This window comes from Oryza sativa, chromosome 3 (assembly GCF_034140825.1).
Source record: "Oryza sativa Japonica Group chromosome 3, ASM3414082v1".
In the NCBI taxonomy this organism is placed as follows: Eukaryota; Viridiplantae; Streptophyta; class Magnoliopsida; order Poales; family Poaceae; genus Oryza; species Oryza sativa.
The window spans coordinates 19,674,655-19,746,743 of record NC_089037.1 but is presented as its reverse complement, the minus strand read 5'-3'; the positions used below and the strand labels follow the sequence as shown (position 1 = coordinate 19,746,743).

The 72,089-nt window shown below is 43.8% G+C and overlaps 1 protein-coding gene and 1 long non-coding RNA gene across 2 annotated transcripts; one reads left to right on the top strand and one right to left on the bottom strand.

Moving 5' to 3' along the window:
- The first annotated feature begins 41,150 nt into the window (after positions 1-41,150).
- Positions 41,151-46,521, top strand: LOC136355836 (uncharacterized). The gene is made up of 2 exons (XR_010740326.1): positions 41,151-41,434; positions 45,940-46,521. It is a non-coding gene; the product is annotated as an uncharacterized lncRNA (long non-coding RNA).
- A 1,063-nt stretch (positions 46,522-47,584) lies between these two features.
- On the bottom strand, positions 47,585-52,355 carry LOC4333232 (protein argonaute 7-like). The gene is made up of 3 exons (NM_001418339.1): positions 51,551-52,355; positions 49,470-50,724; positions 47,585-49,375 (listed from the first exon to the last, which is right to left on the bottom strand). The coding sequence occupies exons 1-3, from the start codon at positions 52,011-52,013 to the stop codon at positions 47,947-47,949; spliced, it is 3,147 nt and encodes a 1,048-aa protein (NP_001405268.1). The 5' UTR covers positions 52,014-52,355; the 3' UTR covers positions 47,585-47,946.
- Positions 52,356-72,089: the final 19,734 nt, after the last annotated feature.

The window sequence follows — 72,089 nt, the reverse complement described above, 5'->3', positions numbered from 1 at the left end:
CCAGCTTTAAAAGAATTATCTCTCTCTTAGATTGTTTACAGTGATGCAAATATTCAAAAGACCATGCCAGACAATCCTATATAGACCTTGCCTTAATGAAACCATACTGATTATGTCAAGGGCGTCCGGACCTAAGGTAGCTGGCCCCTGACTACGGAGTTCGTAACCACGGTCCGTCGTCGCCGGCGAGGTTTTGCCCCTCGGCCGTCGGCTTGTTGAGAGAGAGAGAGATTAGGGAATAATGATCTTGCTTAAACCTCTCACTGTTCGGTTACAGGGATATATGGCCAAAGGCCCAACCAATCACTCCTAGACTTAAGGAACAATAATAGAAACTAATCCCTCTTTCTAATCCTAGCCACTCGCGGTGGCCTCCTCCTGCGCGCATGCAGCGCGTTCAGTGGCGCGGCGTTCGTCACGGCGGCGCCTGTACGTGCGCCCCCACATGACAGATTATGATGAATTAAGTCACAAATGACAGACTGCAACCTATCTGCCAAAACCTTTGTAAGCAGCTTCAGAGCTACACTTTGCAAAGATATGGGCCTATAATCATTAACTCTCTGGGGTTGATCTTTTAGGAACCAAAGTAATGAAGGACCTATTTATACTTTCAAGCAACAGAGATCCTTCACAAAATTGAGCACACAGGTTGTAGAAATCATGCTTTATTATAGGCCAGCAAGATTTCAGAAAACAACCATTAAAACCATCAGGTCCAGTGGCTTTATCAGTGGGCATTTTTTTAACAACTTCATCTATCTCTAAAGTTGTAAAACTAAGAGACAGAAAGTCAAGATCATTTACCCTATTCATAAGGCCTGGAAGGTTGAAATGCATAACTGGAGAATTGGAAATTCCCATCCTTTGCTGAAAGGTTTGAAAAATTACCTCTGCTTTCTCAGAATGATCAGTAAGCATTCTACCTTCATCAGATTGCAAGTGGGTAATAAGATTTCTTCTATACCTTTCAGTTGCAGCAGCATGGAAAAATTTTGTGTTCTCCCCTCCAAACTTAGCCCATCTAATGGTGCATCTTTTCTGCCAATAAATCTGTTTGAACCTAAGATATTGCAGCACTTTACTCTTAATGATAACTCTGAAATTCCACTCTGCCAAGGTGAGATCTCTTAGTTCCTCCAACTTGTCGATAAAAGAGACTGCAAGGTTGCAATTAGAAATCAGAGTGGTCAGTTTTGAAATGGTCTTGCTCCACTTCTTTAGTCCTTTTCTCAAACTCTTAAACTTGGCAGTAAGGTTTTTTGCTGCGTCTGTGCTGTCACCATGATTGTTCCAAACAGAAGTAACAAGATCAAAAAAACCATCATGTTCTATCCAGAAATTTTCAAACCTAAACAAGTCAGCCTTTGGGATAGAAGTGCCAATCTGAACAACACAGGGAACATGATCAGAGATTAATCTAGTCAGAGGCTTAACCATTGTCTTCGGGAAAGAAGCAGACCAGGAGACTGTAGTGAAAAACCAGTCCAATTGTTGAAGAAGGGGGCAATCTTGCATATTACTCCAAGTAAAAGATCTCCCTTTCAAAGGCAGTTCCAAGAGGCCCAAATTACTGATTATGCTATTAAAAATCATCATGTCATTCATATTGCCACCATTTCGATTTCTATTGTCAACTGATCGATAGAAGTTAAAATCCCTCATAAAGAGCCAGTTTTCGTCATCCGGGATGCTTAAGTCAAAAAGCCATTGAACAAAAAGAGACCTCTCAGGTTCCTGAGAGGGACCGTAAATAGAAACAAGAGTCCAAGACTCAGCACTAAAAATGGAAGTAAACTGAATAATAATAGCCGATCTCGTGACACATAAGGTATTAGCAGAAAAATGAGCTCCAACCCAGCAAACTAAAATACCACCAGAGGCTCCAACAGAGGGAGAAAAAGAGATCAAATCTTTTAGGAGCAAGTTTCTTAATATAAGCAGAATCAAAGCTTTCCCTCTTAGTTTCCTGAAGACAAAACACTGAACAACCACTCTCATCAATCATCTGCCGAACTGCCCTCCACTTATCATCAGAATTTAGTCCCCTTACATTCCAGCACAAAACATTCCAATTTCTAGTGGAGCTATTCATAGGAGAACAAAAGATAATAGGAGAAAACAGAACATAATTTAATTACATTCTGACAAAAGTCACAGACTGACATAATAAGAAACGTGACCATGAACAAAAACTGAAGCTTAACCGACAAGACGAACAGAATAACTGAGATGGGTAACTTAAAGGGACATAACAGAATTTGAGAGAAGGGACAAAACAATGTCCTAACAAAAGACCTATCCAACCTAAGGACCTGCAGGACGCAAAGCTTAATTCTCTTCATTGGCAGAATTGGAAACAGAAGCCAAAAGCTTATCCTGTGTCACATCCCGAGGAGCAACACCACAAAGATCAGTTGCAATTTTCTGAAGCAGAGCGACAGGGCAATCAGCAGTCTTCTCAGTTTCAGTTGAAACATCAGCAAATTCAGTTTCCTGGAGAGTGCTCCCAGGAAAAAGCAAACCGACCTCATTAGCAACCTGCTTGAGCTTCTTCACAGATTTCCCTCTGGGAAATTAGGAATGGCTCACCACCCGATCGCATTCGAAAATAATGCATAAGTTGAAATAAAACATTAGCTTTAAACGGGTTCAACATGCTCAAAGGGTTTTTTTGGGATCTGTGTGACTTGCCTTGAGCTTCTTCAAACGCTTCTGAACCTTCCTCAACGTAAACGCTCTCCTCCGGAACATCGGAAACTAAAGCAAATAAACAAAATCAAAAAAACAGTACAAAAAAGCACAAAGAGTACATGTGGATATTTTTAACATGTAGATCTTGATTTTAGATGAATTTAGCAACTTGAACCACTCGAATCCGAGTTAAGATGATTTAGTTATGAATTTCCGAAGTTTAATCAGATTTTCATCTAATACAGAAAATTATTACGATTTAAATAAATGATTTATGATGTCACGATGACATCATCGCCGGCCTAGCACTTGGACGACGCGGGCACCGGCGATAGAGAGCACGGTTGGGCTATCCGAGGACACCTACGCGAAGAGGGCGACGACACGAACTCACCGGTGCAAAGAACAACGACGGACGACGACGTACGGCGGCCGGCGACGAGCTCTGACGATGTCATGGCTCGGCCGGACGTCAACGGCGGCGCTCCGGCGGCTTGCGACGGCGGCGAAGGGGCGGCCGAGGTACTCCTCGGCGCGCATGCGACGGCTGCGACGGGAAGCGGCGGCGATGGTTACAGCGGCGGCACGGCGCGATTGGAAATGCGTCGGCGACGGCAGCGGCGCTACGGGCAACGATAGAGCTCGAGACTTGAGGGGAAACATAGAGGACGACTAGGGGATGCTTTATATAGGCTTGGATTAGAGAGATCGGACTCTAACCGAGAGGAATCGAAGCCGGAAAAATCTAAGGTTAGTTTGGAGAGATAAACTCCAAACGTATTCGATTCGGTTTATCCGCGCAAAATTGATCTCCGAAACTTTAGGGGAAAGGGAGAGGATAAGGAGGAGATGATTTCCCCTCAAACAATCGGACTCGGAGATGGCCGGTTATTGCGGAATCGACGTGGAGGCGGCGGTGCTCGGGCTCGGCTCGGCCGGCCGGAGGTAGAAGAAGACCCCGACATGTGGGCCCCACATGTCGGCGGCTTGAGAGGAGGGGCGGGGCGGCGGCTCGGCCTGGGCCGGTTTGGGCCGCAAGGCACGCGCGGCTGAGAGGGGAGTTGGGCCGGAAACGGCCCAACGGCCTAAGGGAGGGTTTTAAAGACTTTTTCATTTAAAATAATTCGTGAAATGGTGTTTCATTTATTAAAAATACTTTATTTGCTCAAATAATTCCCAGAACAATCTAGAAAATATATAAACAAGCAAAGTATTTAATGAAATTTTATCTAGCTCAATTTTATGTCGAAATTTTTCCTAGGTTATTAGAGTTTAACTTGTAGGCTTTTAAAATAATTTCTAAAAAATGCATTAGAGAATGAATTATTAAATTAGGCGATTTTCAGGGCGTGACAGTAGGTGTCCTCGGATAGCCCAACCAATCTCTCTATCGCTGGTGGCTGCGTCGTCCAGTGCTAGGCCGGCGATGATGTCATCGTGACATCATAAATCATTTATTTAAATCGTAATAATTTTCTGTATTAGATGAAAATCTGATTAAACTTCGGAAATTCATAACTAAATCATCGTAACTCGGATTCGAGTTGTTCAAGTTGCTCAATTCATCTAAAATCAAGATCTACATGTTAAAAATATCCACATGTACTCTTTGTGCTTGTTTTTGTACTGTTTTGTTGATTTTGTTTATTTGCTTTAGTTTCCGACGTTCCGGAGGAGAGCGTTTACATTGAGGAAGGTTCAGAAGCGTTTGAAGAAGCTCAAGGCAAGTCACATAGATCCCAAACAACCCTTTGAGCATGTTGAACCCGTTTAAAGCTAATATTTTATTTCAACTTATGCATTATTTTCGAATGCCATCGGGTGGTGAGCCATTCCCAAATAATCAATGGCCAAAGATGACTTTATTTTCCAATGGGTAATAAATTTATTAGCTAGATCCTTATATATTGGTTTGGTTCAGCTAAATGCTATATATGTAATCGCTTAGCCATGCTTAGAAAGATAAGCTCATTAATGGGATGAATCATACTACATTATTAATTATGGTTATATTTAATGTAGCTCACGATGGTTAATCGTGTTATGATAATTAATTGATAATTAAAACCTGAGTAAAGGTGGGTTGTGAGCACATGGTTTTGATGGTCGTGCTCATGACAATTAAGGACCGGTTCGCGAGCTACTGTTGTGAAACATTTACCATGCCAACCACAAGCCAGCGTGGGCAACAGCTTTATCTTTCGTATAGCATGGTTCATTATGGGGTGCCAGACTGAGAAGCGGCGAGAAGTCCGTGGGGGTCGCTGGGGAGTCCATGCCTCTGGTTGTAGAGGGGGTGATTATGATCCAGGTATGGTGCACTGTGGTGAGTTGTGTTGTGTGAGGGGTATTATCACGGTTCCTTTCCGAGGTATCGTTTTGGTATGGAGGCGCATGCTAACATGTTGTGGAGCTGTGTCTTGTGCGTACAGTGGTACATCTCTGGCCAGAGTAAAACTATTCGAATAGCCGTGCCCGCGGTTATGGGTGAGTTTAACAATGTTTTTCGTGATAAGTCTCACATTAATCTTTATTAATGATAATACTGTGATAATTAAATTGACTCCTGGTTTGGAATGGTATATTCCTGGTATGGAGGTTTGATTTGTACAACCGGGGTTGGTTGTTCAGATGAGGTTGGGCCTATGCAACACGAGTGTGTTGTATAGTGTTTATTTAATATTGCTTAATTATTTAACTGTTTTACTATTTTCTCAAATGTTTATTAATTGTTGTTTCTGCAAATGAGCTTTATTATGCCATCCTTTGTTATCCTGTGCACTTGCATATTTGCTGTGTGGCTTGTTGAGTATGTCATATGCTCATTCTAGCAATATTCATTCATCAGAGGAGGAGTACTTCAGTGAAGGTGATGATCTGGAGGATTAGGCTTTGTTTGGGTCAAGTTGCTTATGGAGTGGAGTCGCCATAGCTGTTCAGTCTTTTGTTTTATTTCCGCTGCGTAGAATTTTATTCTTTTGAGAGGAACTATCCACCTCTGTAATAATTATTTATTTTGTGAATTTTAATTAGCTGCTTGATAGTACTCTATTATCAATTTGTTATTGTGTGCCTCGGCTGATTCCTGGACGAGGATTTAACGCACATGTAAGCGTCTGGAATTTTGGATTGAAATTCCGAGCATGACACCTGGATTGTAGCTTCAATATCCCTGTGCTCCCGGCGTTCGGCTAATCTCAGTTTGGCCTTCTCCAGTTTGAATTGATGTTGTTCAAGATAAGCAGCTGGAGTGAGGACGTCGGCTAGTTCTTCAGGGATCAGAGCTTGAACTTCGTGTAGTCGAGTCCTAATTGATCCACAATCTACCACCAAGCTGTCTAGAGATGATGCCTCTAGCCGATGAGACATATCTTCAAGAGTCTTCCTCACATCATCGGATAAGGGAGCTAAGGCTTTGCTTGTGGTGTCCTCTTCTGTCTCATCAAAGTAGTCCTTGATGTCAAAAGAGAGTTAGATGTCAAATAGACATAGCCGATCTAAGTCCTTGTGTCAAAGGGAAACTTACTGGGATGGCAGGAGCGGCCGGTTGTACTTCTTCCTCGACATGGTGACTCCCTGCAGCTGATGGAGTTTGGTCACTTGATGATTGCTGTACAGTGGAAGAAGGAGGAGGAGGATGCTGTAAAAAGAGATAAGTGTTAGATAAAGATTGGCTATGATCGACTAGTGAAAGAATTGAGAACATCTTACAGGTGGAGCCGGTTTGAGATTTGTTGCTGCCGATTTCTTCCTCACAGCAGTTTTCTTTTTCTGCAATTATAAAATCTATAAGCAATCGGCTATAAATGAAATAGTTGTAAAAAGAAATCAAGGAGAGTTGTTTACCCTGGAGAAATGAGCTGGAGCAGAGGGAGTCAGAGGAGTTTGTTTAGGTGAAGCCGATGGTGTTCTTTCAGTATCGATTACCTCTGCTGCAGCCTGATCAACATCTTCTCCAATCTCTTCTTCATCCAGAGCTTCTTCAATGGATGGATGTAGGGCAGGCAGATCATCGGTTGGCTTGGTCTTCTTTGACTTGGCTTTCATCTTTGGAGCCGGAGTCGATGGATCTATAGCCGATGCTCTGGTTTTTCTCTTTTTACCGGCATCGGCTGGTTCTCTAATGAGCCCTTGGAGCAGACTTGAAGTCTTGGGGGCATAATAGCCGATGACAGGGGGAGATGGCTCACCTCCATTGGGAATTAGACCTGGAGCATATTCTATGTCCCTGCCACTATTGCTCTGGTGAGGAGGGGAGGATTCTGTTGTCTGCGAGTCAAAAGAGAGAATTAGTCAAGTTATGAGTCGGCTAACACTTATGCAAGCAAAGTTAAAGTCAAAGTGTACCTGAGGGATAACGTCTGGAAAGAGATCTGTCAGATACATAGAAGCCGATTGATGGAACAGATGCAGCTTCCATTCACCCCACCATCTGTCAAATGCTTTGCTCCTGAAGGTTGCCAGCTCTATATTTTCAATGCTGCCCAAAGGAGGTCCTTGGAGATTGAGCAGCCGATCCATCATCAGGGTTGATGAAATTTCCCCTCGGCATTGGATTTTATCGGCAAAGAACAAGCCGATTGGTTGTTGACCCATCCCAAACTGTCTGGCAGAGCTCATTGGATGATAAAATTCATAAGAGACTTGAATGTTCCTCCCTTGATGAATGCCGACAGGAAGAATGCATGGGCTGATCGCAGCTGAGAAGACTTCTCTAGACATTTGATATCTTTCATGATTAATATCTTCAAATCTAAAGTCTGATGGGACATCAAGATGCACTGAATCTTCATAAGGAAACCAAACTCGAGCATCTTTCGGAAAGCCCTCATAAAAGCTGCAGAACCAATCCTTGAGTAGTTCAGCTGATAATTTTGCCCCTGCATCGGCTGGTGTGGAGGCATACTCTCCATAAGACATGCATCTACGATGGTGCGTTCTTCTCCATCATCTTCTGTGATTGGCTCCAGTCTTGGGAATTCGGCTTCTGTCACAGATGGCCGATTGACAACTTTCATAACCATCAAATTCAGCCAAGTCTGCAGCAGCCACCATGGTCCACCTGCTCCAACCACTGAGCCGACAGCTAGCTTGGCCGATGCATTATTCAGCATTTGGTATAGGTAGCCGAGGAGGATTTTTCCTAGAGGAAATTCTCTTTTTGATTCTAGGGCTTCGGCTACAAACTGCCAGTTGGTTGTAGGGCCACAACTGAATCCATAGAAGAGGAACTTTTCTAGCCACATGAGCAGAAAAGCCACATGTACTCGAGGAGTGACAGACCCTTGGCCCATATATGCTGCCATATAACAAGACCAACCACCTATGCTTTTGGTTATGAAGTCATAATAATTCTTGGTATTCAGACTCATGGGATTAGCCGATGAGGTCACATCTAGACTAGTGATCATGGTGATGTCTATCAGAGTTGGGGTCTTCGGCCCTTGGTCGAACAGAAAAGCATTGACGGCATTAGACCAGAAATAAGTGGCGGTGGCCATTAGGGGTTCATCCTTAGCCGAATTCGCTATGGTGAGGGCAAGTGCTTGGCCGATTCCAATCTCGTCCCAGTGAGTTTGCTTACTAGCCGATATGCGCTTGTACCACGTAACCCAGCTTTTCTCGGGTGAAGTTTTCTCAAGGGATGGCCAAGATTTAAATGTATTCTTCCAGTGACCTAGATTTGGATTGGCTAATATAAAAGGGATCCTATTGGTTTCACCAATGATAAACTCAGTAGGATCAAGATTGCCGATTGGACCGAGAAAGGAATGGTTCTCGTGTGACAGGCTTCGAACTGCGATCAGATTGGAGAGATACTACGAATCCAAAGAACAGAGAAGAAGAAAACAAGATAAGGAAAGGGAAAGCCAATCTGATGCGAAGAAAAAAAGGATCTAGCTGATGAGAACTTACCTCCGCGTACTCGGCTCATGATGCAGCAGATGGGCTGATGGAGGACAACATCGCTGTAGGAGGAAATCTGGTCGGAGAGGGGATCGCCTAGAAATCGCCTTGTGCGTCGGAGAAATCGCCGGAGAGAGACAGAGGACAAAGTTGGCTTAAGCGGTGAAAACGGAAGTAACAGGGTGAAGTTTCTCGGGGACGATGGTTAGTATTTAAAGCACTGTGTAACGGTCGAAAAACGACAAGTGCGGATTTCTCTCGGAGTCGACGTATGGCAAATCCGAAACATTATCCAATATTCCAGACCTGGGAGCATGTGTTAACGACAAAATTTGGTAATCCAAGTATCGGAGATGGAGTTGGAACCAAAGTGGAATTCTAGATGGAAATCGCTCGGGAAACAGAGTAAGATCGGTTGAAGTCCGAATCGGCTGCGACCAGGATCGGCAGAGTCCGAGTCGGACGGGGTTAGCCGATTGAGCCAAATCCGACAATGTGACACGGCATACATTGTCGGGTTAGGTTGACGTACTTCATGATGATTGCCACGCATGGATAGAGTCCTGAGAATGCAATTGTATCTACTAATTAGGATATTTTATGTAATTTCCTTAGAGATATGTGTAGGCAATAGTCTGCCGCAAAGACTTATAGTATATTAGAGTTTGTTAGAGATTAGAGTCGTCTCCGATATGGACGTATTTTGTAATCTCGGGTACAAATAGACCCCGAGCCCCATGTAATCAAACTAACACACGTTCAATACAATCTCGGCGCATCGCCACCATTTTTCTTTTGTTTTGTTTCGACGAGTTCTTGCTTTTGGGTAGAGCTGCATCGGTTTCGATCTTCAACGAGAGGTAAAACTTGTTATGGTAGCTTGTGTTCTCGGGATTAGTACTGCCATCTTTATGATACTCTAATCTTGTTTATGTAATTCATCGAGTTATCATATATCTTATATAATCTTTGACAATATCGCTATCTAACCTCTAATCGGCTAGTGTCTGTTACCAGAAGGCAGCCGATTAGGTTAAATACCGATGTTGACGTAGATTATATAAGATGTCTACCACTCTATGAAATATCCAATGGCTTGATTATCTAGATATTGTCCCTCTTTTCATACTTATCGCTGCATCAGTTGAGTTTGACCTTATAAGTCGTGATTAGAATCCCAATCTCTAGCCTGCTTTTGGTTGCCGATTAGGGTAGCATCGGAGCTTTAGCCAATCTTACCTGATTTAACTACCTTTTTCTTATATGCTTGATTGATATGTTAAATCTACCCTTTATGTTAAGATCTTGTCACATTTAAGTATATTAGGCTTTCGCTTAGTATATTCTATTTGTTTTGATATCTTAATATAGAGTAATATCGGAGTATTAGCCGATACACGCTAAATCTATTTGATTGGCTATGCTATGAACAAATATAATCTTGCTATTAATATATATTTCGATCTAAGTAATTTATACTGTCTCGGCATGGCGACCGATCTATCCCAATCACTTGATTTAAGTATATATCGATATAGAGATTATATATTGTTAATATCTACAGCCGATCGAGTAGATTTAGTTCTTTAATTACTTATTCATGATCGCCGATCGATCTACCTATGACATCGGTTCAGAGATAAATGATATGTCATCGGCATCTAGCCGATCGGCTATCGTTTATGGATTTAACCACGGTTTCTTTGTCTTTATTTCTTGTTGATTGCAGGATCAAATCAACTGGCACGCTCACACACCCAAAGGCAAGTTTTGGACCTGCACTGGAGTTAAGCAGATCTCCTAGGCCTCGTGTTTTTACATCAACAGGTATTGAAATACTTTCCGAGTATATGAGTACTTACTTTACATTATGTTCATGTTATACTGAATATACAGCTAGCTTATCTGGGAGATGCTTTGGTGCGGGTATAATGTTTGCTTATGCAATTACTCTATGTCATGACGATGATATTAGAGTAGTATCTTGAAGTTTAGACGTGGTGTCTAGATTATGGGATATCATTATTTGGGGTTATATATTACGGATGAGAGGTGGGCCGCTGATGGTGACAGCTCAGTACGAGTATTCCTCCGCGCTGGTATATAATCCTAAGTTAATTCCCTGGGGAGGGTATTCCTCCATATTTAGCCCCAGTTGTATGGTCATGACGGGCTGTCGTAAGGAACTCGGCAGTCAGGGGTGGCTTCTCGAAGTACCAGGTGGGCATCGGATAGAGGGTATTACCTAGTATATCGGTTAACTAGAATGTATGTATACTATGTATATTAGAAGTATAGGAATAGATTTTCTTTCTCTTTTCTTTCCACTTAGCTTAGATGCTTTATTATGAGAATGAGTAGTTAATTCATGTGTGTCATTCTACCCTTGGATTATCTTAACCCCTGCTTAGAATATGATTATCACAAGTAATATATAAATTATTAGTCAATGTTCTCTCTACATGATCTTTCCACGGGATAAAATAAATATAATACCCTTGGAATACTCTTGGGTGAAATGCTACAATGGTATATCCGTGCGCTTGCGGGTGAACTCTGTAACCATAATATACTAGAAGTATTTCTGCGCCATTGCTGTGAATTATATTTCTAGTAATGTCGTTAAGAAATACCAGCACGACCATCCCTTGCAACAGCCACTGGAGGGGCTCTCTGGTTTTGCGCAAGCAGTTGCCTCCAAAGATCCTCTTCACGCCATTCTTCCTCCTACTTGTTGCTTGAATCCCTATTCCAGGGTTTCCCCCATTCACCTACAGGCTTGCTCGATTCACCACTCCATTATTGCCCCCATTGACCCATCCTCCCCCAAATCGGCCGCCTTCCTCTTGTTTGGCTGCCAATCTGGGCGATTGTTAGGGCGGCGATCCATCACCACCTACGCGAAAGTGCGGTGATCCTCCGCGCTTTAGCTCCAAAGCGGCGGATCTCCTCACTCCTCGCAGGAAACCCTAGGTGTGGGGAGTGAGCAGTGTCTCTCCGCACCCAAACCCAGGAGGAAGGGAATAAGGATGGCTTGACTTGGGGGAATAGGTCTTCCACCCTCTCTCCATAAATGTGAGTGCGATCCACACGTGCCCACCATGGATTCGATCCAGCCTCGCCATGGGTGCAGTCCACCCGTGTCCGCCATGGATGCAGTCCCGCCTCGCACGTGTGCGCCATGGATTTGAAACTGTAGCTTCCGGGTTGGACTCGAACTCCTCCATTGGCGCCTTCCCCTCCCTCTGCTTGAACTCGTATTCTGTCTCATCCGTGACGTGGCGTTGACTCCGAGCCGGGGCCTGCGCCGCCGCTGTGAGCACGTCGGCGAAAGTGTACCTCACCGGCCATCACCGTGAGGAACCTCTCGTCGCCTCCTCGTCGCCCTCTCGTCGCCTCTCTTATTGTCTCTCTCATTGTCTGGCCGGCGATGGAGATGAAGGCGACGGAGAAACTGAGGGCCTTCTTCCTCAGTTTGGTTGGCTCTGAAGTGAGGAGTGGAGATGGACGACGCGGCTGGAAGAGTTAGAAGGCGAGCTCGGCGTTGGACACGTCGAGGCCACGCGTCGAGCCTGCCCAGAGCTCGGTCGGCTCTGTTTCCCTTCGCTCTCTCTCCATCTCTGTTTGTCGGCTGAGGGAGGTGAACAAGTGTGAGGACAAGCTAGAGAGACTGTCATGTGGACTAGGTGTGGGTATGAGGGATGGGAAGGATCTTGAATGAAAATTGATTTTCAGTTATTTCCAGGATTATTTTCCTTCCCCATCTTTGTTCGTTCATAGATTAATTTGTGGTGTAGATAAATCCATGTGAATTTTACTAGAGGTAGGTTAATATACCTAGTTTCTATTTTCTTTGGTTGCACTCAAAAATTATGTATAGTTTGCTTTCAGAAATTAGAGAAAATGGGCTCGATAGAACTTTGTTTGAATTTTTAGGATGTTGTTGACAGAAAACACGAGGCCTGGGAGATCTGCTTAATTCCAGTGTAGGTCAAAAGCTCGCCTTCAGGTGTGCTAGCGTGCCAGTTGATTTGATCCTATAACAGCAAGAAGTAGAAGCAAGAAATCACGGTTAAATCTATAAATGATAGCCGATCGGCTAGGTGCCGATGACATATCATTTATCTTTGAGCCGATAGCATATATGCATCGATCGGCAGCCATTAATAAATAAGAAGGGACTAAATCTACTCGATCGGCTTCGATCGGCTGCAGATATTACCAATATATAATCTTTATATCAATATATACTTAAATCAAGTGATTAGGATAGATCGGTCGCCATGCCGAGACAATATAAATCACTTAGATCGAAATATATATTAATAATGAGACTATATACGTTCATAGCATAGCCGATCAGATAGATCTAGCATGTATCGGCTAATACTCCGATACCACTTTATATTAAGATATTAAAGCAAGTAGAATATACTAAACAACAGCCTAATATACTTAAATGCAACAAGATCTTAACGTAAAGGGTAGATTTAACATGTCAATCAAGCATATAAGATAAAAAGTAGTTAAATCAGGTAAGATCGGCTGAAACTCCGATGCTACCCTAATCAGCAACCAAGAAGCAGGCTAGAGATTGAGATTCTAATCACGACTCATAAGATCAAACTTAACTGATGCAGCTATAAGTATGAAAAGAAGGACAATATCTAGACAATCAAGCCGTTGGATGTGTCATAGAGTGGTAGATATCCTATATAATCTAAGTCAACATCGGTATTTAACTTAATCGGCTGCCTTCTATTAACGGACATTAGCCGATTGTAGGTTAGATATCAATATTGCCAGGGATTATGTAGGATATATGATAACTCGACGAATTACATAAACAAGATTAGAGTGTCATAAAGATGGAAGCACCAATCCCGAGAACGCAAGCCGTCATAACAAGTTTTACCTCTTGTTGAAGATCGAAACCGATGCAGCTCAACCCGAAAGCAAGAACTCATCGAAATAAAACTAAAACAAAAAAGGGTGGCGATGCGCCGAGATTGTATTGAACGTGTGTTCTTAAAGTTACATAGGGCTCGGGGTCTATTTATACCCGAGAATTACAAGATATGTCCATACCGGACACGACTATTATCTCTAACAAACTCTAAGATACTATAAGTCTTTGCGGCAGACTTTTGCCCTAAGCATATCTCTAAGGAAATTACGTAAAACATCCTTATTAATAGATACAATTGCCTTCTCAGGACTCTATCCATGTGCGGCAATCATCTTGAAGCATATCGACTCAACCCGATGTTGTATACCAAGTCGTATTGCCGGAATCGGTTGTATCACCTAACCCAGTCTGATTCAGATTTAGCCGATTCTAGTCGTAGCCGATCTGGACTCCAGCCAATTCTTACTCTGTTCCTGCAACAATCCTTATCTCTAACTCCGCTTCGATCCCATCTTCACCTCCGACGCTGATATTACCGAATTCGGTTGTTAACACATGCCCCCCAAGTCCGGGGATATTTGGCAATGTTCTGGATTTGCCGTGTACTGACTCCGAGCAAGTTTCGCACTTTGCCGTTTTCCGACCGTTATTGCCGTGCTTGAAATACTAACCGTCACCCTCGAGAAATCTCACATCGTGACTTCTGTTTACATCGCTCAAGCGAAACTTTATCCTGTCCCTCTCTGGCGATTCCTCCGACGCAAAAGCGACTCCCGGGCGACTTCATCTCCGGCGAGACCTCCGCCTGCAGCGATGTCGTCTTCCACCAATCCATCTGATGCGCCATCGGCCGAGTATGCTGAGGTAAGTCCCCACCGGCTAGATCCTCTTTCTTAGCAGCAGATCGATTTTCTCCTATCTTACATCGCTCTCTTTCTCTCGGTTGTCTTGGATTTCTAGCATCTCTCCAACCGAATCGCGATTCCAAGCTTATCACATGAAAACTACTACTTTCATGGCCTAGTCGGCAATCCTGATCCCACTGAGTTTATCATTGGTGAAACAAATAGGATTCCCTTTAGATTAACCAACCCAGATCTAGGTCATTAGAAGAACACCTTTAAATCTTGGCCATCTCTAGAGAAAGTTCTACCCGAGAAAAGTTGGACCACATGGTTCAAACGTGTGTCAGCAAGCAAAAGGGTTCACTGGGACGAAATTGGAATCAGCCAAGCACTTGACCTCACTATAGTAAACTCGGCCAAAGATGAACCCCTGATGGCAGCTGCTTCTTACTTCTGGTCAAACACCATCAATGCCTTTTTGTTTAATCAAGGGCCGATGACCCCAACTCTCATAGATATCAGCATGATCACGGGTCTGGATGTCACCTCATCGGCCAACCCTATGAGTTTGAATACAAAGAACCAATATGACTTCAAGACCAAGAGCATAGGCGGCTGGTCAGACTATGTAGCAGCATATATAGGCCAGGGTCCAGTTACCCCTCGAGAACATGTGGCTTTCCTGTTAATGTGGTTAGAAAAGTTTCTCTTTTGTAGGTCTAGCTGCAGTCCTACAACCAATTGGCAGTTCGTAGCCGAAGCCTTGGAGACAAAAAGACAATTTCCTTTAGGCAAAATCCTCCTCGGCTACTTGTACCAAATGCTAAATAATGCATCGACTAAGCTAATTGTCGGCTCAGTAGTCGGAGCGGGTGGACCATGGTGGCTGCTACAATCCTGGCTAAACTTGGTAGTTATGAGGTTCGTCAATCGGCCATCTGTAACAGAAACTAAATTCCCAAGATTAGAACCGACTGTTAATGATGACGAAGAGGAACTCACTCATCGGAGATGCACATCATATGGAGAGTACGCCTCTACCCCAACTGATGCAGGAGCAAAGCTATCGGCCGAGCTGCTCAAAGATTGGTTTTGTAACTTTTATGAGGGGTTCCAAAAGGATGCTCGAGTTTGGTTTCTCTATGGAGACTCAACACTTCTGGAAAATCCATGGGACTTCAGATTCGAAGACATCAACAATGACAGATATCAGAAGCCTAGAGAAATCTTCTTATCTGCAATCACCCCATGCATCCTTCCAGTCGGCATTTATCAAGGGAGAAACATCCAAGTTTCCTACGAGTTTTATCATCCAATGAGTTCTGCCAGACAATTTGGAATGGGCCAACTCCCAATCGGCTTATTCTTTGCCGATAAGATCCAATGCCGAGGAGAAATCTCATCATCTTTAATGATGGATCGGCTGCTCAATCTCCAAGGACCTCCTCTAGGCAGCATTGACACCATAAAGCTGGCAACCTTTAGGAGCAAAGTATTTGACAGATGGTGGGGTGAATGAAAGCTACACTTATTCCATCAATCGGCTTCCATGTATATGACAAATCTCTTTCCAAATATTGTCCCTCAAGTAAGTCCTAACTCACTTGATTTTATTTGAATAACTACTTGGTTGATTAGTCCTTAGCTAACTTTCCTCCTGATTTGGAGACAACAGAATCTTCTCCCCCTCACCAAAGCAACAGCGGCAGGGATATCGAGTATGCCCCAAGACTGATCCCCAACGGAGGTGGGCCATCTCCCCCCGTCATCGGCTATAATGCCCCCAAGTCCTCAGCTCTTCTCCAAGGGCTTATCAGAGAACCAGCCAATGCCGACAAGAAAAGAAAGACCAGATCATCGGCTGTAAATATTTCAGCCCCAGCTCCAAAGAAGAAGACTAAGACAAAGAAGACCACACCAGCTGATGATCTGCCTGCTCTAGATCCATCCATTGAACAAGCTCTGGATGAAGAAATAATTGAAGATGACATTGACGAGGCCGCAGCCGAAGTATGCGATACAGAACGAACACCATCGGCTTCACCCAAACAAACCCCTCCAACTCCTTCTACTCCAGTCCACTTTTCAAGACTAAATAGCTCCCTTTAATCCCTTTTATAATCATATTATCTTATGGCCGATTACTTAAAGATTTAATGATTGCAGAAAAAGAAGACTGCTGTGAAAAAGAAATCGGCTGCGACAAAATCTAAACCAGCTCCACTAGTAAGATAACCTCAATTTTCCATTAATTAACTCTCAGCCGATTTTGCCTAACACTTGTTTCTTTTTAAGCCTCCTCCTCCTTCTCCTTCTATACAGCAATCAACAAGTGACCAGACTCCATCAGCTGTAGGAAGTCACCATATAGAAGAAGAAATTCAACCAACTGTTCCTACTATCCCAGTAGGTTTTCTTTTGACAAAAAACATTCAGATCGGCTATGCCTATTTGACCCCTAACTCTCTTTAAATCGTCGCTGCAGGTCTTAGTCGATCTTTTTTCTTTTGACATCAAAGATTATCTTGATGAAGGAGAAGAAGACACCACAAGCAAAGCCTTAGCCCCTTTATCCGATGATGTGAAGAAAACTCTGGAAAATATTTCTCATCGGCTAGAGGCATCATCGCTAGATAACTTGGTAGTTGATTGCGGCTCAATTAGGACTCGGCTACATGAAATTCAAGCTCTGATCCCAGATGAGTTAGCCAATATCCTTACTCCAGCCGTTTATCTTGAGCAACATCAATTCAAATTGGAGAAAGCCAAGTTAAGACTGACCGAACGGCGAGAACGTAAAGACATTGAAGCTACAATCCAAGCTAATCGGCAACTTGTGCATGAGGAAAATTCCAAACTTGATCAGCTTTCAGAAGGTCCGATCAAATCCAACATTGATCGACTCGAGGCTCGCAAGATTGAGCTCCTGGCACAATGTCACGTCCCAAAACGACTCTAAAATACATCCTCTAAATTATGCCTAGAATAATTAAAATCCGTGTGAAAGCCTCCAACAATTAAAATGTGCAAAGTTAAAAGTCAAATAAGGCTTAGAAGATTTTTGTAAATTTCCTAAAAGCCTAAAATGCGTAAATAAATTTTAGTGGAATTTTCAGAGCACAAATAATAATTATTAAGAAATAAACAAAGTTAAAATGATTTTATAAAAAGAAAAACCCTAAAAGTCCCCCTTCCCTCCCTTGGGCCGGCCCGGCCCATCTCTCCTCCCCCCTCTCTCTCTCCTCTCCCCGCGGCCCACTCGGCCTCTCCCCGCGCGCGCGCCGCTGACGGGCGGGCCCGCCCTCCACCCTCGCTGACGGGTGGGGCCCCCCCGTCATCCCCTTCCTCCCGCCGCTCCCGCCGCCTCCCCCGCGCCCTAGCGCCGCCGCCGCCGCGAATCCCGCCACCTCCCGCCGTCCCCGCGTGCAATAAAGTGGGGGGAATCACTCCCCATGATCCCCTCTCCCTTTCCCCCTTCCCTTCCCCTCTCTCGGCCGCCGCTCCGCTGCACCGGTGGTCGCCTCCACCCACTTGGTGAAATAATCAGTTGCCACCAATATAAACTTATGTCCTTTACTCGATGGTGGGTTTATCATACCGATCATATCAATGCCCCATCCTCTAAACGGCCATGGCTTAATAATAGGATTCATAGCCGACGCCGGTGCTCGCTGAATTGCTCCAAACTTCAGACAATCTTGACACCCCTTATAATATCTGAAACAATCTTCCAGCATTGTCGGCCAAAAGTACCCTGCACGCTGAAGCAACCACTTCATCTTATGAACCGATTGATGAGTACCACAAATTCCTTCATGAACTTCGCCGATTGCAACCTTAGCCTGATCAGCACTCAAGCACTTAAGTAATACTCCATCAATCGTCCGATAATAAAGCTCATCATCCAACAGAGTATACTTTAATGCCTTATATCTTAACTTCCTAGAAGCCGATTGAGACGGATTACTCAAATATCGATGTACATCATACCTCCAATCATCGGCTATCATTGCTGCAATTTCAACTTTAACATCTTTAATCATCCGCTTATATCTCGATGCCCCTTGAGCTAAATCATTAGCTTCAATATTTTGCTCTCGAGAAACATGCTTTAAAGTAACCAGCCGAAACTCTTTCATTAGTTCTTGGCACTTCTCATTATAAACCATCAATGTATCATTCTTGCATTCATATTCTCCTACCAATTGACTGATTACAAACAGAGAATCCCCCATGATTTTAATGGTATCGGCTTCAACTTCCTTTAGTAGTTGCAACCCTTTGAGCACTGCCTCATACTCAGCTTGATTATTAGTCGCATACGGTTTAATAGTATAAGCAAACTCGAAACATGCCCCCCTAGGGGAGATTATGACTAAGCTGATACCACAGCCATGAGTACACACCGATCCATCAAAGAATAAAGTCCACGGTACTATTTCAACCAAGCCAATTGAATCATCACGATGTTCCACAATAAAATCGGCTATAGCTTGTCCCTTAATCGCCTTCGGCGACTCATACCGAAGATCAAACTCGGTTAAGGAAAATATTCACTTTCCAACCCTTCCTTTCAATATTGGAGCCGATAGCATGTATTTGACTACATCGGCTTTACATATAACTGTATACTCGTTAGATAGTAGATAATGCCTCAACCTTGTACACGAAAAATATAGACACAAGCATAACTTCTCCACAGGGGAGTACCGAGTTTCAGCATCCAAGAGCCGACGACTAAGATAAAATACGACTCGTTCCTTTCTGTTGGCGGATGGCATGAGGCCCTTCGACCAAATCTGCCGAAACCCGTGGCTAAGACTATGGAGCAAGAATGGCGCGAGGCAAGGGGTCGTGCGAGTACCTTGTCGAGCTAGAGGTGTCCCGGGCGAAGGGTGCAAGGCGAAGAGTATCTGCCGAAGAAGACGACTTCGCCATGGCAAGTTTGCCCCCGCGAGGGCCGAAGAAGCCTTTCCAGCCCATCAAGCCTAGGGGCTATAGGGCCGGCGGTCGTCCGACGGCCCATCAGGGGCCCATGAGCCTCCATAACATTATGTACCTCTGTAAATGTCCCTTTTGTAAGGGTAACCATGTAAATTCCCCTGTATAACCTAAACCCTAGTAGTAAGAACCTGTAATGGGGCTATAAATAGTCCCCTAGGGCCATGTAATAAGGGGATCCCGAAGTAAAAAATTCTAAAATTAATACACTTCGTTTCTTTCCAACCACTGTTGAGTAACCACGTCTTTCGACGTATGCGGTTGTCGTTTCGACAACAGCTGGCACCGATCGTGGGGACCTCCGAGCGAAACCACTGAGAGGGAATGCCACTGAAGAAGGTCGTGAAGGAGAAGGTTACAAGGCGAAAGGAAAGCGATGCTGGAGTAGACATGGCCGCCGAGGAGGGAGCAGAGCCTTCGGCGCCCGTGGCCGAAGATGGAGGAGGACCATCTGCTTCCGCATCTGCGCCATCACTACCGCCTTCGGCCCCTGCCACCTCTGAGCAAGCGCCGAACACGGCCGACGTGGCGAAGGCGGCTGCGGCGGCAAGGGCAACTCAACCAACCCCACTACATTTCAAGTACAACCCCATCGGCTCACCCGGAGGGGAATACAAGTCAAGGTACGCCTAATTGGTTGCCGTCGAATCAGCCAGGCCTGGGGGCTTCGCCGTGGAATCAAGGACCGCAATTCGACTTCGTCAACGCTGCTCAGGCGACAACCGTTCGGCAGCAAGCACCAACTCCAGGCTTCGGAGCAAACCAAGCACCAATCAAAGCCGCCATGACATGGTCACAGCCAACTTTCGACCCATCCATGGCGGCTCAGCAGGTATCTCCAATTGGAGCCGGGCAGCCGAATGCTATGGCTCAACCCCACGCACAAGCCGTGATTCCGCCCTTCGCCACGCCGTACCCGCAGCAAGGTGCGGTAAACAGGGCGGGAGGCGAAAAGGGGCTACCGCTGAGTGGGGGAATCAAGACTCGTCCAATCCCACCCCAGTTCATATTCCCACCCGTCCCGCGCTATTCAGGCGAAACTGACCCGAAGGAGTTCCTCTCCATCTACGAGTCAGTGATCGAAGCGGCTCATGGCAACGAAAATACCAAGGCAAAGGTAATACATCTCGCTCTAGACGACATCGCCTGTTCTTGGTATTTCAATCGCCCGAAGACGCAGCAACATCTAATCGGCATTCGCCAAAGGCCGGGGGAGTCGATAAGAGAGTACATGCGTCGCTTCTCGCAAGCCCGGTGCCAAGTTCAAGACATAACCGAGGCGTCCGTCATAAACGCCGCTTCGGCTGGTCTGCTCGAGGGCGAACTCACAAGAAAAATCGCCAACAAGGAGCCACAGACGCTAGAGCACCTACTTCACATCATTGACGGGTTCGCAAGGAGCGAGGAGGATTCCAAGCGACGGCAAGCTATACAAGCTGAATACGATAAAGCTTCCGTCGCCGCTGCTCAAGCTCATGCACAAGTTCAAGTTGCCGAACCACCTCCCCACGCCGTTCGCCAGCCTCAGCTGGTGATCCAGGGACAGCCGCCAAGGCAAGGCCAAGCCCCCATGACCTGGAGGAAGTTCAGAACCGACCGTGCGGGCAAGGCTGTGATGGCTGTCGAAGAAGTGCAAGCCCTCCGCAAGGAGTTCGACGCCTAGCAAGCAAGCAACCATCAGCAGCCAGTCCACAAGAAGGTCTGAAATGACCTCTACTGTGCCTTCCACGAACGCTCTTCGCATACCACGGAGCAATGCCGAAACATTAGGCAACGTGGCAACGCGCAAGATCCAAGGCCGCAGCAGGGAGCAACTGTCGAAGCACCTCGTGAAGCAGTTCAGGAGCAAACACCCCCAGTCGAACAACACCAAGATGTACAGCGAAGGGTAATCCAAGTGATTACAAGGGCTGACCCGCCAAGCTAGTTGTCCAAACGGCAGAAGAAGATGCAGATCCGAATGGTCCACAGCATCACTTCGGCGGGTGAAGGGGCGCCGCAATATCTGAACCAGCTAATTTCTTTTGGGCCGGAAGACGCCGAAGGAGTTATGTTCCCGCATCAAGATCCTCTGGTGATCTCAGCCGAGATAGCTGGCTTCGAAGTCCGACGAATCCTGGTCGACGGAGGGAGTTCGGCCGACGTTATCTTCGCCAAAGCATATGCCAACATGGGGTTGCCCACCCATGCCCTTACCCCAGCACCAGCATCGCTCCGCAGTTTCGGCGGAGAAGCAGTTCAAGTTCTCGGCCAAGCACTCTTGCTAATAGCTTTTGGCTCGTGGGAGAACAGACGCGAAGAACAAGTACTGTTCGACGTCGTTGACATCCCGTACAACTACAACGCCATCTTCGGCCGTGCAACCCTGAACAACCCTGAACAACGCCATCTTCAACGCCATCTTCCAGGCCCACAAAGTCATAGTGCCGTCACGGTACCCCTTGGGCGAAATACTCCGAGGCAAGGAAGTCACTGGCCGGCTCAGCAAGTGGGCGGCAGAGCTATCCCCGTTTGACTTGCATTTTGTTGCACGCACTGCTATCAAGTCTATGGTGCTAGCTGACTTCGTATCTGAATGGACACCGGTATTCGCCCCCGAGCCCGAGCCCCCCAAACAATTCTGGGTGATGTGCTCCGATGGTTCGTGGTCGCACAAGGGGGTAGGCATTGCGGCAGTCCTCTTTTCGCCGAATGGTGTGCCGATTCGGTATGCTGCAAGGCTGCAGTTCGACACAACCAACAACGCAGCAGAATACGAAGCCATTCTTCTGGGCCTAAGAAATGCGAAAGCACTGGGAGTCCGGCGCTTGCTAATCCGAACCGACTCCAAGTTGGTGGCAGGTCATATTGACAAATCCTTCGAGGCAAAAGAAGAAGGGATGAAGAGGTATTTGGAGGCCGTTCGGTCCATGGAAAAGTGCTTCACCGGCATAACGGTCGAATACTTACCTAGAGGCCAGAACGAGGAAGCAGACGCCTTGGCGAAATCTGCTGCTTGTGGTGGCCCACATTCGCCTGGCATCTTCTTCGAAGTCCTGCATGCACCAAGTGTGCCTATGGACAGCTTGGAGATCATGGCAATCGACTAGGTGAAACTGGGCGAAGACCCATACGACTGGCGAACCCCGTTTGTGAAACACCTTGAAACTGGCTGGCTTCCGGAAGACGAAGCAGAAGCAAAGTGCTTGCAACTCAGAGCCACGAAGTATAAGATGGTCTCGGGCCAGCTCTATCGCTCCGGGTTACTTCAACCCTTACTTCGTTGCATATCTTTTGTCGAAGGCGAGGAAATGGCAAAGGAGATACACCAGGGGCTATGTGGCGCGCACCAGGCCGCAAGAACAGTGGCCTCCAAAGTGTTTAGACAAGGAGTTTATTGGCCCACTGTGTTGAAAGTCTTTGTTGAGCAAATCAAGAAGTGCGAAAGTTGCCAGCGTCATGGCCGAAGCCAAACCGCGCCCCAATATGATTTGCAGCCCATTGCGCCAATATGGCCCTTCGCCAGATGGGGACTGGACATCATTGGGTTGTTCCCGGTGGCGCGAAACGGGTATAAGTTTGCAATTGTGGCTGTGGAAAATTTCTCTCGATGGATTGAAGCCGAGCCCCTTGGAGCAATCACTTCAGCAGCAGTACAAAAGTTTGTATGGAAAAACATTGTTTGCCAATTCGGAGTGCCAAAAGAGTTCATCACTGACAACGACAAGCAGTTCGACTCTGACAAGTTTAGAGAAATATGCGAAGGACTTAACCTGGAAGTCAGGTTCGCGTCGGTCGCGCACCCACAGTCAAATGGGGCGGCCGAACGTACAAATGGCAAGATCCTAGAAGCACTAAAGAAAAGGCTCGAGGGGGCAGCGAAGGGCAAATGGCCAGAGGAAATGCTATCGGTTCTCTGGGCCCTTCGGACGACCACCACAAGACCGACCAAGTTTAGCCCGTTCATGCTTCTTTATGGCGATGAGGCAATGACCCCAGCAGAGCTAGGGGCTAACTCACCAAGGGTGATGTTCTCTGGGGGCGAAGAGGGGCGCGAAGTGTCACTCGAACTCTTGGAGGGGGTAAGAGTCGAAGCACTCGAGCACATGCGCAAGTATGCCACGAGCACTTCGGCAACTTACAACAAAAAAGTTCGACCGACGGAACTGATGCCTGGTCATCTTGTCCTAAGGAAGAAAGCGAACCCGATTGCTGTTGGCAAGCTTGAATCAAAGTGGGAAGGACCATACTTCATCAAGCACAAGTCCAGGACGGGATCTTTTCGATTGGCGACACTAGAAGGTGACGAGTTCGACCATTCCTGGAATGCCGCCTCTCTCAAGCGCTTCTATGTCTAGAATGGGTGGCACCCAAATCGCCAACTTGTAAAAATGTACATATCGTCATGTAAGCCCTTCGGCAATATGTAATCCCTTCGGCACTATGTAAGCCTTTCGGCAAGAAAAAAAAAGAAAAAAAAGAGGAAAATAAATAGACAAAAAAAACTGGATGTAGGGCTATTATCCACCACGGAGGCCCGAACCAGTATAAAACCTCTATGTCCTCCGCCTTCTTTTTATTTTTGTGTGATTGATAATTTGTGGAAAAACCCCAAGGCAAACGCCTGATCAGCGAAAAAGGCCAGGGGGGCGAAACGAATCGGCCGAAGCATCGCTCGCCGAACGTTGAAACCGCAACAGCTTGTCTCGGAAAATAACTAGCCGAACGCCGTTACGTTCGATCAACATAAAAACAAAAGCGTTTCTTTCAACACAGAACGCTACGGATCGAAAACGAACGACGAACAGCTGAAAAGTCAGTACACCTATTTCGCTAATATACGCAAAGGGGCCGACATGTTTCGACCTAACAAAAGCACAAAATGTGACAATGCGAAAAATAGAGAAAAGGGAATAAAACACATTTTTATTAACTTCGAAAAAATAATCGTAGAACAGCAGGTTTACAATACGATACAACCCAGCTTACAAGTAAATTTCATCTTCGCCCCCATAATCACTATCTCTCCCTAAGGAATGGTCAGGCGAACTAGGTTCGTCATCACTACTAATATCATGCACGACCCTAAGAGGAGTAGGGGGCGAAACACAGACTAAACTGTAATGACGCTGAGAGATCGCTTCCTGACGATTGGTCTTCTGATGCTTTCGCCAAAAGCGAGCCATATTCTCCAAACGTCTTGAATGTACAAGGTCGTAGTCTTCTAAGGTTCGCCCGGGGTGCGCCCGCAGCCAGCCAGCAACCTTAAAAACCTTATAGCTGCGACCGTTTATCTCCATTTCACGATAAACAGGCCGAAATGGACATCACACCTTCGGCAGACCCTTCAATGCCACAAATTTCTCGTTTTGACTTCGCCAGCTCCCAGAAGAGGGCCGAATGCACGACTTTCGGCGAACACCCTGGTAGACAGTGCAGAAAGGGCAAAACGCAATTTACATAGTAAGAATAAGCGAAAGAAAGGGAAGGTATGGCATAATGCGAAATGAGCAAAATAGTAATACGCCAAAGACTTCGACCATCGAAAAGTGGCCAAGATTGTGTCATACGTTCCAAATATACAAAAGGCCTTTTTCGGCTACAATAAGGAGGGTTAGCGGCAGCCTGCCGAATATACATCGTTTGCCTCTCCAGGCAAACGCAAAAAGAAGAAGGAAAACTACAAAAATCTAAGGAAAGGGCGGAGGGCCTCACACCTCTGGCTGATCCTGGGCATCGCCTCCAACCTCTTCGCCTGTTGCGTCCTCTTCTTCGCACCGGTCTGCCGCCTCCGCCTTCGCTAGTTGCTCCAAAAGGCGTGCCTTGGCAGCGGACCAGCCGTCCTTCTGCCAAAACTGTTTTCGCCACGCGTGAAGTGCGGGCGAAATGTTCTGCGCACTAATCTCCCAGTCCCCCTTCGCATAGTCAGGGAACTCGGCGACGTGCTCGCAGCCGAACTGTTGCAAAAGGCCCAAGGTGAAGGCCGCCGATACGTGCGCACATCAATCGCTGTACGCGGTGGCGCAGTCCGAAACCGAACCGCCAGCCTGCTGGGTCCACTCGGAGAAGTCGAAAGCTGAGGCATCTTCGGCAGGGACCCCTCGCACCTTCGTGCCCATGTCAGTTAGGGCGAGGCGGAGCGTTTGGCAAGCCGTTCTCGCGGATTCGGTGGTTTTCGCCATCTCCCGCGAAAACCGCTGCGACTCCTCCACAGCGCTCGCTTCGGCCTTGCTAACCTTCAGGCGAAGATCCTCCATCTTCGGCTCAGTGAGGTTATAGTAATCAGTCAGCACGGTGGAATGGGCCTTCTCCTCCTTCAATTCGGTCTGTAGGCGATCAACCTCCGCTATGGCCTCTCTCCCCTTCTCCAGTTCGGCCTTGAGGCGATCGACCTCGGCCCTGGCCTCTTTCCCTTTCTCCAACTTGGATTGAAGGCACTTGACTTCAGCTTTCGCCTCTTTGAGGGTGTTGGCGAGGGCATCCACCTCCAAGTTCTTGCGGCTTATTTCGTCGTCCTTGGCACGAAGACGGTTCTTAAATCCGTCATGACGGGCCTGTGCGGTTCGCTGTGTCGAACAGTGAGCCGCAAGGATCTGGATGCAAGATAGGAGCGGGCGAAGAGAACAAAATGTTAATTGTGAGACTTGTAAAAAAGGGGGGAGAGGAAAACGAAGAAGGGTGAAAAAGCATACCCGAACCGCCAAGCTTTTAATAGCAGAACACCCCTCATCGAACTCATTCAGTTCGGTGAATAGACTCGGGGTGCCGGCGGGTAGGACAAGATTGCTTACTCCCTCCACAAAGGGAATAAGGTCCGCCCGGGTCTCGAAATCACCAGGGGCGAAGTGGGGCACCGCAAGGGAATACTCTGAGGCAGATGCTTCGGCAGCCGCACCCTTCCCCTTCGTCTTGACCAACGGCGAAACAGCTGGTTCACGCAGAGGGCTCCCGAAGACCCTCGCCGTAGCCGTCACGATCCATTCGGCGGAGGCTGAAGCTCCGGCAGCGGCGCTACCACCTACCCTAGCAACGCCGAGTGGAAGAAGGGGAGCGGTCGAAAGGTCTAGACTGCGGCCATCGGGTGAAGTCGGAGTCTCGTCAGAAGACTCGTCGTCGCTGAAAACGTGAGCGATGTCGACGAGTCCTTTCTTTTTAGAGATCTTCTTGACCGGACCTACCTTCGCCGCCTTGCCCGACGAGAACGCAACTAGGGCCTTCGCCCCCTCCAAATCCTTTCGTTGAAGGGGGGAGCTGTTCGACTTCACCACGGTCTCGTTGTGACCTGGACTTGGAGTAGGAGTGTAGCCAGGGGTGTCGACACGGTCGTCGATCGCCTCGTTCGTGGCCTTTTCGGCCACGGCCTCCACCTCCTCTTCCTCCTCTCCTTCCTCCTCGCCGTCACGTTCTTCGGCATCGTCCTCGTCGTCGGCGTCGGAGACCGACGAAGTAGGAACCCTTCGCTTCCTAGGGGCAAGCTTCACTTGTCCGCGCGTTCGCTTTCACGAAGGTCCTGCATCGTCGTCGGCTTTGTGGGGGTTCGCCCGGGGAGGCAATTCGCCGTTGTAAACCCGGTTCACCCGCCCAGCCGCTTGTCGTGTCAGCAGCTGGCTATACTCAACGACCGACACATCGCCGATCATCCTGCGGGCTTCGGCTTCGGCCTGGTCGAGAGTCAACACTGTAAAAGTAAAGGGTGTAGCTACATTAAAGGTCAGACAAGGCAAAATAACAAAGCACAGGAGTGTATAGCAAAAGAACAGTCTTACTGTTCGTTCCCTCAGGGAGAACCAAGTTCGGCAAACCGTCAACCTCTTCGCCTTGATCAACCGTGACTTGCCATCACTGGGAGAGGGGAAAGATGCGAAGCATACAGAATTCCTCCACCAAGTCGCGGCAGCTAAGGCGGGAGCAAACCTTGCGCAGCAGAACGAGCCGCGCCTCCATAGCCCCGTCCACGGCGATCTTGGGTTTCCGGTTCGGCGCAATTGCCCTACACCGGCACCGGAGGGCCTTCGCCGAGTCGGAACCAGCCTCGAAGGGGATGGTGTGATAGAACCACCTTGCCATCCAATGGCGGTCCCATTTTGACATGGCAGCGTTCACCGGCCAGAGATCGGACCGCTCGGGGCGAACGTTAAAGTTCACGCTCCCGAACACTGTCTTCTTTGTTCCAGCCGGGGTAATCACAGTCTTCAAGTTCACGGTGGCGAAAAATATGGTGCCGAAGAGCTTGGTGCTAGGCTCAAACCCAGAAGTCCGGCACGCCCAGTCGAAGATGGAGATCCAAACTAGCGCCGACGGGCTCAACTGTGGAAGCTCCACCTGGAAAAGGCGAAGGATCTCCGGCAACAACACGTTGCACGGAAACCGTAGCCCCGCCTCAAAAAAGACGGCAAACACCACCGTCCGATTGTCGACAGGCTTCGGCACCATGGCTTTCCCTGGGGCGAAAGCCTACCCCTCAACCAACGCCCCAGAGCTGACCAACTTCGCCAGCTCGACGTCGTCCACGAGAGAAACCCCCAAAAAGGCGGTGCTGTCGTCATCGACCCGGCCAGGATCCGGCCCTTTCGCCGAAGCAGGGTTTGGCTTGCGAGGGGCCATGGCGAACGGCGTGTATGCGGTGGCGAAGGAAGAGAATGGGCAAAACACCTGAGGGGTCAAGAAATGCTGTGGAAGAAAGGAACGGAGGAAGAGAGCGCACGTGGTAAAAATGGCAAGTGTGACGGTGAAAAGGAAAGAGGGGTGGAAATATATAGCTCACCCGGGTGACGGTTCGCCTACCCACCAGAAATAAAGCGCCATGTGTCGCAAGGGTAGGCGAAACGGTAAATTCCCACCGACCGAGCAGCACAGTAAAAAAAAAACCCACGAAGGGAAAGCCCAATACTGTTCCTTTCGGCCCAGGAAAAGTAAAAATTATATATGTATATGCCGCCGACAGCAGGAGGCGAAGAGCGGCAAAATAATACAAGCCGCACAAATAACAAACTTTATTCGCTGGAACAATGTAGGTTTCGGCAAGACCATCGGTTGAAAGGGGGCGCCGCATACCATACCACATGGTTTGCACGGTCTCGGCCAAAGCTCCAATCTCACCCTTGCCCGTGAGGGGCTTGTTGGCGGATGGCATGAGGCCCTTCGACCAAATCTGCCGAAACCCGTGGCGAAGACTATGGAGCAAGAACGGCGCGAAGCGAGGGGTCGTGCGAATACCTTGTCGAGCCAGAGGCATCCCAGGCAAAGGGTGCAAGGCGAAGAGTGTCTGCCGAAGGAAGACGACTTCGCCATGGCAAGTTCGCCCCCGCGAGGGCCGAAGAAGCCTTTCCAGCCCATCAAGCCTAGGGGCTATAGGGCCGGTGGTCGCCTGACGGCCCATCAGGGGCCCATGAGCCTCCATAACATTATGTACCCCTGTAAATGTCCCTTTCGTAAGGGTAACCATGTAAATTCCCCTGTATAACCTAAACCCTAGTAGTAAGAACCTGTAATGGGGCTATAAATAGTCCCCTAGGGCCATGTAATAAGGGGATCCCATAGTAAAAAATTCTAAAATTAATACACTTCGTTTCTTTCCAACCACTGTTGAGTAACCACGTCTTTCGACGTATGCGGTTGTCGTTTCGACAACACTTTCCTTCCAACTCCTGAATCAAAACTGAGCCGATTGACTTCTCACCGGCCAATAAATAAAACCTAAACGGTATTCCTTTCTGTGGAGGAATCAAAACAAGAGGAGAGCTAAGATACTCCTTAATATCATCCAAAGCCTTTTGCTGCTCTGCCCCCCAAGTAAATTGCTGATCGGCTTTCAATCTCAATAATGGTGTAAAAGGTTATAATCTTCCAGACAAATTAGAAATAAACCTCCTAACAAAATTTATCTTGCCGATCATCTCCTGTAATTCTGTCTTATTCTCCGGAGGCTGAATCTTCTTGATCGCATTAACACTCCTTTGAGTTACCTCAATCCCCCTTTCATGCACAAGAAATCCCAAAAACTGGCCAGCCGATACACCAAAAGCACATTTTGTCGGATTCATCTTTAGGCCATATTTTTTGGTTCTCTCGAAAACCTTCCTCAAATCGGCTATGTGGTCCCCTATTTCTTTAGACTTAACAACCACATCATCGATGTAGACTTCAACCAACCAACCGATTACATCATAATATATGTAATTCATGGCTCTTTGATATGTAGCTCCAGCACTCTTCAAGCCGAAAGTCATGACAACCCATTCAAATAGGCCAATTGCTCCAGGACACCTAAAAGTCGTCTTATGAATGTCTTCTTCAGCCATAAAGATTTGATTGTATCCCGCGTTCCCATCCATAAAACTCAAAATTTTGTTCCCCGATACAGCATCAACCAGCTGATCAGCTACTGGCATTGGATATTCATCCTTCGGTGTAGCTTTATTCAGATCTCGGAAATCAATGCACACCCTGACCTTGCCATTCTTCTTGATAACTGGAACTATGCTAGAAACCCATTCAGCGTATCGGCAAGGACAAATAAAACCAGCATCATACAATCGTTTCGTCTCAGCTTTGACAGGTTCAAGCATATCGTCTTTACATCTCCTCGGATGTTGCTGGCGTGGCCTAACCCCTGGTTTGATAGGTAACCGATGTTCAACAATCGATCGGCTGAGTCCAGGCATCTCATAATACTCCCAAGCGAAGCAATCTCTAAACTCTTTTAAGAGCTCTATCAGCTTGGTTCTAAACTCCGGAGATAAGTTCTTACTAATAAATGTCGGCCTTGGCCGATCGCCTGGACCTATGTCTATTTCTTCTAAATCATCGGCCGACATGAAACCTTGACCTTGCTTGTCATCGAGATCATCTACTGTATCCTTAAGGTAGACGCTTGAACCCCCCATGACGCCCTCAAAATAATAGCTTGGGTTCTCCATCTTCAATTGGCTGTATATCAGAATCGGATAGTTTTAGAAAATCTCCATCCCAGACTTTTCCAGATAAATAATCAAGGCCATCCATCTCCCAAAGAGCTAAATCAGCACTGGCAACATTAACTGACCTGTCGGCTGGCACGATCTCTATCTTGTCGCCTTGCCATTGAATCAAACATTGATGCATAGTTGAAGGAATGCAACAATTAGCATGAATCCAATCCCTTCCAAGCAACAAGCTGTAAGAACCCTTTCCATCGATGACAAAAAACGTAGTAGGAATAGTTTTACTGCCGACTGTCAGCTCCACATTCAGAACACCTTTGGTTTCCGATGGATTACCACCGAAGTCTTCGAGCACCATGTTTGTCTTGATGAGATCCTCGGCATTTCTACCCAACTTCCTGAACGTAGCATAAGGCATCAAATTTACCGCAGCCCCACCATCAACCATCATTTTAGACATCGGCTTCCCATTGACGTAGCCATTTATATACAACGGTTTAAGATGCCGATTCTCTGTCCCCTCGGGTTTCTCAAACACTGCTTGTTCTGTTGACAGAACCAACTTAGCCGATTCCTCTTCCACCTCGTCGACATCGGCTTGATCAATCCCGAATTTGGCTAGCAAGGTAAAGACCATGTTAATCAGTGCCGTCACAACACTCTTCCCTTTTGCCAACCTCTTTGCCTCATCGGCTGCAACATCATCGGCTACAAGAACCTGATTCTTAACACGCCACTCCTGCCTTGGCTTTGCTTTCCTCAGCTGATGATTAATTTCTTGTTCAACCTCCTGAAGGCGTTCTCTGTTCCTCAATCTTTGAACCCTTCTCTTCTGATTCTTTGTGAAAATACCAGAAGGACACCATTGCTTCTTTCTGACCACACTGTCTTCTTGGCCATGATCTTGATTCACAGGACCCAATCTTTGATGAACAGAAACTCTTGTCTGCCTCAGCCGATTACCCCTATTATATGATCGGCTTGAGCTCTCGACAATATCACTGCACCCAGGACAGTTTTCAATAGATGGCAACCTCATACCTTCATTCCAGCAGAATCTAAAGAACTCACAACCCCAATGAGGATCAAAACCATCATCATATTCTTCATAATGCTTCTCCTGCTTCTTGTCATACTTCCTCTGATATTTGTTGATAATCTTAGCCGAATTCACCTAAAAACCCCTTGCGCGGGCCCTATCGGTTGTTTGGCTAGCTGTATGCACCATATTAACAGGAAAAAGATTACCATCGACCTTCATCGGCTTTTTGGAATCATCAAACCTAATATTGCCCCCCCTCAATGGCCACCTAAATCTACTGTCTAAAAACCTTGCAATCATTAGTAGAATGAGACCCAGAATTATGCCATTTGCAATACCTTTTTTTGCTTAACTCCTCAGCCGATGGGATTGTATGACTAGCAGGAAGTTTAATTTGCTTCTCTCGGAGTAGCAGATCGAAGATCTTGTCAGCTTTAGTAATATCAAAATCATACTTCTCCTCTTTTCCAGAACTTTTCACCCATTTGAATGATATGACCTTTTTACTCCTTACCCATTCGGCTGCAGCTATTTCAGGATCACCCCCATCATCATCCGATCCATACATGTACGGACAAACATGATTAACTCTCTTAGAGCTCTTCCTAACTTCCGCAGACCTATGCTCATGCAGGGTTACTTTCTGTATCAGATGTGATAAGCTATCAAAGTCTTCAGACAAGAACTTCTCCCTAATCGGAGCAATCATACCCTAAAAGGCCAAATCGGCTAACTGGGCATCAGTTAAACTCAAGCTGAAGCATTTGTTCCTCATCTCCCTGAATCTCTGAATATACTCATGCACAGGTTCATCATGCCGCTGCTTAATCGCCGTCAAGTCAGATAACTTCATCTCATGAACCCCACTATAGAAATAGCTGTGGAATTGCTTCTCCAAATCAGCCCAACTATTGATCGAACCATATGGCAAGGAGGAAAACCAAGTAAAAGCCGATCCAGACAGAGATAACTAGAATAACCTAACTTTCAGAGCGTCTACGCTGATGCTTCACCACACTGAGCCAGGAATCGGCTAATGTGCTCATAAGTCGACACACCATCTTGTCCCGAAAATTTGGAGAAGTCCGGAACTTTGAACCGATTGGGAAGAGGAACTCTTTCAAACCACTTAGGGTAAGGCTGCCGATACAAGCTTCCAGTCTCTTTTGGTTTAAGCCCAAACTGTTCCCTCATTACGTCAGCAATTACATCGGCCCACGGTCGTTGCTCAGTTGCGCCTTGTGACTGTCGCTGCATGGGCTCGAACTGACCGTATTGGGATGCAAACTGAGGTTGAGCCAATCCCCCTGGCCGATATTGGGCTTGCGGGGAAGGAGGTTGATATTGATAACTCAGGTTACCCCCTTGGTAATTGTGAGGGTCCGGCTAGATATTGCGCAGCAAGTGCTCAGGAACAACCTGAGGCATTACTGTGCCATCCGGCTGTACGTGGTGAACCAAATGTTCTGGGACAACTTGGTTTAAAAGTTGTTGTACAGGCTGACCACCAGGCGTTGCAAACCCGGCCGATGCGCTGATGAACCCTGAGTTCCTCTCGACACTCAAGGCTGTTGTTGGCCCGATCTTTCGGTGAGTTGTGATAACTACGATTTGGGAGAAACGTTGACGATCCGACTACAACCGTACGAGACGTTGTGTTGCGCCTTAGCGATCGATACACCTCTCCGTGGGTTGCTGATCTTGCCGGTGCAGATCAACCCTATTCCTGCAAGCAAATCGAAGAAACAAGCAAGAACAAGATAAAAGCAATCTGATATTACAAATAGGAATTTAATACAAATGATAAGTTGGGGTTCCGAAGAACAAGCAGACGGACGGTCTAGCCGACACGCGCGCTGCAAGCAAGTAGCAATGGCTAAACTTTAATCTAACAAAAACCCAAGAAACCCTGAAGGGGTACCTAACTATTTATAGAGGTGGGAGGACGACCAAGAGGGTCCAAGGGTCGTGCTCCACCAGATTGGGGCGCACCCCACATGGGCCCCACATGGGCCAGGGTCCCAAACAAAGTTACAAGCCCATTGGCCCAATACAGGAGACGCAGCACCTTGCTTTTGTGATTGTGGCCAAACGAGATAGATTTCCGAGATGAGGCTGGATCCGTTGGAAGGAGGACGTCGAGAGCTTTCCATCAAGTACTCACGGGCCCAAAACGGAGCACGTATGTAGATTTGGCGGCCGTTTGAAGTCAGTAATGTAACACGTGGCCGAATCAGATTGCAGCACATGGAGGACTTGATCTTGATGTCTTCTTGTTGATTCATGATGTGAGCAATGGTCGTATCCATAGTAGCCATGGTCACATCATCCTCCCCTTCTTCACAGAAAACCGTCCTCGGTTTTTCCATATGGTGCTCTTCGCGCAGTCCACTGAAAACAACCTGTTTCTTGCAATCAAAACAAGACAAACTCGAGACAATATGATTAGCAGTAACATGTCTCTCTAGCTTACATATTTTATCCGGAACTACAAGATGTTCTAAATCTGAACAAATGTAAACTCTATGCACCAAAAATATTCCTCTATCATTATATTCGCCAAAGATATGAAAAATAGCATTAGTTGGACATGGCAAATCAGATTTAGCAAATAATTTCTCCTTCAAATTATCGAGCTCACAAAAATCATCAAACTGAACATAGCCCAAAGTATTTAAAGAAGATAGCAATTCGCGTTCCTCTACTTCATTAGCAATGTGAACAACATGCTTAGAATCAGCACACAAAGAAATAGTAGAACTAACATGTTCATTCACTAGTTGTGGCATGGATATAAGTGAAACATTATCACACAACTCTTCTTTATCACAAGGAACAGCAAGTTAATCAACTTGTGACAAAGGCAACTCAGTAATTGATTCCACTAATGGTTGCTCTACTATAGCATGAAAAGTGGACAAGTGTAGCTCACCTTGAGAATACTCACCTTCATTTCTCTCAGCACCATTTAATTTACCTTGCGAACTTTCTTCAGATAATGTAGTTGCATCAGCCTTCTCCTTATTCGCGAGTGATGGAAGTGACATCTCAAACATATCGTTCTTCTCATTTTGGAGACTTTTCTGAACTTCCTGCAAAACATCAGTGATAGGAGGCACAAGCATATCTTGTTGCTCCATTGGATTCTCCAAAATTTTGCGCTCAACTATGCAAGCAAGCATGAACAATTGGCCTATAAGATTATATGTCACATTAATAAGCCCAGCCTGAATATTGAAATTAAGCCCTCTGAAAAATCTAGTCATTGTGTTCTCATTAGATTCTTGTAAACCACTATAAGTGATACAAATTTTAAAATCATGAAAGTACTCCCTAACAGTTTTGTCACCTTGTTTTAGATGTTCCCATTTCTCAAGGAGAGCACGTCTATAGTATGAAAACACAAATCTTTTTCTCATCAGTATTTTGCATTCATCCCAAGTTTCAATCTTATTCCCCACAGTATGCCACCAAAAAGATGCAGAACCGGTACACTTATTACTAGCAGCCTTAATCATTTGAGCATTAGAAAAATCATACTCATCAAATTGTTTTTCTACTGCTAGCTCCCAATTAATGTATGCAGCGGAATCATACTTTCCATCATAGACTGGTAACTTACATGCAACTTGTGCAAAATTATAGTCATGTACCTCATATGCATCACGTGAAGAAGTCGTCATATCTCGTCGAAGGTGTAGATGTTGACGTTGAGCATGACCATCTTGTTTCCCCTTGCGCAATCCTGCCATGGTTAGCAGCAAACAAGAAACATACACAAGAATATACACGCTCCTATCAACTACTAGGTACTGGCAGCTCAAATCTCACACACACTCAAGCTTTTAACCAAGCTCTTACAAGATCTTACCAATGCAAGTGGAATGGTGATGTACACCGACTCAACCAAGCACCCCAATAGAGGTTGGATATATCGATGCCTCGGCAAACACTTGCTGTACGGCTGCAACCAAATCTGTGGAGCTCTGGGTAGGCTTAAATATGTAGCAAAGGAATAGCAAATGCTCAAATCAGAGAACGCAAAGTTGAATAATTGTTCAAAGTCAAGTACCGTGCTAGTCCTAGGCTAGAACGTACTAGAGACGCGAGCCTAGACACAAACGGTACCACAAAATAGCACCAGAAACAACTCAAGCACACTCTGATGTATGAAGTTCAGCTCAAACAAAACAATATTTTCTCTTTTCTTTCTTTCTTCTTTCTTCTTTTCTTTTTTTTTTCTTTTCTGATTTTTTTTTTGGTGCGGTTTTTTTTTATTTTTTTTTTTGCACCTTTCTGCCTTTTTTTTCTCACTTTTTTTCTTATTTTTTTAACAAAAACTGACTCAAGGACCTTAATGTAAGATTACAGGGACTCAAACATAAATATAAAATTTATAGGGACTCAAATGTAAAAGTCTAAACCCAAAATTAAAATTATACAAAAAATGGAATGCTGAATTTATGCCGGTTCCGTTTTTCCAAACAGATCTCGAAACCGACACCAAACAAAAATTCGCCAAGGTGTTTGACACAACTCGGAACGGTGGAAGAGAGGGAGGGAGTCGGACTCGGCCAAAGGGGCGAGTGGGACTCGGCCAGGAGGTGGAGTGGATGGCAGCCGAATTTGGTGTATGGGATAAAAAGGAAACTGATTTTTAACCAATCCAATCTACTATATCTTTCCAAAACAATCTTGACTACTTCCAAAATCAGATATGGTAATTCACCTTCCTCCTCTCGTGCACGACACAGACACGGCCAAAACAAACACACACAAGGATCGGCAAACTCTAGATGCAACTCAAGAACTCCAAAACTAACCGACAGAAACTTCTGAAAACTACAAAAATAGAACCGTGGCAGCGAGCCGATTCCGTTTTCGTAGGTCCCGACAACAACAGAGACACGGTGGCAGCGACGACTGTGGTACAAAACGTGACCAGAACTCGAAACTCTAAACGAACTAGACGCTAAGACCAGCAACACGACGTGACGATGCAACACAAAATTCAACAAAGCAAAAACTGAAAAGAACAATGCAATGGCACAATATGGCTAGGTAAATGATACGAATTTTTTTGTATGGCTATTTTCTGGTTATAGGAAGATAAAAACTCACCGAGCAACGAAAGCTCTGATACCACCTGATGAACCCTGAGTTCCTCTCGACACTCAAGGCTGTTGTTGGCCCGATCTTTCGGTGAGTTGTGATAACTACGATTTGGGAGAAACGTTGACGATCCGACTACAACCGTACGAGACGTTGTGTTGCGCCTTAGCGATCGATACACCTCTCCGTGGGTTGCTGATCTTGCCGGTGCAGATCAACCCTATTCCTGCAAGCAAATCGAAGAAACAAGCAAGAACAAGATAAAAGCAATCTGATATTGCAAATAGGAATTTAATACAAATGATAAGTTGGGGTTCCGAAGAACAAGCAGACGGACGGTCTAGCCGACACGCGCGCTGCAAGCAAGTAGCAATGGCTAAACTTTAATCTAACAAAAACCCAAGAAACCCTGAAGGGGTACCTAACTATTTATAGAGGTGGGAGGATGACCAAGAGGGTCCAAGGGTCGTGCTCCACCAGATTGGGGCGCACCCCACATGGGCCCCACATGGGCCAGGGTCCCAAACAAAGTTACAAGTCCATTGGCCCAATACAGGAGACGCAGCACCTTGCTTTTGTGATTGCGGCCAAACGAGATAGATTTCCGAGATGAGGCTGGATCCGTTGGAAGGAGGACTTCGAGAGCTTTCCATCAAGTACTCACGGGCCCAAAACGGAGCACGTATGTAGATTTGGCGGCCGTTTGAAGTCAGCAATGTAACACGTGGCCGAATCAGATTGCAGCACATGGAGGACTTGATCTTGATGTCTTCTTGTTGATTCATGATGTGAGCAATGGTCGTATCCATAGTAGCCATGGTCACATCATGCGCTCACTGAACCTTGGTGCTGGATCGGCTGGACGATCTGCTGTCTCAACGGCGTTTGCTGAATCGGCTGCAGAGACTGCTGCCTTAGTGGTGTTTGCTGAACTGGTTGTATGACCTGTTGCTGGATTGGTTGTGCTGGTTGCATGACCTGTTGCTGGATTGGTTGCACAACCTGCTGAATTTGGGGTGTCTGCTGAATCGGCTGTTGCTGAATCGGCTTCTGCTGTATTAGATCAACCGCATGTTGAGGCGGCAAAAACATAGCAGCAACCTGATCTTGGGTTGGCCAATTCGCAACCTGCCCACTATGCTGTGTATGCTCTCTCATTGGCTGGCCTGGCGCCATAGCTGATGTAGCAGGTAGGGGAGTTTATGCCGGTGCCGTCGGCTGAGTTGTGGGTGTAACGGAGGGAACTGCCTGAGTAGATGACTGAACGTCGGTAATCAAAGACCGATAATTTGGAAAAACACCTCCTTGCAAATAGACCGGGCCTGCAGCCTGATGTTCAGCTATTGAACCATCGGCTATTGACTTCATCATGTTTGACAGGGTATTGACTAACACCCCAGACTGATTGATCAAAGCATGATGTACAACGTAATCAACCCGATCTTGGAAGTTATTGAAAAAGTCCTGTGCCACGTCACTATTAAGATTTCCTCCCTGCAGCCCCTGAGCACCGTCACCTTGAGCTCCATGCACCCCGTCACCTTGTCCTCCATGGACCCCTTGAGAATTGTTGCCTTGATTTCCTAGAGAGCCATCGGTAGCACCTTTGATACTTGGCTGAGCCGAGCCGTCTGTAGCTTGTTTCCCATCTCCATCCTTAGAAGAACTGGTTCCAGGATCATCAGCAACAACTTTTCTTTTGTACTTCTGAACAAGTGTCCCCTTGCGGGTCTGCATGAATGAGTTCAAGAACTGATCCCGTGCTTGCTGCAACATTGCTTCAAACTCTTTCTTCTGCTCAGGTGTGAATTTTTTTGGATCGATCGGCACGACGTTTCCTTCATTGACGTCAGTCAATCCCAACTTCAGCATCTTTTCCTTAACATAGCCTGGGCTAGATGGTGGTGGTGGTGGTTTTTCAGCCATGAGGGAGGATTGTTGGCTGACTTCTTAGTTGTCCCACCAGGCGTGCCAAAAGCGTGTTGACAGAAAACACGAGGCCTGGGAGATCTGCTTAACTCCAGTGCAGGTCCAAAGCTCGCCTTCGGGTGTCTAGCGTTCCAGTTGATTTGATCCTGTAACCAACAAGAAGTAGAAGGAAAGAAATCACGGTTAAATCTATAAATGATAGCCGATCGGCTAGGTGCCGATGACATATCATTTATCTTTGAGCCGATGGCATATATGCATCGATTGGCAGCCATTAATAAATAAGAAGGGACTAAATCTACTCGATCGGCTGCAGATATTACCAATATATAATCTTTATATCGATATATACTTAAATCAAGTGATTGGGATAGATCGGTCGAAATGCCGAGATAGTATAAATCACTTAGATCGAAATATATATTAATAATGAGACTATATACATTCATAGCATAGCCGATCAGATAGATCTAGCATGTATCGGCTAATACTCCGATACCACTTTATATTAAGATATTAAAGCAAGTAGAATATACTAAACAACAGCTAATATACTTAAATGCAGCAAGATCTTAACGTAAAGGGCAGATTTAACATGTCAATCAAGCATATAAGATAAAAAGTAGTTAAATCAGGTAAGATCGGCTGAAACTCCGATGCTACCCTAATCAGCAACCGAGAAGCAGGCTAGAGATTGAGATTCTAATCACGACTCATAAGATCAAACTTAACTGATGCAGCTATAAGTATGAAAAGAAGGACAATATCTAGACAATCAAGCCGTTGGATGTGTCATCGAGTGGTAGATATCCTATATAATCTAAGTCAACATTGGGATTTAACTTAATCGGCTGCCTTCTATTGACGGACATTAGCCGATTGTAGGTTAGATATCAATATTGCCAGGGATTATGTAGGATATATGATAACTCGACGAATTACATAAACAAGATTAGAGTGTCATAAAGATGGAAGCACTAATCCCGAGAACGCAAGCCATCATAACAAGTTTTACCTCTTGTTGAAGATCGAAACCGATGCAGGTCAACCCGAAAGCAAGAACTCGTCGAAATAAAACTAAAGCAAAAAAGGGTGGCGATGCGCCGAGATTGTATTGAACGTGTGTTCTTAAAGTTACATAGGGCTCGGGGTCTATTTATACCCAAGAATTACAAGATATGTCCATACCAGACACGACTATTATCTCTAACAAACTCTAAGATACCATAAGTCTTTGCGGCAGACTTTTGCCCTAAGCATATCTCTAAGGAAATTACGTAAAACATCCTAACTAATAGATACAATTGCCTTCTCAGGACTCTATCCATGTGTGGCAATCATCTTGAAGCATATCGACTCAACCCAATGTTGTACATCAAGTCGTATTGCCGGAATCGGTTGTATCACCTAACCCAGTCTGATTCAGATTTAGCCGATTCTAGTCGTAGCCGATCTGGACTCCAGCCAATTCTTACTATGTTCCCGCAACAATCCTTATCTCCGACTCTGCTTCGATCCCATCTTCACCTCCGACGCTGATATTACCAAATTCAGTTGTTAACAGATGTCTAAACAGATGAAATAAATTCTAGAAAAATTATATTTATTCATGATAAATGACCTACTATTTGAATAAATTATTTCACTCATATACTCCTATACTGTTTAATGCATATTTTGGTGAGGGTAGGTTTTAGCCGATTAAGGATTATAATTAGCCTACTATTTGATTGGATTGACTGATTTATTTGAGGTATAAAATTTATGTATTAAATTGTGCCAAAATTACAGTGAGTTGTATGTATTAAGTAGAGGCTACATGAATTTTCTCATGATTCTATCTTGCACAAATTATTTTAGATAATTAGCAAGACTTATCTTTATATATGTGTTTTCCTCCTCATAAATGCATCTAGCTATTTATAAAAATTATATTTGGACTCCCTTGACCCAAGGTGATATTATTTAACACCATTTTCATGGCTTTATAATTATTTTCTCAAGAGTGGTTATAGGTTTGATTAGTGAAATTTTATCTTTTATTTATGCTAATGAAACCTAATATGCAATGCCAACCAAAAAATCGAAATGCACAAGAAAGACTCAAGTTAAAACATGTCTTATGCAAATATGCATGCTTACACTTGTGTTTGCATTTACGTTATAGGTTAAAGATGAAAAGGTTTTAATTTGTTCTCAAATTTTACTTAGTACAAGTTGGGTTGACCACACCTAAGTTAAAAATGGAACTTTTTGGCTCTCAAAAATAGAAAAGTTAGCTTCCAACTATTTTTAACAAGAATTCCTTAACCCTACAATTTGGGTATGTTACACCCTGACACAATACAACATCAGCCTATCAGCCAATCCGCTATCATTTACTAATTCTTGCTATTGTGGTTGCAGGATCAAATCCGCTGGCACGCCCTTGAACCCAAAGATTTGGACCTACACTTAAATTAAGCAAATCTTTCAGGTCACTGTGTTTTGCATCGAAGCCGAGGCAAATCAGTAGGGCGATGATGACACGATGGGAAGGCTGTGTTGACATGTGGCAGCAGCAGCGAGAAGCGGCGCCGGATGGAGACGGTGGAGGCTAGGCCGGAAGGTTTCGGCGACCTCGATTTAGCCTCTGGGATGGCGGTGTGGAGCTCGAGAGAGAGGCTCGATGGAAGGCCACAGAAGGACGACGCTAGAGGGGAAGAAGAAGGCATGGCCCAGAAAAGATGTGGTCACCCTGGTGCTAACGGCCGATGACAGCGTTGGCTCATTTTCTCCAAGCGATGGTAGGCAGCAGCAACAGCGCAGCGTGGCCAGGGTGTAGGTTTGGTCGTCGAACAAAGGGGAAATTTAGGAGGGGTGCAGCAACTATTTCTAGGGGAGAAGATGAGAGATGAACAGCCAAGAGATGGAGAGGTGGCTGAAGAAATTAGAGAAACGGTTCTGACAATTGAAGAGGAATCAATTTTTCGCATTGAGAGAAGGGGCATTGCGATAGACAGCATGGCTTTCATGGCGAGAAGCAGAAGCTGCTCAAGCAGGAGCACAACGTGCTTGCCATCTGTGGAGAGGTGGGGATGCGAAAGGTGGAGAGGTGACTGAAAAATGAATTCATCTCGTCAATTTGATTCAATTTTTGGCATTTAAAAGAGAGATTAATTGGGGATAGGAAGATATTGATAATGGTAGAGGATTATTTGAATATAAGGCAGTGTTTGATGGAGCGGAAGTGTCGTGACTAGGCCGTGTTTAGTTCCTTTTCAAAAATTCTTTTGAAGTATACGGACACACGTTTAAAGTATTAAACGTAAACTAATAACAAAATAAATTACAGATTCCGCCTATAAACTGCAAGACGAATCTATTAAGTCTAATTAATCCGTTATTAGTAAATGTTTACTATAGCACCATATTGTCAAATCATAACGTAATTAGGCTCAAAAGAATCGTCTTGCAATTTACATGCAAACTGTATATTGATTTTTTTTTCGTCTTCCATATTTAATGCTTTATGTATGTGTTCAAACATTTGATGTGATGGAATTTTTGAAAATTTAAAGGGAAGTAAACACAGTATAGCAGGAAGATGGAGAGCTTGGAGAGGAGGTCCCGCAATTTTGACAAATTGACCCTTTCAAAAAACTTATTTCTAAAATAAACCGTACCAAAAACTAATTTCACGAATAGGCCGTGACCTCAACGCCAATCCTAATGGCGCTAAGCTAAAACGTCTCAACGCCACTTCCGTTGGCGCTAACATCTTATCCGACGTGATATGCACTCAGCGCCATAGCGTATGGTGCTGACCTCCGTATACTTTAAATTTCGTGGAAGCTCCAAGACTAATGCAACTGTAGAATAGCCCAGTGGTAGTGTCACGGAGTAGTTAGCCAAGGCGCAAGAGTTTGATTCCTGTGTCCCACTCATTTTAATAATTTTTCTGTTGAATGTTGACGTGCTTTTTACAACTCATTTTATTTTTAAACTTGGAATTATAATTTAAGATCTCAAATTTGTTTATTCCAAATTCAACATAAAATAAATTTTATACACAAGTCACATTAATACAACCAGCATTAAGAAGTGTCCCACTCATTTTAATAATTTTTCTTTTGAATGTTGACGTGGTTTTTACTACTCATTTTATTTTTAAACTTGGAATTATAATTTAAGATCTCAAATTTGTTTATTCCAAATTCAACATAAAATAAATTTTATACACAAGTCACATTAATACAACCAGCATTAAGAAGGATAGGTATGAAAAAACAAGGAAAAAATACTAACATGGTTCGAACCAGGAACCTGAATGTTCAAACTGAAGGAGAACACCACCAGGCTAGGTTCACTTCTTTGTTCAATGTGGCCCATGCACATTTGAGTACTGACATCAGCCCAGCGCCCTGGATTTTTCACATTTTTGTCCATTTGGAAAACTTATTTCGCAAATAGACCTCTGGAAAAACTTATCCCATAAATGATCCTTTTTGGGGCGTCAGAGAGGCTGGCGCCGTCCAATCTCTGGCGCTGTCCCCCTGCCGATGTGGCGGGGCGATGTTGAGGTGGCTAGGAGAGCGCGCCAGAGAGGCTGGCGCCCCCCCCCCCCCCCCGATTTTTTTTATTTTCCTTTTATTTTTTTGATTTTTTTTCACGCTTAGGGACACATAAGAACCAACCATAGAAAAAATAAACTCAAATGGATGTAATATGTGACCTGTATAATTTTTCCTCTCCTCTCTCTCCGAACTAGTGCAGAGGAGAGAGATGTACAACTTTTTTATTTTTATTTTATTTTTTTGATATTTCTTTCACACTTAGGAACTCACAAGAACCAACCATATAAAAAATAAACTCAAACGGACGAAATATGTGGCTTGTGGAATTTTCCAAAGCTCTATCGAAAAACTTCTCTCCTCGAAAACACAATCTTGCAAGCGGAATTTGGAGTTTTTAATATCGCCGAACCCGGCAAAGCTGAGGAGAATCGGATGTAACTTTTTCTGTAGATGTCCATGGATATCTTATTTGCCTGATTCCGAGTCCGTATGAGAAAGTTACGCCTATTTTAATAAATGACATATTTTGTCCGTTTCGGTAGAGTTTTGGAAAATTTTACAAGTCACATATTTTGTCCGTTTGAGTTTATTTTTTATATGGTTGGTTCCTATGTTCTCCTAAGTGTGAAAAAATATCAAAAAAATGAAATAAAAAAAAATTGCATCTCTATGTATTGTTTAACTTATGGCTATCATTTCATGTGGTTATATTTTGAATTAGATTAAGTAATTTCATATAGTGATAGAGTGCATTATGTGTAACATGCTAATCAAAGGGTTTTACTAATGGAGTTATGGTCTAATTTTAGTGAAGGTGCAAAGTAGACTAAGTGGTATGCTAGCTATTTTCAGACTTAGCTAAGTGGTAGTTCGAGTTTCATTTTTTTTGGCTGGTTGTATCGTGTCCTAAGTGTGAAAAAACATCCGAAAAAATTCCAGAAAAATGACACCATTGCAACTCCGTACAGAGAAACAGGAATGGAGGCGAGGGGTGGGGGGGCAGCGCCAGCCATGCTGGCGCCCTCCTCCCATGTTGGCCCCCTCCTCCTGCCACGTCGGTTTGCGTGTGCCACGGTGATAGGAGGACGGCGCCAGCCACTCTGGCGCCCCCAAAAAGGACCATTTCTAGGATAAGTTTTTTCAGAGGTCTATTTGCGAAATAAGTTTTTCAAAAGGATCAAAATATGAAAAATCCAGCATCAGCGCCAATACACATGGCGCTGAGCTTCTGGTACCTGGTGGTTTCGTGAATCAAAGCGCCAACGGTGGTGGCGCTGAGACGTTCTACCTCAGCACCAATTCCGATGGCGCTGAGGTCACGGCCTATTTCTGAAATTAGTTTTTAGCACGGCTTATTCTTGAAATAAGTTTTTTTAAAATGGTCAATTTGTCAAAATTGCGGGGGTCATCATGAGAATACAGAAGGGTGGGGGAAGTTCACCGACAGTGAATTGAAATGCCTCCTGCTGCCCTGCAGTGCAGCTGCCAACAGGGCAGAACCCCACATGATGCTGCAGAAAGTACAATTCATGCACATCAAACAACATCTTTTCCAGGACAAACAGACTGTCATCTGGTTTAACCTGGCCCCGTTTAGTTTCCAAAAAGTTTTTCCCAAAAACATCACATCGAATCTTTAGACACATGCAATGTAAACTAAAAAGAAAAACTAATTAAACAGTTAGGGGGAAAATCGTGAGACGAATCTTTTGAGCCTAATTAGTCCATGATTAGCCATAAGTGCTACAGTAACCCACATGTGCTAATGACGGATTAATTAAGCTCAAAAGATTCGTCTGACGGTTTCCAGGCGAGTTATGAAATTAGTTTTTTCATTCGTGTCCGAAAACCCTTTCCGATATCCGGTCAAACATCCGATGTGATACCCAAAAATTTTCATTTCACTAACTAAACATATGCTACTACAGCCTAGGATTGCCAACTCGGTGTGTTGTTTTTATTATGCAGAAGTGAAAAAAGTTGGAAGCTAGAAGAAAGTTGAGAGTTTGAAAAAAAAAGTTAAAAGTTTACGTGTGTAGGAAATTTTTTGATGTGACATGATGTGATGGAAAGTTGGGAATTGGGGGAAAACTAAACACGGCCTAAGTAAGATTGTGTTTAGATGGTGGAAAAGTTGGGAAGTTAGGAGAAAGTTGGTAGTTTGAAAAAAAAAAGTTCGTAGTTTATGTATGTAGAAAAGTTTTCGATGTGATGTGATGTGATGTAAAGTTGGGAATTTGGGGGGGGACTAAACACAGCCTAAGTACACAAATAATTCTGACACTCCGATTCACACTTAATTGTACTACCTCCGTCCCAAAATAAGTGCAGTCGTGGATATTCGTGCCCAACGTTTGACCGTCCGTCTTATTTGAAAAATTTGTGAAAAATTTGAAAATATTTAGTCACACATAAAGTACTATTCATATTTTATCATCTAATAGCAATAAAAAATACTAATTATAAAAAAAATTGAATAAGATGAATGGTGAAATGTTGAACGTGAATAGTGCAAAACTGCATTTATTTTGGGACGATGGGAGTATTGATACGCTTGCTATGTTATGTGTTACGTATGTCGTATTGTACCCATTTATAGGCTGCCAAACGTAATTCGAGGGCTCATTCGGATCACCGGCTTTCCGGAGAAATTTTTAAAGAAAACCAGTTCCTAAGGATTTGTTATTGTATATGCATTCGGAGCATATGATTTACTCTATTCTATTCCTGACAATTGTTGTAGCTTTTTAGTACTTTTGAAAGAATTCCATAGAAAAAAAAATCCACTCTAACCTTACTTTTTATGCTGGCTACACGTAGAACCGAGGCAAGAAAGAAATAAATCAACTCAATTTGCCAATGGTTAATTTATTGTTCATTGGCCCACACATCACATGCTTGTACCGTCCAAGTACAGTAAATTAGATAATATAAATTATCACGTTACAGCTTTTAGTAATAATGAATAAAAATTCCTGAGTTTTTTCTTCACTATCCGAATGATTGTTTTTTCAGTTTTTTTTTCATGTTTTTTGATCCCCAGTTTCCGTTAATGCCAAAATTTGGTTGGCCCCGAAATCATCATCGGCCTAAAGTCAGTATCAGCTTCAGAGTCTTGAAATCGGTTCGGTCGATGGGCATTATCAATCAACAGCAATCGGAATTTTTATGGATTCGGTTAAGGAAATTAATCAATTAAAGGAAGGTTATCCAGAAGAGACCAAGATCAAGGAGGATGTGGCATGGTAATGTATCTATTAATTAGACAAAGTTAGTTAGTTTCTTTTATTTGTTATGAAAGTGTGTTTAGTATCCGATCAGGGCTTACGTTTTTTCTTTTATCTTAGGTAAGTTTGTGTCGTGTCCAATTAGTACTCGTATCGTCCCGAGGGTATAAATATGTACACCTGGTGTCATTGTAACTAATTAGGACTCATATCGGCCACTCTTTTTATTTTCGTCTTTCTCAACGAGTTCTTGTTTCGAGTTGGGATGCATTGACTTCGATCTCCGACGGCGAGCAAGGCTTGTTTATGGCTGTTTGTATTGGTGGGACTAATGTCTCAACGCTATAATCTTGTCGATGTAAACACCTAATCGAAGTCGATGTCTCAGTTTACCTGTACCAATCAGATGTTTTCTAGGGTTTTGTTGGTATCATTTAAATTGTTTTATCAATCCAGATTGGCTAAGGTATCCATCACCCGGAAAATCAGTTAAAGACTTGATTGTTTAGACTTTATTCTTCTTTTCATACTTAGTACTGCATCAATTGCATTTGACCTACTAAGTCGTGCTTAGAATCATAAAAACTAACATGTCTTTGATGCCGATGAGTTATCTGGACAGTGCATCGGTTTACGAGGATTACATACAAGTTGGTTTTAACCGATTGCAACAAATGTTTCATTGATTATCTAATCTTGTGGATTTAATGACATCGGAACACCAGCCGATGTATACCTAACCTTCAGATCAAGCAATTACTCTATTATATCATTATTGACCGATTGGTTTCTACTGGATTACATTATTGTTTTATTACATTATCATCAGCCGATTATCTTTATATCATTATTAACTCAAGTGCCAAAATCTACATTTGATATATAGCTGATTGCTCAAAATCCTATCGACATCGGCTGGTAGTGGCATTGCCTAGCATTGTTATATCGACTTAATAGCTAACGGCTCTTTGATCTTCAATTTACACATCTTATCGATTGCAGGATCAAACTGACTAGCACGCCTATATCTCATCAATATTTTGGACTTGCATTGGAGATAAGCAGATCTCCCAGGCCGCTGTATCTGTCGACTTAGTTTGCACCAACACAGATCTATCACTATCGGCCAAGCGCGAATTTTTCATCAACAGTTTCACACATACAATCTTAACAAATTTCTATGTTGTATTCCGAATAAACCCTTACGATCTAAACCTTCATGTAAATTCCTTGTCATTTGATGGCTAGAAGGATATAGAAGCACGGTTTTACCATTAATGTTCTTCCACCTATAATTCAGATCAAATATATTCATCCTCACAAAATTAATACCTTTTAATTTGATTATTATCTACATGATGCATGTTTGTGCAGGATTATGAACTGTTAATGCACAACAACCCATAATGATCTAGGTAGTGTATTACACATAATTGTGTGGCCTGGAACGCAACTACAAAATTAGCAGTAATTTAAACGAAATTAAATTTGGAACACGACAGCAGTATCTTCATCTCCAGGACCTCCTCACTATCCAGACTGTACAAATAGGTAAACCCCCACCTTACCAACATCATCTATGGGAATGAAACAGTTTGGTTTCAGAATTTTTGCATAAATACTAAGTGCCAACTGCTGTAAGATGTTATGATGCACAGGATTTCTGTCCAGGAGCACTATACATATTTTCCAAAATTCGGACAAATATAGAAAAACACGATGACAGGCGATATACGTTAAAGATAACATCTGAAACACCTTTTTTTTTGGGAGGAAAATTACTGTAGGAGAGTCCCGATACCATGAAATTCAGGGCGGTGAAGCTAGCAGTAGAACATGAGCCTCTTAACATTGTCTCTGAGCTTAGGTAGCGGCACAGTCTGCAACGGACTGACCCTGTACATAGTTGTATCTGACCTCTCAAGGTACAGCCTGCCTCTATATGCCGCGAGATGTGCGTAGTAAGCCGGTGGGACAAGAGAAACTGGCCTGGTGCACCGAGCAAATGTGTAGCAAAGATTGTGTATCAACTGCTGCACTTCGTCGGAACGGAAGTTATTCTCATCCCACAGAACATGATAATGAGTTGGCCGGCTCGTCCCCTTGGTGCCCCAGTGGCTGCACAGATAGAAATCAAATTCCCTTGGGTGTGTAATCACAGTGTCCACAACTGTTCCTGGTGGTATGTTCTGATCAGAGTAGTGTGACGAGCTGCCATTCCTCTCCCTGTGGAAGAGTCTAGTGTGATGCCTCTTCTGAACTACGATGAATGTGATCAAGGGTTTGTAACCCGGATACCTCGAACAAGTTGTGCGCACTGCATGCATCTCCTCCTTCAGCACCTTGTAGAACTGTGTCTCGCTCACACCATCTCTGAAGAATATGATTCTGCTTGGGAGCTTCCCCACTTCTTTTAGAAACTCTTCAAGCAGTTCACCAGCCATAACATCCAGTTGCTCAATGATTTCTTTCCGGTGTGTCTGTGATCTCATCCTGGAGATGTACTTATTTGCTGACGGCCAATTCATGCTTGCAACTACAGCAACCACTGATGGACTTGAATCATCAAGGGGATGCGGGTGTGTGACATCAGCACCCATGAACATCACCGGCTCCTCCGACAAAAATATTCTAGGAATTTGGCATGGAAAGCTGCTGTATAGGGCAATATTGCAGCCACCGAGTTTCGCATTGATCTTCAAAGCCAAATTCGTCAAGAATTGAGAGGTCAGCTTGCTCAAGTTGGAGTAAAGGCAACATTGTGTCACAACACCAATGGATGTTTCTGCAATTCGCTTCAGATCAGCATAGCCTTGGTGCCTCCTCTCCATGACACAGATTAGCAACTGCAAGTTGCCTGATGCAGCTTCTTGAATTTTCTTGAGCTTGCCCTCCAAAATTCCCACGTTATTGAGTAGTTGAATCCTCTCAAATATTGGGCTGATAATGGTCTTCTTGTTTAGCAGAATTCCTAGCTGCTCACACCGATTTGATAGCTGGTTCACAAACTTTGTAATGCAAAAGTGCTGCTCCGGGGTGCCACCAAAACTTATCAAGGCCCAACTCTTGATCTTGGAACCCTCTGCAACATGGCTATCCAGAAAGCTCCACTGTCGATCAAATCGGTCCGGTGTTATGTCCTTGATGCGCCCACTGCTGCCAAGCTTTAATTTTGGGGGCAAGAGAACCCTCCCAGAGAGTTTCGTCATGTGTTTCGACACTTGGAGACTAAACTGATCAGCATAAGTATCGCTGCAATAAAAAAAAGATAGCTACGCTTACATTTATGTGATTTCTATAGCTCAAAACTGCTGCAAAAGAAAATGACAAGAATGAAGAACCATACCTTCTTGCATGAAATGCACCTTTGACAACACCCTTTATGATTCCCTTTCTTTCACTCGGTCTTTCACAACCCATTTTCAGAATCTTAGAAGTTTGTTCATCAGACAGCTTGCCAAGAAACTTCTGGCCCTCACAAACTACACAAAGCTCCATTGGCACATAACATGGCTTGCTCCTGCCAATCTGCAAGCATGGAAGGTTCCTGAATTGTATATCATGGTTATAGTGCTCCTTGAAGTAATCCACCACCATAAGATCCTTCCCACTTCGGTCGCGAAACTTGAGGTTCTCTGTTGTCTCCTTAGTCAAGCTATGCACATGGTACCTTTGATTAGTCTCACGATGGCACACAAATACCCGGATATTTTTCAATGCTTTCTCCACCTCCCTGTGCTCCTCTTCTGCCAAAGCCCTTGTTTTCTTCTGTGGAAGGTCCTTCAAGAAGTCACAGCGCTTCTGCAAGTATGAAATTATGCCTGTGCTCTCGTGGAAAGCTGAGAGTGAGAGATCAACATTAAGGGCAAGGCCTTGCTTGGTTGGCCTCAATCTCTGAAAGAAACCTCTTAATCCAACAGCACCACCACCAATGTCCCTTGCTTCCCCCATGGAGCGTGCATACAGTGACCGACCCACAAGGATAGAACTTTCCATAGCACCTTCACGCAACACAACATCCAATGCATGGAGGTAATCTTGTGGAAGAGGGATGCCATCCTTGTCCTCGTTCAGATATTTGTTCAAGTCCTCACCACATAACTTCGAAACCAACCGGACATTCACTTTGAAAGTCTTGAGTTTCTGTTTGTCAAGCATGTGGCCAGTATCCTCTTTAACTACTGAACATCGTGCTAATGCAACTGGGAGGCTGACAAAGAACTCAACCCTGTCCTCCTGAAATCTAACAGGACTATATAAGTTCTTGCGGCCATCAAAGGCTGGTTGGGAACCTGAGAGAACACTTGGATTTTCTTCAACTAATTTTTTCTTGATCATTCTTGCTGTTTCTTTTGATGGACGCGGAGATATGTCAACATTGTAATGGAAAATCTTCTGGCCAGGATCAAACTGGACAAGGAAATGGTTTGCAGAAAGAGGGATCTCGGCCCCCTCAACACCACCCATGTCAGGTCTCCGTGCTATTGCATTATCCAGTGGTGCAACAGTAAACTTCTCATGGGTGTCTACATGATTTACCTCCTTTTCAGATGTTTTTCTTTCATTTGCGAAGAATATTTTCTCCTGAAGCGCCTTGCCATCTGTTAGCAAATCAATACCTTCATGTAAGGAGCCAGAAGAAGAAGAAATTTAAACAGTTTTACCGATGATTAAATCTAGAGAAAATTATAAATCAAAAGACAGGGTTAGAGGGAAATATCATTCAATAATAAATCAATAAGTAGAATAATATTTTCTATGGCATGCACAAACACCAAGATAGTGGTACATCATTGGTTAAAAAAAGGGAGTGCCTTCCTAAAAGATGGTCAGACCCTTCCTTGAGAGGGGAAGGGGTACTAACTTTCAAAAGAAAAGGTATCATCAATAATCACACAACATTGGCTGCCTCAGGCAAGTACAGTATGATAGCGACGGCACAAGATGAAACATAATAATCTCAGCAGGAATCCATAAAACCACAGCTTCCTAAGAAAACTTGCTGGCACTGAAGCATTGATCACAAAATACTGTTGCAAATCATCCTTCTATTACCATTATAATAACTGTTTGCTACTATACATTAACCACTTCTTGATATATATGGGCGTGTTTAGTTCCAACTTTTTTTCCAAACTCCAAACTTTCTTTAAACTTCCAACTTTTTTCAGCAACTAAACACACCCTATAAAGACATAATCGGAAGAAGAGAATAAAAAATGAGCTACAAGGCAAGGGTAAATGGATCAAGAATCCAACAAAAGCAACAGCAGCTAGTGTAGCATGGACCATGGAGTAGATGCTAGTAGGAGAGATGAACTAGTACTAGTAGTTATTGTGTTTGCACGCTGCTTTGTGAGGTGTTAAATGGGTGGCCGCAGCGCAATGCGGCGGGAAGTAACCAAGAAAAAGGAGCGCCTTCCTTACCCCGCGGGAGCGGCAGCAGCGCGGCGGTAATGGCATGCGGTGGCGGCTTTTTCGATGGCCTGTGCTTCCACATTGAGCCCCTCGGTGCCGCGTCGGCCGCCTTGGGTGGCTTGCCGTAGAACGTGGCGGCGGCGACCTTGGGGAGCAGGGGCAGCAGCGGCGGTGGCGGTGGCGGCTGCAGGTACAGCAGCACCGGCGGCGGCAGAGGCAGCGGCAGCGAGACCGCGCCGTTGATGTGTGCGTGGCCGGTGGCGCCGTTTATCGGCAGCGGCAGGAGCGCCGGGTAGGCCTGGATGATCGGGTGCTGCCTATACCCGCTGCTGCCCCCGCCCCTCCACCTCCTCCGCCCGTTCGCGCTGCCGCCGCCGCCGCCACCACCATTACCACCTGTACCTAATCCACCACCACCTCCGCCTGCGTTGTCCTCGTTCTTGGCCACCACCCCCTCCCGCTCCCCCTCCATGGCCGCGCGAGTCAGCGGTACACCGCTTTAACCTGTCCGTGCACAGCTTTTTGGTGGTAGTAGTAAGAGTATCAACACGCCATGGCAGCAACTTCTTGCTCTTGAGCGCCGTTTCTTGCCTGAGAGAGAGAGAGAGAGAGAAAGGGGGTTCTTGGATGGTTGGATGGTAGGGGGGCAAAAAGAAGGGAAGGGTGGAGGAGGCGGAATGGAGTAGTAGTACTACTTGAGTGTGGACTGAAGTGGGAGCGAGATGGGGTTGGTATTAATGGGAGTGGCAGACACAGGCACAGTCAGGAAGCAGAGAGAGAGAGAGAGAGAGCGCATCTGTTCATATGCTGTGTGCGCGCGCAAGGAAGGGAAGGTGGGGAAGGGAGCCAAAGGGGACGGGTCTGTTTGCATTGCAACAACTTGGAAGCAGAGAGTAGTAATAAGCGTGCGATGCAACGCTATCCATCCTCGCTGCTTCTGCTTTAAAAAGTTTCCTCCATTCTGCTGCTTCTGCTGCTGCCCTCCTGCACCGTGTTCCGAAATTCTCAATGTGGCAAGGGTGGATAATTTATGGCTGCAGTTAAGAGAGGCTCTCTCTGCGGCTCTACCCCCACCTCTTTCTTTGGTGCCTTCCTCTGTTCCCTCTCTCCCTCCCTCTCACAATATATATATATATATATATATATATATATATATATATATATATATATATATATATATATATATATATATATATATATATATATATATATATATATATATATATATATATATATATATATATATATATATATATATATATATATAGCAAAAGTACTCCCTCCGTCTCAATTGTAAGTTTTTTTTTATTATTTGACCACTCGTCTTATTTAAAAAATTTGTGCAAATATAAAAAACGAAAAGTTGTGCTTAAAGTACTTTGGATAATAAAGTAAGTAAAAAAATAAATAATAAATCCAAAATTTTTTGAATAAGACGAGTGGTCAAACAGTGTAAGCAAAAACTTAAAATCCTTTATATTATGAGACGGAGTGAGTAATACGTATAGGTAGGACCCATATATATATTGGTTTTAATTATTGTAATATTCACAATATATATACTCCCTCCATCTGAAAAAAATCAATCCTGGGTTTAAATCTGGACACAGTGCATGTCCAGATTCAAACCCAGTTTTGGATTTTTTTAGGACGGAGGAAGTAGGGCCGAGTTCAGTTCCAAACTTTTTCTTCAAACTTTTAGCTTTTCCATCACATCAAAACTTTTCTACACACACAAACTTCCAATTTTTCCATCACATCTATCCAATTTCAACCAAACTTCCAATTTTGACGTGAACTAAACACACCCTAGATAGCAAGTAATATTACGAGGAGAGAGCTAGTAAAGAAAAATAGTAACATATTTTATTCTGTATAGGCAACCCATATGCTTATGGGTGGCTTTTGCTATTTCCTTGCTATTGACTAGTTCCACAATATTATTAGGTGGCTGAATGAAATATTGTATTGCTTATGGACTAGTTTTATACTACTGGCCTGTTTAGATCCTCCGACAAAATTTTACACACTGTCACATCGAATGTTTGGACACATGCATAGAATATTAAATATAAACGAAAAAATAACTAATTACACATATTGCGTGTAAATTGCGAGACGAATCTTTTAAGCCTAATTACGCCATGATTTGACAATGTGGTGCTACAGTAAACATTTTCTAATGACGGATTAATTAGGCTTAATAAATTCATCTCGCGGTTTGCAGGCGGATTCTGTAATTTGTTTTGTTAGACTACGTTTAATACTTCAAATATGTGTCCGTATATTTGATGTGACACACCAAAACTTTACACCCCTGAGCCTACATTGTGGGTGTCGTTAGGGTAGTAAACTGGTACTAACTGCAATGAAACCCTTAAGTATTGCCTTGCTTTGGTCTCAAAAATGAGTACTCCATTCTAAAATACTTATTGTTCTAGATAGTTTAGTATAAATTACGATTTTAAAAAAATTGTAGTGCCTCCTATTAAATGATGTATGTTTAGGAGTGCTGAAGTGGAGTGGTACTTGGGGATTGAATAGAGATAAATTTAAATGGGAGGTGATGAATGTGACAAGTACTAGTACTTTAGAGTAACAAATTTTTAGGATAAATTTCGAATCTTAGAAAGCGAACTATTTGGGAGTAGTATAATTGTAGATTCAGATTTTATCACAAAATATGTACAATCCTATAGTCCTAATTATACCATCATGCACATGTTATTCAAATTTCTCCACATCTTAACCTTATATACTCTCCCGCACTCCACCATCCCTTATTTAATATTTCTTCCGTTTCATATTATAAGATTTTCTAGCATTGCTCTTATTCATATATATGTTAATGAAATCTAGATAGATATATATGTGTGTCTAGATTCATTAACATCTATATGATGTGGACAATGCTAGAAAGTTTTATAACCTGAAACGGAGGTACATGAGGCAGCTAGGTAATTATTCCTCTCTCTTAATTTATCCCTTCCACTCCTAACAATACACTTATATTCACTTGCGACAGATGTAGTAGTATTTCTCTTTACTTGAATATTAAAAATTCGAATTAAATCCACTCGGATTTTGAGACATTTGAACCTCTCGAGCCATATCAAACTGAAATTTCACTAGGGATTTCAAATGGATTAAGGCCATTTTCAAATTCGAAACAAAAATAAGAAAATAAATCTGAGAAACAGTATTACATTAGTAGTAACAATGGGAGTAGAATTATTCTTTAAAAAGTTAATATTTATTCTCTTTCACTCTTCCCAACGTATTTAACTCTACATATACTAATTAGATATTTTCTGTATTCATATTAACCAGAAAAATCTGATCATTGATTAGATCGTTTGTGTTTTATCTTCACCATAGATTGTACAATCTTATATTATGTGTTTCGTGTTGTGGTCTTATTTTAAAGTTCATTCAATCTGTTGAATAACTGGTGGCCTATTCGCTGATCCGGAGTAGAAGACGACGATCTCATACACACAATCATATAGTAGATGAACACGGATATAAGGAGAGGCATCACAGCTTTATTGCTTTAACCATATGTGAATATATCAACCAACCTCTCAAGCCCTCTCTCTCAGTATATATACCCATAATAGGAAGAGTCCTATTAAGATACATTTTCATATATTTGGTATGAGCCTATATTTATCTCTGACAGGAGATAATAGTTTCATAACACTCCCCCTTGGGCGAATACCGCGTTATACACATGTCTCATTAAAAACTCCATCCAAACACCCAGTGGGAGAAAAGGATAGGAGAAAAGAGTACATCATATACGCTAGTTATATTGCATTTGTTGCCTCGTTAAAAACCTTGCATGAGAAATATTCAAGTAAAAACTCACTAAGAGAAAAAGAGTACAACACACGATCTTCTTGATCGCATAATCTTTAAGATTGACTATTCTTCATAAATAGCTAATGATCTATATGCTTTATTATATTAATCAACTTGGATTAACACAACAATATAGCGGTAGTAACCTTCAAGGTAAATTATCAAAACAATGATTAATTTGATTAATTCTTGGTAAATTAAATATAAGACTTCCAAGACTTAAGTATGATAATCAATGTTTAGCACTCCCCCTCAATAAGACATCCGTTAAAACTTCCATGTTCCAATGTCATAACCACATTTTTATTAATGTGTAAAACAATGATAATAAAATTACCACAATGTTTAATCTTTCGTTTACTTATTTCATAAGTTCTACTATGAACAAGAGAAATAAATCAACGTATAGGAGCAATATGTATAACCACTTATTCAAATGTGCAATACAAACAAAGTTTTATCCTTACGGAGGACTATGGGAAAATAAGTTGCAACGATACACATATGCGGTATGTATAAAATAATTAGCTCAATACAAGAGGTTAAATATTATGCAACTTTCTCTTAATGGATTTATCAATCATTACCAATTTGGTTGTTTCACTAATCTTCAACAATTAGCTTAAACCACTTAGAGTGACATAAACCGGTCTATGTTTTGGCATTAGGGGAATTAATAAGATTGCCAAATACCATCAATAAGTATATTTTCATGATATATAAATTCTTACACCTTCATAGTATGTAGAAAACTACCGATCCACTTGCATGCTAGTGGATGTGATTTTCCAATTCATTCGTTTGAACGGGTCTGTCCACTTCATGGGAGTACGAGTTATCAGTGTTATATGGAGATTAACCGGTAATTCATACATTAGCGTAGTCCTACAGGGATCAACTTATTCTTCTGGAAGTCATTTTCTCTGCTATGAGAAATATTCTCACTTCTAGGAGAAAAACTCTTCGTGAGTCATCATAAACTCTTCTACGAGTCTTGCAATTCTCTTCATGAGAATATAGTGTGCTTCATGACACTAATTAGTATGAGATTTACATATATGTTGCGAAATTGTTTTCTTTCTAGTGAAAACTTCATATGGATTTTCATAACCCATAAACTGCATATCATTTATTCATTCATGCCTTTTGCCAGCGATATATATAGCGGAATTTAATACATTCATAGTAGGAGAATATCAGTCTTTTCCATGACCAAATGAACCGTCGCTTTTCACCACTTCATTTCCTATTAAGTCTGAACTTCCATGTTCACATAGACTTATTTAGTGACTATGGTTCAACCTCATTGCTTTCTTCAATAGACCTGATATGAATGCTACTATGCAACTCTGCCATGGACTTTGGTTCCGGATCCAGATTCTTATTAGAGAAATATTAGCAATCATAGAGGCGATGTTGTCGACAACTATTCTTTTCTCCACATACTCATTCCGTGAGGTTAATTCATTATAAACCATATCTTAGTCATTTCCCAAACATAAGATGTATGGTTGTTCCTCATCCCAGAATTAGATAGATGTGCGCACTTTAATTCTGGGTTTTCATCTTCATGATGAACCTCTTCATGAGGCAATTCATCTTCATGGTGATTACTCTACAAGAGTTGTAAGGAGTTATTAATGGGTACATTGACAATAGTCGTTAGATCTTAGAATCCGCAGGCGTCCCCGTAGATTTTAGAACATTGACTAACATGTCACTCTGCATTTGTGGATATACTATTTTAAACCCGGGGTATACCACTGTTAGCAGAAAGTTTACTACAAGTAAACATAACTTCTGATTACTCCTTTAATTCATAATTATCTGGCAAGCTCCCGCTTCTGGCTTACAGGAGAATAAACTAAACCTTCTAGTTTAGTTTGGCTTGTGCATTATTCTTACTTATGAAGATCTTTTTCTTCTTGAAAATATAAAGCATCTTTAACACATGGGCTTTTCTCCCCTTGATGTCGATATTCGATCTTTATCTAATAGCATATCACAAAAATACCCTATCATAGGCACTGGATTAATGGAATTCGGTCCATTTGTATCCCCAACTTCATGTGGAGGCCCATATATGTATGCTATGGTGGTGATGTATGAGGGAAATGTTCATTCATTGAACATACACTTATACAAAATAAATGGGGTAAAGATATTATATGCAGTGAGCTAACATAAAAATTAATGCAATGGCATGAAAAATTGCACATCCCTAATACTGTAGGTTATCCCAATTCATAGAGGGTTATTATTCTACGACAATGAAGCCTAAACAAATATCCACTAGTCGACAAAATTACTCTATTTTCTAGATTTTTTTATTTGCCCAAGACTTGATCCAATTACTCATACTATATTCAATTATTGAATTAAGTTGGATCAATAAACTTCATGTTTATATTTATGCAACATAGATATGATCATAAGATGGATGTGTTAGTATTATATAACTTCATGATGTCTTCAAGAACATAACTATAACACTAAAACATTAATCTATAAACATAGTTTAACCATCATGGAACTTTTCAAATCACCCAAACATTATTCTATGAGAATATTTATTCTTCTTGAATATGCCAATAAATTAATTGGGTGACATGTCTAACTTTTATTTATTACGCCAACGTAAATGTGGTATCATTTGATCATTCAGAATCATTCGAATCCAAAAGGTCATTAATTATTTAGGATATTTAGGTCATGTAAACCAATAGCTTTCAAATAGCTATATACAATTTCATACTTCCTCGATGAATATGCAATTTTCAATGGCCAATAAATATCACACTTCGTTGTGCGACAATAATTCATAATTATCCCAAATAAAATTCGCTAATAGTTTAGGCTATTTTTGCTTCTAGCATTTGACCTATAACACACCAATTTGCCTGCCACATATCCACAATTTCTTATGCTTCTTTATTGCGAATATTCTGAAATTAATTTGCAAAATACACATATTCCTCCCCCTTTTCACGCCAATCATAAGAAAACTTACAAAATAGTTGTCGTGAAACCCACATATTTGCTGTAACTTCATGGTACAACTTTTCTAAAATAAATAATGTGGTTGCAGGTGGATATATTTAAGCTTCAATGCTTAAACATAAAAATTATAATTGTTCATGTGCATAAGTAAACAACTTTACATGTATGCCAATATGGCGTCAATGCACTTAGAGCATGTCCAGTAGCTCATCTAAATTCGGTACTCCATATCTCAGTTTGGATGGCCATCCAAAAAGATTCTTCCTCCATATTTATTCCTGCTCCAACAGATCATCCATATTACATACTCCATATCACCTTTCATATATTTTAATAATATCTTCTAACTAACTTTGCTATGTATATGTTTTTTAAGCCTGGATTAGTTAAAAAGAAATAATGTTATATGCTTCACCTGATAGTTACCAATTAATCTCTCACGTATACTGAGGTTGATTAATAAAAGTCTATCACGTTTACTGCGAAAGAAAAGAAGAAAAAAATAAAAAAAAGAACGGATAAACATCGTTCCCAGGACCCCAACACCAACCCAGCGTCCATTTTCTCCAGCCCAACGGAAGCGATGCAGCCGAGCAGGCAGAAAGCGCAAGCAGAGCGAAGCGCCTTGGCGTGGAGAGGGAGCAGCGGTGGAAGGTGCCGCATGGGAGCGGAGGTGGTCGGCAGGCGTGAAGGAGGCAGGCAGCAGGCGCGGAGGCGGAGGTGGCGGCCGACGGAGGCGGCGGTGGTGGCCGGCGGGCGCGGGAGCGGTGATGGCGGCTGGTAGGCATGGAGGAGGCAGGCGGCAGCTGAGGGGCGGAGGTAGGCGGCAGGCATGGAGTGGCGGAAGGGAGCATGGCTACCACTAGCGACGCTGTCTTCTGGATCTAGTATGCCTCTCCCTCTCCTTTAGGCCGGTGATGACGAGTCGACGACGACGGAGGGGAAGGTCGCGGAACTCCAGATGGGGGCGGGAGCTGCGGCCGTTGCGATATGGTGTTTGGAGAGAGAAACGCTATATTTGGCCTTTCTCTCTCTTTTTTTGCCTATCCTCTATTTTTGGATGGCTGGATGGCTTGTCTGCTGGAGCCGTGTTTTTCACTTTCGTGCGCTAAATCTCAGATGGAGTACCGAGTGGAGGATCTCCTGGGAATGCTCTTAGAACTATCTGTTGAGATTATGGGCATATAATGATTTAATTTATTCCATAAATAAATCATGACATTACAGATGAAAACTAGCATGAACGCATCATTAGATCTACACATGTAAACTACGCAGAATAACATGAACAGATCAAATATGCGCAACATATTGAACACGTACCGAGGTGACGAAAAGACCGGCTGCTTGGTCGAAACTTTTCGCAGGTGTCTACGAAGGCACGAAACACGCGAGCGAAGAGGAAGGTGAGCCGTCGCGAACGAACAGGGAGCAGTCGCGCGAAGCGCTTCCCAAAAACCTTATTGCCGCCTTCTCCCGGTGCAGGACGTCAAAGGCAGAGGTTCCGGAGACCTGCTCTCCCGATCGCTGGTGCACGCCGGCGAGCGGGATGGAGTAGTCTACGAGCGACGGCGCAGTACAGAGTAGAAGGCAAACCCTAGATTGTTTTTGCGTATATACTGCGTGAAGACGGCGGGTCGGTTTATATAGAGAAGGGTCGCTTGATCAGGGCGCCCGCACGATCTCTACTGCGCGTAACCGAACCGGATAAGTCGCGCGTAACTTATCCGGACTCCACGCCGTTTGCACGCACCGGATTTTTCGGAACGTTTCCAAAAGAAAAACGAATCCGAATTTGCAGCAAAACAAAACTGCAAAAGGAGGCTGCATCTGCGCAAGGGTGAGGAGCCAATTTTTCGGACCATTCGACGCGTACGTCGTGCACGCGCGCCGCCTGCCCGAATGCTCTTAGAACTATCTGTTGAGATTATGGGCATATAATGATTTAATTTATTCCATAAATAAATCATGACATTACAGATAAAAACTAGCATGAACGCATCATTAGATCTACACATGTAAACTACGCAGAATAACATGAACAGATCAAATATGCGCAACATATTGAACACGTACCGAGGTGACGAAAAGACCGGCTGCTTGGTCGAAACTTTTCGCAGGTGTCTACGAAGGCACGAAACACGCGAGCGAAGAGGAAGGCGAGCCGTCGCGAACGAATAGGGAGCAGTCGCGCAAAGCGCTTCCCAAAAACCTTATTGCCGCCTTCTCCCGGTGCAGGACGTCAAAGGCAGAGGTTCCGGAGACCTGCTCTCCCGATCGCTGGTGCACGCCGGCGAGCGGGATGGAGTAGTCTACGAGCGACGGCGCAGTACAGAGTAGAAGGCAAACCCTAGATTGTTTTTGCGTACATACTGCGTGAAGACGGCGGGTCGGTTTATATAGAGAAGGGTCGCCTGATCAGGGCGCCCGCACGATCTCTACTGCGCGTAACCGAACCGGATAAGTCGCGCGTAACTTATCCGGACTCCACGCCGTTTGCACGCACCGGATTTTTCGGAACGTTTCCAAAACAAAAACGAATCCGAATTTGCAGCAAAACAAAACTGCAAAAGGAGGCTGCATCTGCGCAAGGGTGAGGAGCCAATTTTTCGGACCATTCGACGCGTACGTCGTGCACGCGCGCCGCCTGCCCTGCCCTGCCCTGCCAGGCCAGGCCAGGCCAGGCCAGGCGAGCGAGCGTGCGCGTGTGTTTCCCCTCTTCTCTCCACCACACATGCTTCAAGTGGCTAGGAGGACATCCTCCCTTTTAAGGAGGTCCCCCTCTCCTAGAATAAGCAAGGTGGTACTAAACTCCACATGCATGCCATCCCATGAGGTGGGCTTTTGTGATTTTCCAAAGAATTAATCTTCGAGTGGGCTAAGGCCCATTCATTAATTCCAACAATCCCCCACCAAATCTCAAAATCCCACTGAGATTTGCCTTTTCCAATGTACTGTTTATATACCAGCGGTTCGATGGAGACCAATTAAGGTTGAACATCCACCTAGAACTCCAAGCTACACTTACTCACAACTTGAACAATGGACTACGCCTTGAATTGCAAGTCTTGTGCAAGCAAGTTTCACTCAAAGTCTTATCCAGTACTAGACCGTCTGTAGACTACCCCTCGGGTGGAGCGTATAAGTCATACTCCTAGGTCTTTAGTAAGCTTCCTAGAAGATTCACCCAAAATCTTCATAGACTGCGACCAACAGTCAAGCTCACAAAGGTGAGTTCTTTCAAGAATGCTCTGCAGGACAACATCTTCGCTAATTAAAGCCAACAGAACTCATTAAGGCATAGCCAACCTGCCTTGCAGCTCACGAGAGTACATGCATCTTCACTTGGAGAGGGTATATATATTGATACTCTCCTCTAGTTTACTAATGGTTTGTTCTTCCCAGGATCTAATTCACGGGATCTCCGATCACATAGACTGGGTTACCACCATAGTATAACTCACATGGGTCTCAAACCCATCTCCTTCGATGCATTGTTTATCACATTTCGTGATAGTCCCTTCGTGAAGGGATCTGCCAGGTTTCTCGCTGTTTGGATGTAATCCAACGTTATAACTCCGGAGTTTCTTAATTTCCTGACAGACTTCAATCGTCTTTTCACATGTCTAGACGATTTCATATTATCCTTAGAACTATTCACTTTGACAATTACCGTTTGATTGTCACAGTTCATAAGGATAGCCGGCACCGGTTTTTCAACAACAGGCAGATCCATTAATAGATCACGCAGCCATTCTGCCTCAACAGTAGCAGTATCCAGTGCCGTTAGCTCTACTTCCATGGTTGACCTCGTCAAAATGGTCTGTTTGCAAGACCTCCATGAAACAGCACCACCACCCAGTGTGAAAACATATCCACTAGTGGCTTTGATCTCATCCACATCAGAGATCCAGTTAGAATCACTATAACCCTCCAGTACCGCAGGATACCCAGTATAGTGAAGCCCCAATTCCACAGTACCTTTCAGATAGCACATTACTCGCTCAAGCGCACGCCAGTGATCATCTCCCGGATTAGAGGTAAATCGGCTCAACTTGCTCACAACAAAGGAGATATCAGGCCTAGTTGCACTAGCCAGGTACATCAACGAGCCAATGATTTGGGAGTATTCCAGTTGATTCCCAGCAATTCTCTTGTTCTTGCGAAGCAACAAGCTAGGATCATAAGGTGTTGGAGAAGGCTTACTATCAATGTAGCCAAAGCGATTCAAGATCTTCTCCACATAATGGGACTGCAAGAGTGTAATCCCATTCTCACCTCTAATTAGCTTAATGTTTAAGATAACATCAGCTACTCCCAAATCTTTCATATCAAAATTTTGAGACAAGAATGATTTAACCTCATTTATCACCTCAAGGTTTGTCCCAAATATCAGTATGTCGTCAACATACAAGCACAAAATAACTCCCTCACCCCCACCATGGCGATAGTACACACATTTATCTGCCTCATTGACTGCAAAGCCTGCAGATGTGAATGTTTTGTCAAATTTCTCATGCCATTGCTTAGGAGCTTGTTTCAGACCATACAAAGACTTCAACAATTTGCACACTTTGCCTTCTTGACCTTCAACTACAAACCCATCAGGTTGATCCATATAGATCTCCTCATCCAGCTCTCCATTAAGAAAAGCTGTCTTAACGTCCATTTGATGAACGAGAAGACCATGTGAGGCTGCTAGGGAAAGTAGCACACGAATTGTGGTCAATCTAGCAACAGGTGAGTAAGTGTCAAAGAAATCTTCGCCTTCTTTCTGAGTATAGCCCTTAGCAACAAGCCGAGCCTTGTACTTTTCAATAGTACCGTCAGGCCTAAGCTTCTTCTTGAACACCCACTTGCACCCCACAGGTTTACACCCATAGGGTCGCTCTGTCACCTCCCAAGTCCCGTTAGCGATAATGGAATCCATTTCACTACGGACAGCCTCCTTCCAGTAGTCTGCATCAGGAGATGCATATGCTTCTGAAATTGACTTAGGAGTGTCATCCACGAGGTACACAGTGAAATCATCACCAAAAGACTTAGCCGTCCTTTGTCTCTTACTCTTTCGAGGAGCTTCACTGACATCCTCCTCAGAGACAAGTTCATGTGTATGTTCAGTTTGTTCTGGTGGTGTGATTGAACTGGGAATTATTTCAGAGGGTTGGTTCGAACCACTATGTGTATCCTTCATTGGGAAAAAGCTCTCAAAGAAGGTAGCATCACGAGACTCCATAATTGTACCAACATGCATGTCCGGTACCTCGGATTTAACTATTAAAAATCTATAGGCAATGCTATGATGAGCATATCCCAGAAAAACACAGTCCACAGTCTTAGGTCCAAGTTTGCGCTTCTTCGTTATTGGTACATTGACTTTCGCCAAGCACCCCCATGTGCGCAAATAAGAAAGTGATGGTTTTCTACCAATCCATATCTCATATGGTGTTTTGTCCTTATTTCTGTTAGGAACTCTGTTTAACACATGATTTGAGGTCAACAATGCCTCCCCCCACCATGCCTTAGGCAGTCCCGCGGTGTCCAACATGGCATTCACCAAGTCAGTCAGTGTGCGGTTCTTCCTTTCAGCAATCCCATTAGACTCAGGAGAATAGGGAGGCGACCTCTCATGTATGATGCCATGTTCCTCACAGAATAAGTCAAACTCGTTCGAGAAAAACTCTCCACCACGATCAGACCTAAGCCTTTTTATCTTTCTATCAAGTTGATTTTCAACTTCTGCCTTATAAATTTTAAAATAGTCTAGAGCCTCGTCTTTCGTTTTCAACAAGTACACATAGCAAAATCTAGTAGCATCATCAATCAATGTCATGAAATATCGTTTTCCACCCTTCGTCAACACCCCATTCATTTCGCAAAGATCTGAATGTAGGAGTTCTAGTGGTGCCAAGTTTCTCTCCTCGGCAGCCTTGTGAGGCTTGCGAGGTTGTTTCGATTGCACACAACTATGGCACTTAGAACCTTTGACAATGGAAAACTTAGGAATTAAACACATGCTGGAAAGCCGAGACATCAAGCCAAAATTAATGACATAAACGTGAATGCCAAACATTAGCCTCATCATCCACACTGCCACAAATATGGTTCACAGACTTATTGCAGAAATCAGAAAGGGAAAAGCGGAACAGGCCTCCGCACTCATAACCTTTACCAATAAAATATCCATGTTTAGACACGACTACTTTATTAGACTCAAAAACCAACTTAAATCCGTCTCTAGTCAGACGGGAGCCACTAACAAGATTCCTGTCGATAGAAGGGACATGCTGCACGTTTTTCAGCTGCACGATATTTCCCGAAGTAAACTTCAGATCTACCGTGCCAACACCATGAACAGAAGCATGTGACCCATTCCCCATTAGGACGGTGGAACCCCGTGCGACCTGATAAGAAGAAAACAATGAGATGTCAGTACAAACATGTACATTGGCCCCAGTATCAACCCACCAATTAGTAGATTGATTAACTGAAAAAACAGTAGGTAAATTACCATACCCGCTTCCATCTCCAGTGTTGCCAATGGTCACATTAGCAGACTTAGAAGTCTGCCCTGCAGGTGCCTTCATCCCCTTGCGCTGTGGACACTTCCTAGCCAGATGACCAACTTGGCCACACACAAAGCAAGTCCTCTCATCCTGATTAGGATTGTTGTTGTTCTTCTTCTGCTTCTTGAAGTTGGTGGTGTGTTGAGCTTTGTATTTCCCCTTGCTCTTGTTCTGGGCCTTGTGCACAACATTGGCACTGGACTGCCCACCATCGCCCTTAGACGCGGCATCTTTTTCCCGAGCTTTCTCCTCAACATCAAGAGACGCAATCAACCCCTCAACGGAGTATTCCTGTCTCTTGTGTTTGAGTGCAGTACCGAAACTCCTCCAAGATGGAGGTAGTTTTGCAATAATGCACCCGGCCACAAATTTGTCGGGTAAGACACACTTAAGGAGTTCGAGTTCCTTAGCCATGGTTTGTATCTCATGAGCCTGTTCGACTACAGAACGGTTGTCAGCCATTTTGTAGTCATGAAACTGCTCCATGATATACAGATCATTGCTAGCATCAGTAGCACCGAATTTAGTATTCAGTGCATCCCACAACTCCTTAGCGTCGGTCATATGCATATACACCTCGACCAGACGATCGCCAAGAACGCTAAGAATGCATCCCACAAAGAGAGTAGTGGCTTCCTCGAATTGCTTCTGCTGTTCAGCAGTAAGAACTCCTTCAGGTTTGCCAGTACTCACCTAGAAGCATTTCATAGCTGTCAGCCACAGAGTGACCCTGATCTGCCATCTCTTAAAATGCACACCGGTGAATTTATCCGGCCTCAGTGCATCGGCAAAACCAGCCATAGTAAAATCACAGTGCCTATAATAAGGTTTTTGGATTGTTGAGATTATGGGCATATAATGATTTAATTTATTCCATAAAGAAATCATGACATTACAGATGAAAACTAGCATGAACGCATCATTAGATCTACACATGTAAACTACGGAGAATAACATGAACAGATCAAATATGCGCAACATATTGAACACGTACCGAGGTGACGAAAAGACCGGCTGCTTGGTCGAAACTTTTCGCAGGTGTCTACGAAGGCATGAAACACGCGAGCGAAGAGGAAGGTGAGCCGTCGCGAACGAACAGGGAGCAGTCGCGCGAAGCGCTTCCCAAAAACCTTATTGCCGCCTTCTCCCGGTGCAGGACGTCAAAGGCAGAGGTTCCGGAGACCTGCTCTCCCGATCGCTGGTGCACGCCGGCGAGCGGGATGGAGTAGTCTACGAGCGACGGCGCAGTAATGAGTAGAAGGCAAACCCTAGATTGATTTTGCGTATATACTGCGTGAAGACGGCGGGTCGGTTTATATAGAGAAGGGTCGCTTGATCAGGGCGCCCGCACGATCTCTACTGCGCGTAACCGAACCGGACTCCACGCCGTTTGCACGCACCGGATTTTTCGGAACGTTTCCAAAAGAAAAACGAATCCGAATTTGCAGCAAAACAAAACTGCAAAAGGAGGCTGCATCTGCGCAAGGGTGAGGAGCCAATTTTTCGGACCATTCGACGCGTACGTCGTGCACGCGCGCCGCCTGCCCTGCCCTGCCAGGCCAGGCCAGGCGAGGCGAGCGAGCGCGCGCGTGTGTTTCCCCTCTTCTCTCCACCACACATGCTTCAAGTGGCTAGGAGGACATCCTCCCTTTTAAGGAGGTCCCCCTCTCCTAGAATAAGCAAGGTGGTACTAAACTCCACATGCATGCCATCCCATGAGGTGGGCTTTTGTGATTTTCCAAAGAATTAATCTTCGAGTGGGCTAAGGCCCATTCATTAATTCCAACACTATCAACCTACAAGGTTGATTGAGGCTTAGTGGATAATAAGAATACATTCGCCAAAAATACTTCAAATAATAGGCAAGACAAATATTTACATTCAATGTTAGACATACAGTTCACAATTTTATTCCACAAAAGGTTAAATAATTACTATAGGTAAAAAAAAAGGCAATATAGGTAAGGTGAGATGACCTATATAAAAAATATTTGGTAATCTAATGCAGAAGCTTCTGTGCCTAAAGCAAAAGATAAAGATTTTCTACATGAGCTTAACCATGTTCTTCATATTGAACTTAATCTAAACTATAATGTAACTCGTGTATTGTAAAATGCTATCTTATCTTAAAAGAACGAATGCAAGATTACTGTCATTACTATTCGTCTCTCCCTGAGTTGAACATCAAATTCAAATACACCAAATTCCTTTCCTTCCATAAATTTTGAGTATGCATGTTCTTCATGAACATATTAATAGTATAAGTCATATATGTGTGTGCAAATGCACATGTTGACAGTAATACAACTTCTTGTGTATCAATTCTAACAACTAAACATGTTGCATCTAGGCCAAAATTGCTTCAAATGCAAATGACCAATTTACTCAAAATAATTTACATACATCCATAAAAACAATACTTCATTTGTAAAGTCATTTATACGTGGAAGATGGACATAACATTATCAATCAAATTAACTATAGACACTTGGCATATTGGCATATAGACTTCTCGTAAATTATCTAGCTATTCACTAGACTTCGTGACAACTTCGGTAAATTATCAATCAAATTATACTATCAATCAAATTTATACGTGCAGGGCATAGTGGCATATAGACTTCTCATCTAGATATTAGCAAATTCGATGACATTGTATCTAGGGATGAAAATAGTCGAAAATGGTACATTATTTTATTATTATTTTCGAAAACGAATGGAAACGGTTGGGAAATTTTCATATTTATGAATTCATCTATTTAGTGTCAACTTCAATGCCACGCTGATAGAAATTAAAAAAACTAAATTTTGAAAACGGTAACCATCGATAAAAATATTATTATTATATTAGTTTTGCGGAAACGGTATCGGTACGGTCGGAAAATTTCCATACCGTTTTCACCCCTAATTGTATCTACTTGGACACAATTAATATAAATAGTTGTAGCTTTTGTAAGTCAATAATATACTCTCTTCATAATGAGTGTATACATTTATTCTATACGGAGAATATATAATTGTGCCTTCTGCAAATGTGGCGACAATTAGACAAAGAGAAGATATATGAATAATTTTATTACTCATTTGCCCAATAAATGTATTTGCTACATGCAACTACTTACATGATGTCCTTTTATGCAACTTTCTACCGGTTTACTTCTAGTAAATAAAGTGCACAAAACGAGTACAAAATAGTAAAGAATAATTTTCAATACACACCTTTTATTACAATCCTAGCAAATAACATGATTTTCTGCTATTCAAAGGTATGTGTAATTTACAGAACTACTAACCCACAGAACAATCAATTACCCCAAACAAAACAATTGCCAGGAAATAAACCATAAAATATGATGCTTCCAAAAGGGGTGCTAAAACAAAGGTTTCACAAGTTCATGGAAGCTCTTTTGCCTAAAAACAATGTTTCTAGGATTGATTATGGTTATTGAAGAAACTAACTAAATAGTTAAAGCAAATACTTAGAAATACGGGACTAAGGTATAAATCCTTAATTCTTCTCTATTTGGCGTAAACCCAATTCATGAAGGTTCAAAGTATAAATGGCGAATGTATATTCCCCGTAGTTTCTAATGTCCCATAGGACTTTTCCGCATAATTTCCGCGTTTTCGGACCAAAATCACGGTTCGTGCCCGACTCCTTTTAATAGGCCAATTTCTACTTGGCCCACCTCCTTATACTGGCTAGCTTGAAAACCTGGCCAGCCCATCTCATATGTTGCCCAATGGGCTATTACAACCTTCTCCCACAAGAAATGGGGTGAGGTATGATCCAATTGCCATTCTTCAATGGAGACGACGGATGGGGCAAACGTGCTAGTGATTCCTCGGTAGAGATGGACAACTATGGCAAGTTGCCATGGTCAGAGGCGGAACGGCGGTGCAACATCTAGTAGCACCGACACCAGCATTTGTTGGCATCAGGCCATGACCGGCGTCCGACAATCATAGCTCCATGTTACGTGTCGACGAAACTCGGCTCGGCATACAGGCCGGCATGGCGGACGGCTATCGGCGGCGGGCGCTCACAGCGGCTTCAACCCTCATCTCGGCCACGTGCGGTAGCGCGGGAGGCATGCCGTGCATACCGGCGGCGAGGGGAGGCGAGCGTAAGCTCCTCGGCGTCGCTACGGGCGGCAGCCATCAATTGCGTTGCGGATGGCCTTGAAAGGCCGTCGAGTCGGCGTTTCAGATGGTGGATCAACGTGGGAAAGTCTCTGGATTGATTCGGCAACGATTGACAAAGGGGAGGACATCATGCGGTGGCGTCAGGGAGTCGCTACGTGCAAGCGGCGGCGGCGGCGCATGCAGGTGCCGATGACTCGGATTTGTTACCATCTAATTCATACAGATAGCAATACGACGGATTATTAACATACAAGTCACTCACAACCAACAGTGTCCCAAGCGCGCTGATCCATAAGATCGGCGATGACGAGTGTGTTAATATATTGATAGATCAACGACTATGTTAGCCAGATAGACGACAGCTTCTAGGTGGTGTCGTGTGTTACCGAGTGTGAGATGTCGTCATTCGGGACAGCACTCCGTCGTTCAATTCAACGGATTATGTATGTGCACCTTCTTGTGTGCATGGTAAGCGTGTTCGGGCGCGTGGTGCCGAACTTCGTGGTCGGCGATATAACAAGAGAAGAGTTGGTGCAAAGGCCGGACAAATACATCTATTCATGCGAGAAAATAAAACGACTAGAGACATGATCTAGCATATTACTCTCGCTACTGCAAAGTATTAGAATAGATGAAACCAATACTTATCTCGTTTATCCGATGTAAAGGTAGCCGATCCGCTTATGCACGTCCGCATAGCGTATCGGCGATGCGGCATCGACGAGTTGCGTGCTGGTGTAGCCGTGTATAGCCCAGCGCTGTCAACACGGCATTGCACACCCATGTTGTTATAGGCTTGGTGAAGATCGATACGTGCACGTACTAGATTGGTTGTACATTCATGTGCATGTATGCTTGTCTGCTTGATCCTTTGCTCCTGGATCCTAGCCGCAGGGTTGCGTACTGCGTGTGGTAGAGCCGCCCGGCTGGTTGCCTCGGGCACGCGCGGCTGGATGCGTCCTGCTGCCGTGCATGCTCCGGTGCGGCGTCGTAACCCGGCGACCATCAGCCACGCGTCGAGCGTGGCGTGCAGGTGCGCACGGGCAGGCGGTCGTGTTGGCCAGCGACGAGCAGTACACGGATAACAGATCAATCTGATTAGTACCGAAATCAATTGATCTACTAGAACACTTACCGGGATTAGCGTACGAGCAATCTCGTGCTGATAACGTGTTGAATAACTAGTGACCTATTTACTGATCTAGAGTAGAAGACAGATCTCATACACACAATCATACAGTAGATGAACACAGATATAGAGAGGGGCATCACAGCTTTATTTCTTTAACCATATGCGAATACATCAACCAACCCCTCAAGCCCTCTCTCTCAGTATATATACCCATAAGGAAGAGTCCTATTAGGATACGTTTCCATATATTTGATATGAGCCCATATTTATTTCTGGTAGGAGATAATAGTTTCATAACACAATCTACCATATGACGGGAGCGTCTACTGCATATAGTTTGTTTCATTAAATAAGACAATAAAAATATCAATGACATATCATAAATGTACAGGCTGCCAACATAGAATGTTTTCTCGTGAAATCAAACTTTTTAGCACGGTGAGAACGCGGAAGGTGACACATAACACCTTTGACTAATAGCTACAGGATTTAACGACATTGTGCTTTTAGTAGTAGTGGACATACCCGTCAACAGCGAGGCAAAATGAACATCAAAAGTTGTACTACATAAATAGACATATTCAGGCACCTTTCGAATGAGATTAGGTTTTACAATTTAATTGGCCACACAGGGCCTAACAGAGAAAATCAACGGAAAAGAAACATAGGCACCAATGACATAACACAAACATAGTCGATTGGGGCACGCAACCTATTTGATGTCCTCAGCAATAGAAACTTTTGAAAACAGCTGGTCTTTCTCTGAAATTTTGGTGAGACAACAAGAGTGAGTACATGAAGTATTCGCAATTGTACGGGAGTATGCAATATATGATACAAGGCTTCAAAGGAAGATTAGGGTTTATTTGTATAAAGGCATTTGCGAATTTAAATACATTAAATAAATATAAATTGAATTTAAACAACATTTACAAACACAATATTTTTAACCAACCAACCCAAAAAGGATATTGCGTCCACACGGGACCAAAAGGTTCTATGTCCACAAAAGACCACACAACTATATTCATTATTTTGTTCTGCACATAGATTTTTCCCAAAAGTAAAACTTTCACAAATCTACCCCTCAAGTGAAATCACCAAGGCTGTGTTCTTTTCCCAAATTTCCCAACTCAACTCCCTCGTGTTCCGCGTGCACGTTTTTCAAACTGCTAAACGGTGCGTTTTTTTGCAAAAGGTTTCTATATGGAAGTTTCTTTAAAAAATCATATTAAACCATTTTTCAAAAAAAAACTTAATTAATCATAAGAAAATGTGTTGCTCCGTTTTGCGTGTGAGGGAGGTGAGTTCCCAACCTCACCTCCCGAACACGACCCAAACATGTCCATCATTGAAGGATCACGGCTATTCGAATAGATTGAAACTCAGCAGAGGTTATACAACTTTACCCACGAGATACAATTCTGTGCTGCTAAACAACAAAGAGTAACAAAGTGTTTCCTCTATCTCGCTCTAACGCCGACTTTCCCATGGGCGGTCCTCCCTTCACCTGCTTCACCACACAGGTGAAAGGTACCATGGTACAATCCAAAAACCTATCATCTAGCCACCTGGACCACCGGTGCTAGAGCTAACCATTCTTGGCACACTCGGTACCCATCTTCCATGTGTCACTCCCTCGTGTGCTCCTGATGGCGATTATGTGCGTTAGCGAACAACTAACCGCCATACAACCATCATAAGAGTGCTATAAATAGAGCTCATCTCCCTCACTTGTAACACACACCTCAGGAGCAATTCTCTCTTCTAATTTATATTCTCTATATTTTTTTAAGTAGGAAATAAGCTCAGGATCTTCGATCCTATAATCTTCTCGGAG

Bases quoted from the DNA above. Each gene is read 5' to 3' on its own strand.
- LOC4333232 (NM_001418339.1), bottom strand. From the start codon at position 52,013: ATGGAGGGGGAGCGGGAGGGGGTGGTGGCCAAGAACGAGGACAACGCA. The intron at 50,725-51,550 runs GTAAGGAAGGCG...ATTTGCTAACAG, and splicing joins GCTGCTGCCGCTCCCGCGGG to ATGGCAAGGCGCTTCAGGAG. The intron at 49,376-49,469 runs GTATGGTTCTTC...TTTTTATTGCAG, and splicing joins GGTGCATTTCATGCAAGAAG to CGATACTTATGCTGATCAGT.